Source organism: Gorilla gorilla, chromosome 7 (genome assembly GCF_029281585.2).
Source record: "Gorilla gorilla gorilla isolate KB3781 chromosome 7, NHGRI_mGorGor1-v2.1_pri, whole genome shotgun sequence".
NCBI classification, from domain to species: domain Eukaryota; kingdom Metazoa; phylum Chordata; class Mammalia; order Primates; family Hominidae; genus Gorilla; species Gorilla gorilla.
The window spans coordinates 148,987,084-149,055,763 of NC_073231.2; the positions used below are offsets into that span (position 1 = coordinate 148,987,084).

General features: G+C 54.1%; 1 protein-coding gene across 7 annotated transcripts; it reads right to left on the minus strand.

The window, feature by feature from the left end:
- Positions 1-20,947: 20,947 nt before the first annotated feature.
- LY6H (lymphocyte antigen 6 family member H) lies at positions 20,948-32,413 on the minus strand. Of its 7 annotated transcripts, XM_055348390.2 has the most exons (6): positions 32,156-32,412; positions 23,573-23,644; positions 23,234-23,303; positions 22,618-22,745; positions 21,835-21,954; positions 20,948-21,517 (listed from the first exon to the last, which is right to left on the minus strand). In XM_055348390.2, coding segments are annotated over exons 3-6 (486 nt in total). In that variant the 5' UTR covers positions 23,236-23,303; positions 23,573-23,644; positions 32,156-32,412; the 3' UTR covers positions 20,948-21,281. The 7 variants fall into 7 exon arrangements, with proteins under 7 accessions (XP_055204365.1, XP_055204367.1, XP_063565638.1 ...); XM_055348392.2 differs by lacking the exon at positions 23,234-23,303 and having other exon boundaries at positions 32,156-32,413; XM_063709568.1 differs by lacking the exon at positions 32,156-32,412 and having other exon boundaries at positions 23,573-23,733.
- Between the last annotated feature and the right edge of the window lie 36,267 nt (positions 32,414-68,680).

A 68,680-nucleotide genomic window follows, 5' to 3' on the forward strand; every position in this document is an offset into this window, starting at 1 on the left:
GCCTTGGCCTCCCAAAGTGCTGGGATTACAGGTGTGAGCCACTGCGCCCAGCCTATTCTTTCTTTCACAGCATGTATTACTTTTTAAAATTGTGGTAAAATACACATAACATAGAATTTACCATTTGAACCATTTGTTAAGTGTACAGTTCAGTGGCCTTAAGCACCTTTGCACTGTTGCACGGCCATCACCACCATCATCTCCAGCTCTCTTCACCTTCCCACACTGAAACTGTCCCCATCAAACGCTCATCCCTACGTCTCACTCCCCAACCCCAGCAGACACCATTCTACTCTCCATCTCTATCGATTTGACTACTTGGCTGGGGCGCGGTGGCTCATGCTCGTAATCCCTGCACTTCGGGAGGCCAAGGCAAGAGGATCACATGAGTCCAGGAGTCCCAGACCAGCCTGGGCAACATGGCCAGACCCCGTCCCTACAAAAACTACAAAAACTATCTGGGCATGGTGGTAACTGCCTGTAGTCCCAGCTACTCAGGTGGCTGAGGTGGGAGGATCACCTGAGCCCAGGAGGTTGAGGCTGCAGTGAGCTGTGATTGCACCACTGCACTCCAGCCTGGGCAACTGGGCAAGACCTTGTCTCAAAAAAAAAAAAAAAAAAAAAAGATCTGACTACTCTAGAGACTCCTTAAGGTGCATCCCTGTTGTAGCAGGTGTCAGAGTGTCCTTCCTTGTTAAGGCTAAACAGTGTCCCATTGAATGTATATTCCATGTTTCATGCATCCATCTGTCAGTGGGCACTGAGTCGCTTCCTTCCACCTCTTGGCTGTTATGAATAGTGCTGCTATGACCATGGAGGTACAAAAAGCATGTATTGCCTTATTTTTTTAAGACAGGGTCTCACTCTGTTTTCCAGACTGGAGTGTGATCTCGACTCACTGCAGCCTTGACTTCCCCAGCTCAAGCAATCTTCCCCACTGAGTAGCTGGGACTACAGGTGGCGCCACCACACCCAGCTAATTTTTCTATTTTTTATAGAGATGGGGGTCTCACTATGTTGCCCAGGCTGGTCTTACACTCCTGAGCTCAAGGGGTCCTCCCACCTTACCTCCCAGAGTGTTGAGATGACAGGCGTCAGCCACCGCACCTGGCCCATGGATTAATTTTTAAATTACCTCTTTATATGTTTAAATACTGTATATGTATCTCCTAGCAACCCTCCAGAGTGAAATCAATGGGGGTGAAGCCCTGGTCTTCTGTTTGCCCATGATATGATGCACGTGATGTGACATCATGTGACATGATAGCCTGTGATACGATAGCCCATATGATGGCCCGTGATATGACAGCACATGACATGATAGCCCATGATATGATAGCCTGTGATATGAGAGCACATGACATGATAGCCCATGATATGATAGCCTGTGATATGAGAACACATGACATGATAGCCCATGATATGATAGCCTGTGATATGAGAACACATGACATGATAGCCCATGATATGATAGCCTGTGATATGAGGACCCTTGATATGATACACGTGTCCCATGGCGGGCACTCTCCATATTGTTTTCAGAGGTGTCTCAGTGGCTCCTCTCATATCCCTTCATGATGTGACTTAGTCAGTGCTCCCGCCCCTTGGCGGAACCTCTGTCCTCTTCCCCATGAATCTGACCAGCCCCGTGGGCTTTGACCACTGAATAGGAAGGGATGCAATGCCCATTCCAGGCCAATTCTAAGTGGCCTGGCAGGCTTTGCTCTTGCTTTCTTGGGAGTGCTCAGTCAAAAGAAGTCCAGGCTGCCCTGCAGTTCTCCACAGGGAGAGATTTTGTCCCCAGAGGACATCTGGAGGCGTATTTAGTTGTCACACTGGGTGGGGGGATGCTACTGCTGTCCAGCAGGTGGAGGCCAGGGGTGCTGCTAAACCTCCTTCAGTGCACAGGGCAGCCCACAGCAGAGAACAATCCGGCCCAGCACCAACAGCTCGGAGTTAAGAAGCCCCACGCTAAAGACTGAGTGGACAGAGAGGCCCTGAGATAAAGGGCCACAGAGGAGACAGAGGCCCAGCCCTCCAGCCAGGGTGCCCCCAGTCCAAACTGCACCTGCATGAGTGACCCTGGCTGGTGCCACCTGCAGCAGAAATGAGCCACCCTGGCTGAGCCCAGCTCAATCAACCTGCAGAATTGTGAGAAATGATAAGACAGTTATTTTAAAGTCACCAAGCTTTAGAGTGGTTTGTTACCAAGCAATACATATCTGAAACGGCAATCAATAAATATCTGTTAAGTAAACGTAACCCTCCCTCCTGCAGTCGCTAATTCAGAACCATCCTTTGGTTCCACTGAACTGAAGCCTGTACGGCCAAGTGGAAGCCTCGCCCACAGCCTCGGGGAAGTCAGGTTCACAAAAACATTTTTTAATTGTTTCTTCTTTGAGACAGAGTCTCGCTATATTGCCCAGGCTGGGGTGCAGTGGTACAATCATAGCTCATTGCAGCCCCAACCTCCAGGGCTCAAGCGATCCTCCCCACTCAGCCTCCCATGTGCTGTGACCACAGGTGCGCACCACCATGCCCGGCTTATTTATGTATTTATTTATTTATTTATCACAGAAACGGGTCTCACCATGTTGTCCAAGCTAGTCTCGAAATTCTGGGCTTAAGGGATCCTCCTGCCTTGGCCTCCCAAGTAGCTGGGACCACAGGAGCCCGTCATCACGCCCAGATAATTTACTTATTTTTTTTGTAGAGACAGGGATCTCACTATGTTGCCCAGGCTGGTCTCAAACTCCGGGGCTCAAGGGATCCTCCTGCCTCAGCCTCCTAGAGTGCTGGGATTATAGGCATGAGCCACCGCACTCAGCCCTAAAATCTTGATCCATATCAGTGTTTTACCCAAGCCAAAAATATTGCCAAACCCCTAAAACTAAACCTGGTTCTGGTCACTTCTTTCTCGAGCCACAAAAACCAAGGTTGATCATCAATGGCCTCTGAGTATTTCAAAAGCTTCCTATGGGAAGGTGGTATCTCGAGACACTGGCCTTGGAGTGAGGGGAGGGCCTTCCCCATCCCTGGGATGGGACAAGTTCACAGCAAACAGAGACACAACACCATCACCATCACTCCCCACAGGCCAGGGAAGGTGCAGCTGGCACGGCAGAGCCCGTGGGTCCCAAGGGCGACTTTCCTGAATTTTCCTGATATCTCCTGAGCCTCTGATTGCCCATTTCTTCTCTCTGTTGCTGTAGCATTGAGAGAGAAGAGCAGAGCCTCTCCCATGGTGACCGCAAGCCAGGTTTCAGATGGGCACTGAGTGTTGTTCAGCTCCCTTATGGGATAAATTTGTGATTTCACAGCACACATTTTACTTGGAGCTGCAGCTTTGATTTGGCTAATAGGGTTAAAACAGTGGAAAGCATACACAACACAATTGTAAGTGATTTGGTTTTATTTATGTGATGCCAGCCTGTGCCTGTCAGCATCCCTTGATTTGAAAGCCTGTAATTCACATCATGGACTTCCTCTGCAGGCCATGAAAATTCAACTATTCAATTATCTAGATTTTTTTTTAACTGACTGTTTATTGCTTCACTCTCACCGATAAGTAACGTTGGTGAGCTCGCTCACACGGGACCTCACTGGGAGGCAGAGAGGCCAGGATGGGGCAAGGGTTCCTGGCCAGCTCTAAAATGAACACGTCATTCAAGTAACACTTTCCCCAACTCAGCGGGGAAGGTGCCCCGTTCCCCGCTCCACAGCACTGTCGGGAAACTGCATTGTCTGCCCAGCAGAAGCATAGCAACAGTCAGCAATGCCGCCTGCCAGTTCTAACACAGCAGGTCCACATTCTCCAGCCTCCGCAACACCTTCCCCTTTAGTGACTGTCGACGTAAAAACATAGAGCAAAACATCTAAGTGAAAAACGGCTTTATTTGAGAGTAATATACAAGTAGGGTTGCCAATCGGGACATACATTCAGGTCAGGGGGTGCCCTCCGGTGTGGACGGAGAACAAAGGAGAGGTTTCTGGTTTTATGAAGGAAAGAGGAGGCTATGCAAGTTGTTTTAAAAGGAAGCTCATTGTCACCAGCAGCAACTTACGGGAGCGGACTGGCGAGCGTCAGGGGTTGCTGAGTGCCGCTTGCGACCCTGGAGTGCGTTGCCCTGACGGGCGCACGCTGGGCCGTGAGACCGGGTGGAAGCGGCTAGCTGTTCTGCCACTGGCTGTCCTGTGTGACTCCCGGAGTGAGCTGCGGTGAGGGAACTTTTCTGGAGAGAGTTCCTGTTATCAGCCAAGTCGTGGGTGAGACTCCCCCCTTCATGGCCTTCCCAGCTTCGCCAGGGTTTGACACGAGCAGCTCCTTTTTTTTTTTTTTTTTTTTTGAGATGGAGTCTTGCTGTGTCACCCAGGCTGGAGTAGAGTGGCGCAACCTCTGCTCACTGCAACCTCCGCATCCCAAGCTCAAGCAATTCTCCTGCCTCCGCCTCCTGAGTAGCTGGGACTACAGGTGCCCGCCACCACGCTCAGCTAATTTTTGTGTTTTTAGTAGAGACGGGGATTTCGCCATGTTGGCCAGGCTGGTCTGGAACTCCTGACCTCAGGCGATCCACCTACCTCAGCTTCCCAAAGTGCTGGGAGTACAGGCGTGAGATGCTGCGCCCCGCCTCCGTTTTGAATCCAACAACGTTCACGTGACCAAAGAAATGAACTCGAGCCCCACCTTCTGCAGCCACAGGGACCTCGAATGCTGCGGAGCTTCCCACGGACGCTTCGCTTCTCCCAGTGGCCGCCTGTCCACTTGGGTTCCAAATGCCTGCCCCAGTCCTCACCGCCCCCTGCCTGCTGCCCCGCCCTCTGGTCCCCACACAGCGCACAGCCCTCCCTTGGCCCACTGGGCAGAGCACTTGGTGTGGCCAATTCTCAGGGTCAGGGTCAGGGTCAGGGTCAGGGATAGGCTTAGGGCTGCCTGATTCTCAGTGCAAAGGTGAGTAAAGCTCTGCAGGAGACTGAGCAGGGAGGGGCCAGGGTGAAGGGAAGGCAGGCGTGAGGGGACACAGCACTGGGGTGAGCAGGGTCCCCAAAGCTCACGTCCACCCAGAGCCTCAGAAGGACACCACTAAGGTAAGAATGGACATAAGACCATGCCAGATGGTCCGGAGGCCCCTAAATGCGATGACATGTGTCATTATGAGAGACAGTAGAGGAGAAGAGGAGAAGAGGAAGGCACATGGAGGCAGAGGCAGAGACTGCAGAGACACGGCCACAGGAACGCCCGGACCCCTGAGGCTGGAAGAGGTGGCAAGAGCCTCCCCGGAGCCTTCACAGGAAGCATGACCCTCCCACCCCCAACACTTTGATTTCACACTGCTGGCCTCCAGGGCTGTGGGAGAATACGTTTCTGTTGTTTAATGCCACTGGCAGATGGCGACGTGCCACGGCAGACACGGGGGACCCACACAATGGGCAGCTCCTGCCGCTGGACCTCAGACCCTGTCCTTCCCTCCCCAGGAGGCCAGCTCACCCTCGCCTGGGGGACCTCAGACCCTGTCCCTCCCTCCCCAGGAGGCCAGCTCACCCTCACATGGAGGACCTGAGACCCTGTCCCTCCTCCTTCCCCAGGAGGTTCTCACACGGGACACCTGAGACCCTGTCCCTCCCTCCCCAGGAGGCCAGCTCGCCCTCAAACAGGGGGACCTCAGACCCTGTCCCTCCCTCCCCAGGAGGCCAGCTCGCCCTCGCACAGGGGGACCTCAGACCCTGTCCCTCCCTCCCCAGGAGGCCAGCTCACCCTCGCATGGGGGACCTGAGACCCTGTCCCTCCTCCCTCCCCAGGAGGTTCTCACATGGGACACCTGAGACCCTGTCCCTCCCTCCCCAGAGGTCCTCACATGAGGGAACCTGAGACCCTGTCCCTCCTCCCTGGAAGGCCCTCACACCGGGGACCCTGCTGCCAAGGGCCCCTTCTCCCATCTCCAGCTCTGCAGGTCCAGGGGCCCTCAAAACCCTGCTCCTCTCCTCCCTGGGGAAATGTCCTTTCTTCTCACATTCCAAATCTCCCCCTTGCAGAAATACATTCATCCTGCTGACACTGACAGGCCCTAGAGTGGGAGGTCAGCCACGCCACTTAGGAAGCGGGGGCATGTCTCCCCGGAGACGGCATTTTCAGCACTGAACACAGCACTGGTCCCCCAGGATGATGACTCGTGTGTGTGGGGAGGACAGGCCTCACGGAAGGAGCTCTCGACGAAGGGGTCTCCTGAGGACCGTCCTGCAGCGGTGCCCAGAGCCAGAGAAGGGGACTGTCAGCTTCTGTTCCCAGGCCCCAGTTTTCCACAATGCTGAGGGGCCTGACACAAACACAACACTGAGGGCTTGGCTTTGTTTTGTCTTCATGTGAGAGTATTTCTCACAGCTCAGGTCATGATCTTTGGTCTGTGACACCATCATCACTGGGTTTCTTCCTTCTTAGAAGAACATGTAAAAACCATCCATGTACTCTCACCAACATAAACCCTAGGCTTTCACTAGAATGTGCTGCCCCCTGTGGGGTGTCAGACCCCAAGCCTCTAGCCTCCCCTCCTAGGGTCCAAACACCAGACTCCAGAATCTTGAGTTGATCGTTCTTGGTCTCCTCTGATAGGTAGGTAGGTAGGCAGGTGGGTGGGCGGGCAGGCGGGCAGATGGATGGATGGATAGATAGAGAGAGAGAGAGAGAGAGAGAGAGAGAGAGAGAGAGAGAGAGAGATAGCTGGATAGAGATTGAAGGAAATAATGCATACAGTGGTCCATTTCCAAGACAATGTGCCTTAAATCGCCTTAGGCCAGCAAACTACAGAAGAAACAGGATATACTAGGCCCCTGCTTGGACAGCCAGCACTTACTTGTTGCCCCCAAGCCCCCTTAGTTGCCCTCACCCAAACCAAAGAAGTTTAGTCTAAGATGAAAGTTTACTAGCCTGCAAAATAGCTCGTTTTTTCTGTTCTTATCAGCCTGCCCAGCTACTTAGGTCATAGGTCAAATACTTGAAAGGCCCCCAAGCTGACTAGGATTGCAATGCATTGTGGGCCACAACAAAATGCAGCAAGACAACCCTAAAGAAAACACCTACAGCCCCTGCCCAACAACCAATAGGCGACGTCCAGGAAGACTGTGACCCCCCCATCATACTCAGCCTATGAGGAACCGGGGGAGGGACCTGCACACTAGGGGATAAATTGCTTGTTGAAGTCGTGCTAGGTGTGCCTGTCCATCAGACACCCCACCTCGCAAGATCATCATTACAAGTCTCACTTTCACTGTTCTCCAAGCTTCTAAGTCCATTCTTTGGGTTGGGATGGGTAAGTTTGTTTCTCACAAGATGATAGAAAGATAGATAATAGATGGATAGGTGATAGACAGATAATAGATAGATAGAGACATACATAAATAGATGACAGAGAGATAGAAGAGATAAATAAGAGGGATAAAGAGACAGAAAGATGGAGATGTGACAGATGATGGAGAGGTAGATAAGTAGATGACTAAAGAGTTTCATGAAGTCCGTAAAGCTGTATTTTTCCTGTCGCATTTCTATAAAGCATTGTAAAGTGACTTATGTCAGAGCATTGGCTTGATGTGGTCTTCTGGGACCCCCTTGTGTACTTGGCTCAGCGCTGCCCGCACATGCCCACGCTGCTCCGTACTGTGGCTTGCTCACCGCCGTGTGCAATGTTCCTTTGCGTGATCACAGTGCTTCCTTAACCCATTCTCTGCTGAAGGCCATTTTGGCTGTTTCAAGACTTTTGGTCTTGTGAACAGTGTAACTGTTCACAGTAACATTCACACCCACGTCTCCTGATATTCACATGCAAGACGTTTTTCTGGGTGATATGCCAGAAAGAGATTGCTCGGGTATGAGGGACACAAACATTCACCTCCACAGAATCCGCCCCGCTGTCTCCCCACATGGCTGTGCCAATTTATCTCCAAACTGCAGAGTCCACGAGATCCCAGCAGAGAACGGTCTCTGCCACACGTGGCATCACCAGACTCTAAATGTTTGCTCATCTGCATCTGTGGCTGTCGCTCCCTGGGAGCTTCTGAAACACGGCATTTCTCCTGTATGCAGGTCTGTGCTCTCGGCCCCGACCTTGCCTGTCCTCTTTGTGACTCTGGGTGTCATTAATCTATTCTTGTACCAACCCTTCATCGGGTACGTTTGTTGCACGTCTCTTTTTCCAGTTTGTGATTTAACCTTTTGTTTTAAGATACGTTTTAACAAATGAAAGTTTTTAATTTTCTTGTCAAATTTATCAATTTTTTGTTATGAGATTTTCTATTTGTGTCTTACTTAAGAAATTCTCCAAATCACACAGAAATTCATTTTTATTTTCTTGTAAAAGTTTTTCAGGGACCTGGTGAGGTGGCTCACTCCTGTAATCCCAGCACTTTGGGAGGCCAAGGTGGGAGGATCCCTTGAGGCCAAGAGTTCAAGACCAGCCTGGGCAACTAACTGTTCAGACCCCATCTCTACAGAAAGAATTTTTTTTTTCAATTAGCTGGACAAGGTGGCTCACATTTGTAATCTCAGCACTTTGGAAGGCTGAGAGGCAGGAGGATCACTTGAGCCCAGGAGTTCAAGACCAGCCTGGGCAACAAAGGGACTCTCTATCTACAAAAAAAAAAAAAAAAAAAAAAAAATTGTTTTTTAATTAGCTGGACACTGTGGTGTGCACCTATGGTCCCAGCTACTCAGGAGGCTGAGGCAGGAAGATTGCTTGAACCTGGGAGGTCAAGGCTGCAGTGAGTCATGGTTGCGCCACTGCACTCCAGCCTGGGAGACAGAGCGAGACTCCATCTCAAAAAAAAAAAAAAAGGTTTTCAAGTTTTGCTCTTGACATTCACTCCCTTGATTGAGCCTGGATTTATTCTGTGGGTGGTGTGCGATGAGTACCCAATGGGACTTCCCATGCAGACAGCTCCCATCTCTGCTCTGTGTATTGAAGAGGGCCTCGCGACCCTGATCTGGCCCGCCCCTCCCACATTGGTGAGCAGGCCTATTTCTGGGTGCGTTGTTCTGCCTCGCTGGGCAACTGTGGATCCCAGTAAGGACACTGCACTCTCTTAACTGCCACAGCTTCAGCAGGACGTGTGGTGTCTGCTGGCCCAGGTCTGCCTCCTCCATGAGCTTTTGCCTGGCTGTGATTTTCAGCCCCCTCCCCTTTCCAGCTGCGGAACCTGGAGCAACTCAGCCCTCTCCCCCCTTTGAAACGGGGACCACGTGGTGGCCTCCACCCAGGGCTGAGCTGCAGCTGGAGAGGAAACGCATGCGTGGTGATGGCCCCGCAAATGCCTCTGGTGTGTTCAGTCCCTAAATATTCCTTCTCTCACAAGGGTGTTTGGCCATCTGGGGTAAACAGCAAGCTCCCTGAAGGCCCAGTGTCTGAAGGCAGCAGGTCTCCGTTGCCAGAAACACACTGAGGCACAGAGGCTGGCAGCTGACAGCCTGCAGGGAAGCTGTCCCCAACATCCTCGAACTCTGGGATGTCTCACAAGGAGGCCCCTCCCCCCAGGAGTGAGGGAAGGAACCCACAGGCAGAGCCGGGCCAGCAGCCAGGCCAGGGTGTAAGCCTGGCCCCGACACACACAGCTCGGAGGGCCACCCAGAGAAAGGTGCCTGCCCAGGAGAGGCAGGCAAGGGCGGCCCCTCCAGCCTGAGCCGTGGACCACAGTTCTGGAGACATGGTGGGGGTTGAGGGGCTGAGGATGCACCCTGGCCCCGTGAAACCTGCACGACCCCCCACCTCCATCAAGCCAAGATGGAGGCCCAGCTAGAGCAGCGAGCGGCCCCTCCAGAGGGCTCTGGAAGACACAGGGGACTTGAAGCCGTGGTAACCATGGCGACTACTGTGGGAACATCAGGGACATTTAACAAAGGACAACTTGGTTTTCTGATTTTAGCTCTGCTTCCCAGCCGTACCCTCCGATGCACAGCCCACCCCTTCTGAGACCTCCCCCAGATCAAGGTCACTTGTCGTGTGGTCCTGGGGGGCCCAGTGCAGAGGTTCCAATGCCCCCAGTGGCCACATGTGCTCAACCCCTCAGGTAGCAGACAAGGCCCAGCACCCAGGAGGGATTGGAGCAGGGACCCCAGGTAGACTTGGGGGAGGTGGGTGTTTGGAGAGAAGGGGGATGGATGTGTTTGGAGAGAAGGGGGATGGATGAGTTTGGAGAGAAGGGGGATGGATGAGTTTGGAGAGAAGGGGGATGGATGAGTTTGGAGAGAAGGGGGATGGATGTGTTTGGAGAGAAGGGGGATGGATGTGTTTGGAGAGAAGGGGGATGGATGAGTTTGGAGAGAAGGGGGATGGATGTGTTTGGAGAGAAGGGGGATGGATGAGTTTGGAGAGAAGGGGGATGGATGAGTTTGGAGAGAAGGGGGATGGATGAGTTTGGAGAGAAGGGGGGTGGATGTGTTTGGAGAGAAGGGGGATGGATGTGTTTGGAGAGAAGGGGGATGGATGTGTTTGGAGAGAATGGGGATGGATGTGTTTGGAGAGAAGGGGGATGGATAGGAGCTGCTGACACAGGGAGGGGGTCCAGCCAGGGAGAGGGGTTCTTCCGCCATCACCATCCACCGCTCACGGACCACCCACCGGGCACGTGCCCCCTGCTATCCAGTCCCGCTCATCAAACACATGAATTCATGATTTATGGCAGATTCAATGATCAGTCTTTATCCCTCACCATTTCTTTTTACTTTATTCGTTCATTTAACAAAATTACCGATCATCTGCTGAGGGGCTGGCTGGACAGACCTGAATTCTGGGATCCCTGCTCCAAAGAGCCACCTGCCAACACCCATCTCACCTGGGAGTGTGGGGACAGGGGAGGGAAGGCCAGGGTCAGCGGCCTGAGGAGGAAGAGTGCGAACCCAGCCCCAGCACCCACAGCCAAGCCACGCAGCTCCGAGCACCGCCATGGGCCAGGGAAGTCTGGGGCCTGGCCTCACCGCTGCCTCAAAACCCTCTCTCACCCACCCAGAGATTTCCCAGCTGGACACTCAGCAGTTTTCCCAGAGCCTCTGGTTCTCCATTGCTGAGCCAGTGATGCATGGCTGCCCCAAGCCAGCCCCCAGTGCCGAGAGAAGGAGCCCCCGTGACATTAGGGGAACTTGAGGACAGTGGTGGGGAGGGCAGAGAGGCTCTGCTGTAGCCTGGGGATTCTGGAGCTTCAGCCAGGAGGGCCGCTGTCAGGTGAGGGGACAGGGGAGGCCCCCAGCCCCAGACTCTCCCGTTCCTTGAGGGCCTGACTCTCAGCCACTCCCACCTTCCAGTTCTCCAGGACGCCCCCACCCCGGTATCCTGCGGAGCCCACCTCAGCCCAGTCAGCGTCGGGGGACCCTGCCCCACCCATAACTCACCTATGCCCTCGCTGGGTGGCCCAGGCCCACCCTCCCCAGGCCAGGTCCTGGGCCTCCTGGGCGCCTCCATCCACCCCATGCCCGTCAGGCCTCACCTCCTGCATCCCACCAGGACCTCCCAGATGGGCACCCACCCCCATCATGGGCTGCAGACTACAGCTGGCCAGCCTTTCTAGGATCCCAGACCTGAGCCCATAGCTGGGGCTCAAAGGCATTAAGGCCGGCCTGGTCATCCTGGATTCAAGCTTCTTGGGCCACCAGGTTTTGTTCGTCACTGTCCTCTCTATCCCCTAATAACGTTCCCTGCTAGAAATGACCGCCTGACACACCCTCCCACGCTCAGGACCTGGGGCACAGGCCTCGCTGGTAAGAGCCCACATGGGAGGGGAGTGAGCCCCGCAGCTCAGGCACCAAGACTGCAGGGAGCAGCAGGTGCCCCCGTCCCAGCTCTGCAGCCCCTGTCTCCCGCTCTGGGCCTCTTGGTTCTGATCTGCTCCTCTCTGCGTGTCTTAGCTGTGCCGAGGGGGCACGGACAGATGCATTTCAAACTCACGCCAGCAAGCATGGACAGGTGCAGAAACCAACAGAAGAGAGAATCAGCCACCGAGTGGAGTGAATCAATGAACACATTTAGCCCCCTCCCCTCCAGTTCACCCACACCCACCAGGCGGGGCTAGAGCCTTACAGTGGGAAGGGGCTCACGGGGGCCGGAGCATCAGGGTGGACCGCAGAGCCCAGGAGGAGCAGGGACCACCGGCCACTCACGTGTGCAGGTCTTCCCTGCCCAGTGAGGGGACAGAAGACCAGGCCTGGGACTCCCGGGCACCCAGGATGGGACAGCACAGGGAGGGCCTCAGAAATGCTCCAGGGCAGAGGGACAGACGCCAGGGAGAGGTGATTCCAGGAACCACCCTCGTGTGCCCTTCTGGGGATGGGAGACGTCCCCTGCACCTGTGAGCTTAGGTCTGAGTCAGCATGTTCTGCATCCCTGCAGGAAACACAGGGAGCAGGGGTGGTGGGCCTGGGACCCCCTGGGGGTGAGGCATGGTCCACAGGCCCCTAGGCTGCAGGGGCCACAGGTTCCTGCCCTCAGTGGAGGGAGGACTCACTGGAGGCTGGGTGTGGGAAAACCACACCCCTATGCTGCCCGGCCCTGAATCCCCCAGCCCACAGCGCCAGCACAGCCCCAGCACACACGGGGCCTCGAAGTGCAGGGGTGAGCCCCAGGCCTGGGCACCACGCAGCTTCCAACTGGGTTCCTCCATCGGGCGCTGGGTAATCGCCAGCCCTGCTCCGCCTGAGAAGAAAGCAGGAGAGATTCCCTTTAAGCATCGGAGGAGGGAAGATTTTTCTATGACTCAAATCCTGAAGCTGTAGGAAATAATGGTAATAGTGTCTCCATAAAAATTCAAGGAAAAGAAGCTTCCATGTGGCAAAAAAAAAAAAAAACTCACAAAACACCATAAGCAAAATAAAGGGGGATGTGTGTCACTCATATTATAAATGAAGGGCTTATTTCCCAGCTATGCAGAAAGTTCCCAGAAAAGAGTAAGGAGACCAACCATCCCACAGCAAAGGGACCGAGGTTATGAGCAGAGAGGCCAGAGAAATGGAAACCATCCCCACACACCCCCCAACAAAAGACAAAGAAATCAAAATGCCCAGAAAGAGAAGACGGGCATGCACAAACCAATGAGGGGCACGTGCCAGGAGCCAAGGGTGACGGCGCCTCCAGGTCCCCACACCTGTGGTCCAACTTCCAAAATTCAGAACACAGCTGCAATGCCATCTTTCATTGCTGACCAGACTCGCAGAAGTCCAACGGCAACAGAGAAGCTGTGGTCTCAGGCATCGCTACTGGAAGTGTGAAAGTGTGCAGCCCCAGGGCAACCATGCTCACTCATCAGTTACAGGCCCAGCAAGACTGACTCTGGAGATGTGTCCCCACATGCAGCAGCTAGCTGACATGTCTGAGGCTATGCATTACAGCCTTGTAACTGGAGCATGAGTGAGACCATCTAAATATGCAGAAACAGGCCAGGCGCGGTGGTTCACGCATATAATCCCAGCACTTTGGGAGGCCAAGGCCAGCAGATCACTTGAGGTCGGGAGTTGGAGATCCGCCTGACCAACATGGTGAAACCCCGTCTCTACTAAAGATACAAAAATTAGCCAGGCATGGTGGCACACACCTGTAATCCCAGCTACTTGGGAGGCTGAGGTACAAGAATCTCTTGAACCCAGGAGGCAGAGGTTGCAATGAGCCAAGATGACACCACTTCCCTCCAGCCTGGGCGACAGAGTAAGACTCTGTCTCTAAATAAATAAATAAGCAGACACAGGAGTATGTGTGCTGTGCGATGCTGCTGTTAAGAACAGAGTGGGGAGCTGGCTCTGCGACATCACAGAAAGATCTCCAGGCTGCACTGAGAGGCAGGAAGAGTAAACGACCTCAGCTGTAAAGGACTAGCAATTCGCACTTTCTTGTCCTTGTATAAAGACATCTTGAACAGGTACACAGGAAACTGGGCAGATAATGACAGAGCAGGAGACACACTTCTCAAGGTAGACTTCTTTTTTAATTGATGCAAGCGTTCTTACCTGTTTTTTTAAAAGAATCCAAACAGAGGAGCCCTTGAACCTCCTTGCCCCTTCCTGCTCCACGCCCCTGTCCCCAGCAGCCTCCCTCCAAGTAGGGTGAGGAAGGCACTAGCCTCCCTTCCAGGTGGCCTTGGCAGCAAGTGCTGGAGCTGGCCCTGCAGTGGGCCCCAGCCTGACCTGAAAGACCCACTGCTTTAGCCCCATGAGGCCCAGGGGCTCAACTCCCCATGAGCCATGGACAGCAGCTCAGGCTGCCTGCAGAGCTCGTGTGCTCTGCCCTGCGCCTTCTCCCCTTCCCTGGACGGGGCTCTTCTCAGCAGCCATTGCTTTCCCAAACTATCCCATCAAAGCGGTTGTGTGCCTGTTTACCATCTGCACCACCCCTCCAAGCACAGGCCTGCGCACACACACGCGTGCTCACTAGAGGACAGCCACCTCCTCTGTCTCATCCACTGCTCTGTCCCCAGGACCTAGAGCCCAGCACTCAGCTCCCAGAAAGCAGAAAACTGAGCCTGTACGCATATAAAACTGTGGGCGTGCTCCCCCCCTTCCAACGCTGGCACCCCCTGCTTCTTACGAGTAAGGCTGGTACCAACTCCTGGAGCCAGTGCTGGGCCCTTTACATCAGGGCTTCTAGGCGCGGGCCCTGTGCATCTGCCTTTGAACCCGCCTCCGAGGAGATCCTGATGTCCCTGGAGTTTGGGACTGGACGGCCCGAGGGGAGCGTGCAGGGAGGAGGATGCTTTCCTGCACCCACCCAGCCTCCCTGTCTCCCTCAAGGGGAAGGGCCGCTTTCCTCCCCAACTTCGCAAAACTCAGGGAACTTCCACTCTCCAGTGTGCGGATGTCGCGGGGAGGCCTGGGGATGTCTGAAAACCACAAACGTAAACGTCTGTCTTGTAGAGCACGAAGAACCTGGGGGAGTTTGGAGAAAGCTACAGGCCCCAGGAATCAAGCTGAGGAGGGAGGAGTGTTCATTCTTCCACTTCCGGCCACCTTCCGTCCACCCTGCCTGGACCAGCCTTCTGCCAGCCTGGAGCAGAGGGCCAGAGGCGGGCTCCAGGATCAGCCCCGCCCCCACACCCACAGCACCCCCGTGAGCTGGGTGTGTCCTGCCTCACAGACACGGGACCAGGCCCCGAGAGGCTGCAGAACTTGGCCAGGGTCACACGGCCAGGAGGTGCTAGAAGAGAAATTGGAATCCAGGTAGCCTGATGTCCTCTGCGAATCCACTGAAGGTTTTGGTATGTCAGTGTCTGACTTCTTAGCTGTTTCCCAAGATAAAGTGGGCACAGTTAGGCCTCAATCCAGCTGGAGGTCCAACACAAAGGAAGGAGGAGACGGCCTAGACAGGCCCTGGCCCCACACGAGGGGGCCCAGCACCCACTGATCTTGCAGCTTCCCTGGCCCAGCTACCTCCCCAGCCCCCAGAGAGGGGAGGCAGGAGGGCTTCGGAGGCCCCACTGGGGAAGGTGAACCCCACGGACCCCCAGGCAGCCAGACTGCTCCAGAGCATGGGAGGTGGGAAATGGCTGTTTGTGCTCTGATAAAGATATCAAAAGAAAAGCTACAGACACATCTCAGCCTGACTGTGATGCAGGTGTCTGCAACGCAAACATCCTAACCAAATATTGGCTATCTGAATCTGGCAGTGATTTAAACGAGTAACACATCACAAATGCCAGGGCAGCTCACCACAAGGAAATCTAGCAATGGAGCTCGCCACACTGTTCATTAAATAGGAAAATATGGACTTAGAGCCATAGATCACGAAAGGGCCTTTCTTTTAAGTTCATTCCTAATAAAAAGCTAAATGAATATGAATAAGTAAAGAGTCTAGACTCAATAAAGACTGATTTTGAAATCCAACAGCAAACACTAATTTGTGGCATAACATGAAAGACCTCCCATTAGCACAGACACCCTGGTCACTGTTATTATTCAGCCATGCTTTGGAGGGCTCAGCTAAGGCAATAGAAACAAAAGCTGAACAGGCAATATAAGTACTGGGAAAGAAGCAACCAAATTATCTTTATTTGCCGATTATATGGTTATATCCCTTGAACATCTAAGAGATTCTGCTAATCGTGGAATTCAGGAAGATATGCATTCAGAAATAAGCAGCCTTCACTTACTGCACATGTGGTGTCATCTGTGGCTGCCTCAAGTCACCTGAACACGCTCTGAACATTTCTGAAAGTTCTGCATCGTGAATCCCATCTTCCTGTTGCAGAATTCAGGAACTACATCATGCAACCTCCCAGGCCCTAGGGTGTAGCTATGCGACTTCATCTCTGCCGGGGAGGCACATCCAGGCAGAACTGCTAAGGAAAGCTACGGAGGTGGGGTGTAGGCCTCCTTCCCTGGACAGGGGCAGGGGAAACGGCCGTGCCAGCCAGGCCAGCCCTGGGTCTTTCCCGGAGGCCACGCCTGCAGCCTGAGGCCCCAGCCCTCCCTGCAAAGCCCCTGTGAAGCCCTCTGCTTAAACTCACTCTGGTGGATGCTGGCCTGAGCTGGCAGGGGACACTTGGGTAGAGGAGCACAGCCCAGAAACAGCTGAATGAGAAACATGACTTTACTATTCCTACAATTTCTAGTCCTAGACCTCTCCACCCTACCGGCTGGCAGGAACATAGTCGTAGTGACTGCAGGTCCTCCATGCCTTCTTGCCCAGGGCTGTGTCTGTGCGGGGCTGTGGGCAGCAGGATGGCAAATCTGTCCACTCAGGGTGTTTGTGGAGACACCAGTGGGCCCTGGACCCTCAGCCCTTGGCCAGTGCCCGGTGCACACTGGCTGCCACCAAATGGCTTCTCCTTTATCTGCGTCCTAACCCCATCCTCTGTTGGTTCTGAGGCTGCCAGGAGCCCACCTGCCCTGACCACCTTCACCCAGGGCCACTCTGAGGTCTTGGTGCTCTGGGATTGCTGCCCAGGACGCCAGGTGCAACCTCTCTCTGGGACTCATCCCAGCCTCAGCCCTCAGCAGCTCCCCTTTCCCTGCCCGGGCCAGGGAGTCTCTCATCCTGGTTAGAGGGCAGTGCCTCCCTCCCGCTCTGTATCGTGAGACAAAGTAGCACACGTAGGAAGCTGTGTGTGCTCATCCTGCCTGCAGGCAGGATTTCCTGAGCCCGTGACTCGGGACTGGGTGCAGCTTGTGGAAGGATGCCCCGGAGGCCATGAGTGGGCTACAGACCGGGTCCCCATTCTCCTGCCTGAGTCACTGGGTTTTTAGAAAGATGAGTTCAATGATCCTGACTCTTGCTTCTTCCTGCACGAAAGATAATGTTGACAGGATTTGCAATTATGCCCCTAGGATCCGTGGCCAGATGCAGCCACACACCCAGCCCTGAGGCTCTGCCCCACTGTCACGCCTGGGTACGTGCGGAGCCGCTGCCCACACGCAGGTTGTAGGCTGGAACAGCTCTGGAGCAGCCTACTAGAAACTCTTGGAAAGACCCCTCGGTTGTAATCTTTAGCAAGGCTTCTGAATAAAACTAACTTCCATCCTTTAAAGCCTGAGTTTTCTTGACCTGGCAGTGTCTTGAGATGTTATGAGAGGTTCCTCCTCAGACTCCTCCCTCTGTCTCACTGTCTGCCTCTGAGGGGCCCACAGCCAGGTGGGTCAGGCTTCTGGAAGAACCAGGACAGGGTTCCAAGGGACCTCGGTGTTCTGCCCTATCAGCCCCTCCTCTCAGGCAGCAAGCAGGCCTAGTCCACCTGCTTCAACAGAGTGGGAGACTTACAAAAAGAAATCACGAAAAAATAAAAAGCATCCACTCATCGCACCAACAATGGCCAGATAAATGTAAAGGTAAGAAGGGAAATCCAATTTGCAACACCAAAAAACCATAAATTACCCAGTAATAAGTACATCAACGAAGGAGCTCAGCCCATCACTCAGTCCGACTCACTGGGACATCGCTCAGGAGGCCGAGTGAAGAGGCCAGACACCAAGCTGCTGAGCGGGAGACTTGAAGCAGCCAAGACCGCAGCTCCCCCAACCTCACATGCAAGAGAGAGACAGTCCCGCCGAAATGCTAACAGCGTTAGCATTTTCTGCAACCGGAAAAATGGGTCCCAAAACCCATCTGTAAGAATAAATTGTGAGAAGTAGCAGTATGTGTTTAAAAAGAATAACGTGGGGCCCTTGCCTTAACGAGTGTAAAACACGCCGCCCGGCTGCCATCGTTGAAACAGCATCACATGTAAATGACCCGTGACGAACCGACCAGTGCAATCCCAGTGAGCAGCGGCTCAGAAACAGCCTGCCACATGTGGGAAGGCATTGTATTATAAAGGCGGCATCTCAGATCAACGGGCGAAAGGCAGGTTGTTTAATAAATGACATTGAGGAAGACTGGTCATTCGGAAGAACCTCCTACCTCCTGCCACATTGTAAATAAACTCCAGATGGACTGGCTATCTGAATACAGTAACCAAATCTGTAAAAATATTAGAAGAAAATAAGGAACTCTTTTCCTAAGATAAAGGTACAGGAAATTCTCCTAAGACATGAAGCCCCCACACCACAAAAGAACAACTAGTCAGATTTGACTGCATCCAACGTTAGAACATCCATAAATGCACGCTGAAAACAACACAAACAAGACACAGGCAACAGACGGCAAGGAAATATCCACACAACGTATAACACAGGGAAGATTCGTGTCCCCAAAATATACAAAAGGGCAGTGCAGGTCAGTAGGACAAAGACAAGCAGCACGATAGGGGCATGGGCAAAGGGTGTGACCAGGCGAGAGAGGAGAAGCACACGTGGCTGACACAGAAGACGTGGAGATTCTCTCTGTCCATGAGGCGGGCAAAATGTTCCTGAAGGTGAAGAACATTCATTGCTAGCAAGTGTGTCCGGAATCTTCAGAAGCAGCAACTTCATCAGATTTCGGATCATTTATTGGCATCCATCCTACACCCATCACCACTTGAGCCCATGGAGGTATGAGGACAAGGAGGGTCACTTCAGTGTTGCTGACAATAGACATTTGAGAACAAACCCCTACACCCACTGATAAGGGACAGTTACAAATGCACGGCTCCCTCATCCAGGGGAACCCTAGGCAGACGTTAAAGCCGGTCGACCTGGACACGGGGCCCTGGGATGACATCACCGGTGAACTGCTCAGTAGAAAGGGTTGCATAGCAGATCAATTTCTCAGCACCGTCCATGTGCCCCGCTGGACCAAGGGCTGCACGCGGACGGTGAAGTTCAGCCCTTCAAAGACAACCTGTCAGGTGGGGACCACACTTAAACTCCTTCAGAGATGGGGAAACCGACTCAGCCAGTGCCGGCGGCAGCTTGGGAGCTGGCCGGCTTCCTGCCTGTCTGGCCCTGGCAGCCCCTCAGGGTGGGAGGTGAGGGAGAGGTGAGGGCGTGCCCTTCTGATTGTATATGATTCTTCAAGAAGGTGGGAGAATTTCACTCCTTTTTGTGTCTTTAAATACCTCTTTCAGATAATAAATTCAGCATACAAAGACTTATATGAAAATTGGCTCAAGCCTCACCCCGGTGGGACGGCCTGTCCACGGCCTCCCTAGCTGGCCAAGGCTTCCCTCGGGGGTTCCAACGCTCCAGGGCTTCCTGCCTCCTGGGAATTCTCAGCTTCTCTGCAGTATCCCAGCCCCCAAAACAGAAGCAAGGCACAAGCAAGAGCAGCACACTTTACTGAAGGGTGGGGTGGGGGCGGGGGGTGCATCACAGAGCAGGTGGCCTTCTATGGAAAAGCCCCTTGGCTGTGTCCAGCAGGGAATGGGCACCAATGCCCAGGACCGCAGGCCTCCTCTCTCTTCCTGGCTCACCAGCCCTGGACCCAATTCCTCGCCATCCCTCGTGCAAGGCCAGCCTTTACAGGAACCACTGCTTTCCCTAAGGAGCCCAGGACCCAGCAGTGGCCATGAGATTGGGTCAGCCACAGGTGGCATGAAGCAGCAGTGGCCAGAGACCAGGCCTCGGAGAAACCCTGGGGTGCCTGCCAAGCGGTGTGGTGAGCCTGGGCCGTGAGACGAGCCGCTGGTGGAGCATCTAGCGTGGTGGCCGGTGGGTGTGGGAGGCTGGGCTGGATGCGGGGGTGCAGGGCTGAAACTGGAGCGGGAAGGATCAAGACATCACTCCAACATTCCCCAGGCCAAGTCTTCCCTGCCCCCTCACCCCACGGCACCCAGTCCCTCCGGGCCAGCCCACAGAGAGGTGTGGGCTTCCTCAACCCCTGGCCACAGGGAGTGGCCTCAGGAGCCCAACTCAGGGCCAGGAGTGGCCAGAGTGGATGTCCAGCAAACAGGCAGGGTGAGGGAATAGGAGGACTCCACTTGGCCTGAAGCAGCCCCCAGGGGCAGAGACAGCCGGGGTGGGGGCGAGAGGAGGCCAGCACGCGTGGTCTCATCTGTGAGTCTGTGAGGGCACCGTGTGCACTGCACGCTGAGCGTACAAGGGTGGGTGTGCACAGACATGGGCATGCACGTGTGGGTGTGGGCACGTGCACTGGGACACGCCAGTTTGTGCCAGTTATGTGCATGCCCCAGCACATGTGCGCGGGGCACCTGGGGTGTGCGTGTGTGAAGGAGCAGGGCGGGCACGGGTGTGTGTGCACATGCTGGCTGCGTGGGCACCGTTTGTATGCTTGTCTGGGCATGAGTGTGTGTGCACATGCTGGCTGCGTGGGCACCACTGTTTGTGGGTGTGTCTGGTGTCTGTGGTGTGCTCACAGGATTCCGGTACCTCCCCCCAAGCCCACCCTGTGATCTTGCTCATCTCAGCTCTCACCCCAACACCCCAAGTGCTCCTAAACCTCACCAGGACCAAGCAGCCCCAGCACAAGCACCCAACACCCCAGTGCCCTGAGCCCAAGAGCCCAAGAGCCTGGCTGAGCGCCCGCCCTGCCCCCAGCCCCTCCGCTCCCTCAGCACCTCATTCCCAGCTCTCTGCCAGGAACCCTTTCCCGCCCCCGACACCCAGGCTCAGACCCGGGTCTCAGGACTCAAAAGTGACTTTATTTCTCCACAGAAGACGCCCTTCCAGCTGGGCTGTTGCTTCACTTCCCCTCCGGGACCTGGGGGTCCCCCCCCACCCTCATCCCCAGGCCTCCTGCCCAGATGGCCTGGTTTCCTGGAGATGTCCAGCTGCCCAGGACTCAGAGCTGGCGGAGAGACAGGGAGGCTTCACGTCGGGGGAGGAGTGAGAGCCACAGGCCACAGCCACGGAGCTGGGCCAAGGCTGCCCCCAGCCCCAGCCACGCCAGGCTGGGGAGAGGGCAGCCACAGGCTCAGGGGAGCAAGCTCAGAAGCCCCATGGGAAGGAGGAGACATCAGGGTCCAGCCCAGAGGAGGGCAGGCCCCAGGCTGAGCAGGAGCCCCCCGGCCAGGGCCCAGGGACTGTGCCCTGCCCCTGCTGCCCCATTGCACAAATCCTTCTCGCAGCAGTCCACGTCGACCTTTAAGATCCCAGAGTTAATAAACCCCATCAGATAGTCTGAGAAAAAGTGTCGCTTAACGAAGTCGCAGGAGGAGGCACACATCTTGTTCACCGAGTGATCCTTCCTGCCTGGGAAGAGAAAGCGTGGCCTGGGACAGGGGCTCCTCCTGGGCCCTCTCTGCCTCATCCCGAGGACCCAGCCCAGGCCCCTCCGGGTCAGCTCGGGGCCCCAGTAGGCAGAGCCGAGTCCCTCCACCCTCCCACGCTGGCCTCAACTAGATGAAAAGGGCCACCAAGGAGCCAGGGAGGGACAGCAGGGCAGTATCCTGCCTGCCGCCCCACGCTCTCACTCTCGTCCCAGGCCAGGGGGGCTCCGAGGACACCTCTGACCTCTCTCAAGAGCCTGGCTTTCAGCACATTCCCCACCACCCTAAGTCCCAACTTACTGCTGCTGGGATCGGTGATTCGGACACTGGCACACACCGTGTCGGACGGCTGGCACTGCTTTGGGGTGCAATGGCTGGAGTTGGTGGTCAGGGTGCAGTCCTGGCACCACAGGCCATGAGCTGGGCAAGGCATGGGGAGGAGGGTGACCAGAGGCACTGGAGTCCAAACCAGGCAGCCCCCTGCGTCCCTCACCCATCCCCCTGCTGCAGGCACTCCTGGGAGAGCCCTACCCCACAGGAGTGAGCAGGCCCCCATGACCCCTGGAGGGGGAGCAGAGGCCCTGGGACAACTGTGCCCCATCCTGGCAGTTTGAGGGGAGCCCCTATGGCCCCTCCCTGGCCCGCATGCACGTGCATGCGCACACACACACACACAAACACACACACGGGCTATACAGACCCCACACCGACAGTGCCCCCCTCACACTCCCGCCCCGCCTCACATATCCCCCCCAGAGGTCCGTGGGTTCCAAGCTGTGAAGGACCAAACTGGATTTGAAAGGAGGCCCGGGAGGCTCTCAGAGGTGACGGATGACCAAGGGCTTCCGTGCGGGGCCAGCCGCCCACCAGTTCCAGGCCCTGAAGGAAGAGCGCTGGAGAGAGCCCAGTGCCGGGGCAGAGGGGCCGAGGGCCGGGCTGGGGTCGCAGGGGTCCCGGAGGGGGCGTGGGCTCTATGCGAAGTGCGGTGGGAGCCGTCAGAGGGTGGCAGCCCCACACCCGGCTCTCCCGCGGCGCCTCGGGCTCTCCCAGGCACCTGACCCAGCCCGCGGGCCCCCTACTCACCGGGCGCCGAGCACAGCAGGACGGCCAGCAGCGCCAGGCCGAGGCCCTTCATGGCTGCAGGCAGCATGCTCCGGGTGGGCCTGGGGGCGGCGCGGGGGCTTGGGGCGCGGGTCCTCTGGGGCGCAAGCCTGGAGGGGAGAAGCATCGGTCAGGAGACCCCAAAGACCCTCTCCTTTCCCAGCCTCAGGATGCAACCTTCTCCCCGGAATCCAAGGCCGGGGTCCGCCCGGAGCTCGCAGAGCCCCACCCCCAGCCCCTTCTCCAGAGCGTCCGCCGTCACAGCATCCCCGCCGGGAGACGTCTGGCCTCCGGGGCGAGGTGACAGCTCGAGACGCCCCCGCCCCGCGCCGGCACCTGTGTGGGGGAGCGGATGGGGGGCGTCGTCTTCTCCCCGGGGAGCTGCAGGTGCGTCCGGACAGGAATGAGCGGCAGAGGCGGGAGCGGGTGGGACCTGCCACTGGGGGGAGGGGCGCGTGCCAGGTCCCCACCCCCACCCCTGGGCTGGGGGGCCGGGAACCCCGGGCCGAGTCCCCTCCCTTGGCCTTCGGCGCGCGCCTCGGCGCTCACCGCGGATGGGGCGTGGAGCGCGGGCCTCGGGGTCGGGGGGCTCACTCACATCCCGGGGGTGTCCGCACTCCGGGCTCGGGCGGCGTGCGCGGCGCGGGGAGCTGTGCCCTTCGGTCTCCCTGCGGACCGGAATCCGGGCGCAGCCTCGTCTTTCGGGGAACGCAGCCGCAGACGCGGACCCCGCGCGAGGGGCGGGGCGGAGCCGGGGCGGGGGCCGCGCGGGGGGCGGGGGCGGCTGGGAGACGCGCGGGGCGGGGGGCGCCCGGGGCTCGCGGCCCCCACGCAGGTAGCTGGCCCAGGCCCTCCGCGCCCCCTTGCTAGCGCGCGCGCTCCCTCCGGTTCCCGCTCCCTCCCTCGCGGCGCCCCCTGCGCCTCCGCGGCCCCTTACCCAGGCGTGGGCAGGATCCCTTCCCCCTCTGCTTGGCTGAGATCCCCTTGGAATTTCTCGGAAGAACGTTTACTGCGAAAGGAAGCAAAATGCACAAAGACGCAGAGAGGGGGAGGTACCCGGCGTGGCGCCACGCGCAGGTCCGGGTTCGCAGACCCCTGGGGTCAGACTCCCGCCCTGGGGCCCCGCCCTCCCCCTCCTCCCCGCCCCTCCCCAACCTCATACCCGTTTCCCCGTTTCCCCGTTTCCCCGTTTCCAGTGGCTCCAGGCCGTTCTCCTCCCCTGAGCATCCATGAAGACCCCCACCAGAAGCCGCAGCCCCAGGGGCTTCTGTCGCCAAATACTCCCACACTCGGAGGTAAAGGTACAAATCCTGGCCAGAGCATCCGAGCCTTGGACCCGTTTCTCGGCTTCCTTGGCCTTCCCGCCCTGCCCTCCAGCTCCCTAAAAGCTGTGCCTTTGCACGTGTCCCTGTGCCTGAAATCCGCCTCCCCGGGGCAGTGGGGAAGCCCCGATCTGCCATCGTGCCTTTGGTCCTGCTCCCTTTCATTTGACCTGAAAATATTTACTGCATGCTCCCTGCTGTCCTAGCCCTGCCCTGAGCCCTGGGAAAGGGCATGAGGAGAGAGACCTGGTTTCTGCCCTCCTGACTCTCACCTTGGACAAATGGTGATGCCTACTGCAGCATATCTTTGCAGGATGTGACAGAGCTAACATTTATTGAGCATGTACTATGGATTCCACCTGTTCTAGACACTTCATATTTATTATCTCGTTATAGTCTCACCACAGCCCTGCTGTGCAGATAGTATCATTTCCATCTCACAGATGAGGAGACTCACACGGAAAGGCTGCGCTCCCTGCTCAGGGTCACATGGTGACCCAGCTGAAGTGGGAACCCAAGCAGCTTGGGCTACAGGGACTGCACACCTCCGCTCCATTGTGGCTCCAGAGGGGTGGAGGCAAGGACGAGATGGACAAGAGACCACCACAGGAGCGTGCTTTGCCTCAGGGTCAGGGAAAGCTTCTCCCAGGACCTGATATTTTAGCCGAGAACTGAATGAGGAGTTGAGATTCATAAGGTGCAGAGGGCAAGAGCTAGATCAAGGTTCAAACACAGTTCTTTTCAAAACATACAGAGCTCGCACGAAAGTAAAAGAAATCTGAGTCCATAAAGAAAGAAGTAAATAGAATAATGGACTCCCAAAGTCTGCCCACTGAGCAGGAGGCAGATGTGAAACTCACAGTGGTCCTGGGCAGACCTGGACCACCACCGGGTCTGAGGTCCCGGAAGCAGAGCCTGAGGCAGGGATTCCAGAGCAAGCCCTTTGGTTGGAGGTGGGGGTAGCAGCCCTGGGGAGTGGGGAAGTGGTCCAGGGTGGGGAAGGAGGCTGGCAAGCATGTGGTACTCAGCAGCCCCCCCGCAGTGGGGAACTGGAGCCTGACCCCAGAGAGGTACTCTGGGAAGTGGTGTAAACTGTGAGCCTCAGGTGAGCTCACCCAAGGGATGAGGGAACAGGTATTTCACAGCGACGCCCAAGAGTCATTGATTGAGGGCTGCCCCGAGGGATGCTTTCTCCTGCACCCTCCACTTGGCACCCACACAGAGCCCTCCGGGGAGCCAGGGTGGTCCCAGGTCAGTAGCATCCCTGCTTGCAAAAGCAAAACCAACGATGAATACTCTGGAGAAAGCAAGCCCCAACTTAGGGACTGGGGTTCCCACAGATTTAACTGAATCAAATATGAGTTCAAAATGAAAAATCAGCACGTCTAAAGAAAGCAAGCCTCCAAGTGAGACTCAGCTGACAGTGACGAGCAACAGATTTAAATCACCACAAACTTTCTAAATGGAAAATATCAAATATAGGATATAAAATTAACCTATTTGTTATGCTTAAGATATATTAAAATAAGGAACAAAGCACTATGAAACCAATCACCATGCTTGTCAGAAAAAAATAGAACCTCTAGAAATGAAAAACTTTTCATTGAAATGAAAAGGTCAGCAGAAACCTTGAAAGAATTACGGTAACTGAAAGAAGCCAGTCACAAGAAAACACATTGTGTGGTTTTCTTTTTATGAAATGTCCGGAATAAACAATCCAAGAGAGACAGAAGGTAGCTTAGTGGTTGCCTTGTGCTAGAAGGGTGGGATAGGGGAATCAGTCCTCCTTAGGGACTGGTAATAGGCACTACTAATAAATAAAGTGATAAAAGCACTCATTTAGGAGTGATGAAAATGTTCTAAAAATAGTGATTATGGTCACACAACTCTATGAATATACTACAGACACCTGGCTTGTATATTTAAAAGGGTAAATGTTATGGTATGTGAATGATATCTCAATAAAGGTGTTTAAAAAAATACTCAGCAAACAGATTACACAGCAAATTAAACACAATTGAAGAGGGAATTCATAAACTAGAAGATAAATCTTTAAAAAATTACCAAGAATGTAGCACAAAAGATAAGGAAATAGAAAATAGGAAAAATAAGTTAAGAAACATAAAAGATGGTGTTTTTCTGATGCCCACTTAAGTCTGGGCAAGAAAAGAAGAAAAGAAAAAACTAAAATAAAATAAAACAAAAAGATGGTGTGCAGAGAGCTTATGGAAGTCTGGTTGAAATCTCAAAGGAAAGAGAGTCAATCATTGAAGAAGTTATGCCTGAGAATATTTCAGAACTGATAAAAAATAAGTATGCACAGAGAGGCACAACATGGACTAAATAGAATAAAGAAAAATAAAGTTTAGATGACAGAGTGAAATTGCAGAAGACCTTTAAGCCAGCCAAAAAGAAAAGGAAGATCAGCTCCCAGGAAACTGCAATAAGATTGCCAGCAGAATTCCAGGAGCCCCAGTGACAGCCAAAGGAGAGGAAAATCGGATCTGTAAAGGGCTCAGAGGGAAATAACTGTCACTAAGAACTTGATATATTTTCCAAAAATAAGTGTAAAATAGAATTTTCAGAAAATTAAAAGTTTAGAAAACAACTCAATAGCAAGAAAACAAATAGGCCAATTAAAAAATGAGCCAGAAGCAGAATAAACCTTTCTCAAAGGAGGACATACAGTACCATCAGGTGTATGGAAAAATGTTCAGCATTATAATCATCAGGGAAATGCAAATTAAAATCACAAGGAGAGATCACCTCCTGCCTATTAGAATGCCTGTCATCAAAAAGACAGAGATAACAATTTTTGGTGAGGATGTGGAGAAGAGAACCCTTGTGCACTGTTGGTGGGAACGTAAATTAGTGCAGCCATTAGGAAAAGCAGTATGGAAGTTCCTGAAACAATTGAACATGGAGCTACCTTGCCACCCAGCACTTCCAGTTCTGGGTATATTACCAGATAAATAGAAATCAGTATCTTGAAGAGAGGCCTGCATGCCCATATCCGTTGCAGCACTATTCCTAACAGCCAAGACATGGAATCCACTTGTGTCCATCAGCAGATGAATGGAAAAAAGAGAAAGTGACAGAGAGAAAGAGAGAGAGATTAGATAGATATAAGCCAGGCTCGGTGGCTCACACCTGTAATCCCAGCACTTTGTGGGGCTGAGGCGGGAGTATCACCTGAGGTCAGGAGTTCAAGACCAGCCTGGCCAACATGGCGAAACCCTGTCTCTACAAAAAATACAAAAATTAGCCAGGTGTGGTGGCACGTGCACCTGTAATCCCAGCTACTAGGGAGGCTAAGGTAGAAGAATTGCTTGAACCCAGGAGGCAGAGGTTGCAGTGAGCCAAGATCACGCCACTGCACTTCAGCCTGGGTGACAGAGTGAGACTGTCTCAAAAATAAATAAATAAATAAATAAATAAATAAATAAATAATTTAAAAATAAAAATATTAGATAGATGTAGATCTATAAAGTGTTAAAATAAAGATTATGAAACTGATGGGATGCACTCTTTGTGGCAATAATATTCCAAATTATAAATAAGACCTAAGGCTGTGGCAGGCAAGGATTAAGTCACACACCCCTAAACTTAAAGAATAAACTATGTTCTAACCATAAGGATTTTTCTTTTTCTCTAGCAGCTAAACAAACACTGGCCACAAAAAAAAAATGATATGTGTGCGAGGTGATGAATATGTTAATTAGCTTAATTTAATCATTATATAATGTATACATATATCAAAACATCACATTGTACCCCATAAATATGTACAATTATTATGTATCAAACTTTTATTAACTTTAGATAATTTTTTCAGATGAATAAAAATCAGAGACATTTAGAGAGCTTACCACTAACAGCCCTTCCCTAAAGACTGCACTTCAAGAAGAAAATTTGTCACAGAGAGGTTAGGGCCAGGTATGGTGGCTCACACCTGCAATCCCAGCACTTTGGGAGGCCTAGGTGAAAGGATCACTTGAGGCCAGGAGTTTGAGACCAGCCTGGGAAGCATAGAGAGACTCCATCTCTACTAAAAATTTTAAAATTAGCTGGGTGTGGTGGTGCACACCTGTAGTCTCAGCTACTCAGGAGGCTGAGGCGGGAAGACTGCTTGAGCCTAGGAGGTTGAGGATGCAGTGAGCTGTGATCGCACCACTGCACTCCAGCCTGAGGAACAGAGCAAGGCCCTGTCTCAAAAAAAAAGTACCTGGCCAGGCGTGGTGGCTCACACCTGTAATCCCAGCACTTTGAGAGGCCAAGGCGGGGGGGGGGGGGGGGGAACACTTGAGGTCAGGAGTTTGAGACCAGCCTGGCCAACATGGCAAAACCCCATCTCTACTAAAAATACAAAAATTAGCGGGGCATGAATGGTGGCTCACGCCTGTAATCCCAGCACTTTGGGAGGCTAAGGTGAGCGGATCATGAGGTCAGGAGATCGAGACCATCCTGGCTAACACAGTGAAACCCTGTCTCTACTAAAAATACAAAAAAAATAGCCGGGCATCGTGGTGGGCGCTTGTAGTCCCAGCTACTTGGGAGGCTGAGGTAGGAGAATGACGTGAACCCAGGAGGCAGAGCTTGCAGTGAGCCGAGATCGCGCCACTGCACTCCAGCCTCTGTCTCAAAAAAAAAAAAAAAAAAAAAATTAGGTGGGCATGGTGATGTGCACCTGTAATCCCAGCTACTCAGGAGGCTGAGGCAAGAGAATTGCTTGAACCCGGGAGGTGGAGGTTACAGTGAGCCGAGACTGCACTACTGCCCTCCAGCCTGGGTGACAGAGCGAGACTCCATCTCACAAAAAAAAAAAAAAAAAACAATTACATGAGTGGACCTTTGAGAAGGCAGGCTGCCTTCCGCCATGGCAGGCTTCATCCATTCAGCAGAAGGCCTGAATAGAATGAAAGACTGGCCTCCCTGCGGCAGAGTCCTTGGACTCGAACGGCACGTCAACTCTTCCTGGGTTTCCAGCCTGCTGGCCCTGCAGGTTTTAGACTTGCCAGCCTCCTTCATCCTGGAAGCCAATTTTCAAAAACCTCTCTGCACGTGTGCATCCCATTGGTTCTGTTCTCTGATCAATGCAAGGAGGGCCCTACAGCAGAGGGCTTGCCAGCCACTCAGGGAGTTGCAGCTCTGGGCCCCTTTCCTTCCATCCTCCTGGTCCTGCCCTCCATATCAAAAGACAACTGGCCAGAGAGAAAAGCTTGGGAATGGCTTTGAGGTACACGATCAAAGACGTCTGCAGAAATGGGAAATGCAAAGGGTTGAAGAGAGGGATGGATGCTATTGATCGACATCTCAGAAGATCCTCTGACTGCCTTATGGAGAATGGACTGGAAGGTTCTAGAACAGAACAGGGCAGCTGGTGAGGAGGACGTGGCTGGGACCAGGGCAATGGCCATGGAAATGGCCATGGAAGTGGGTGGGCTTGCAAGGCTTGATGAAGTCTCTGTGCAGGACGCCTGCCTCCTGGGCCGGGAGCTGGGGATGCAGATGGGCCGAGGGTGTGGGGCTGGGAGGAATGGTCACTAGAGAGGTGTGTGAAGCACTTTCTTAAGTCAGAGATGCCTGGGAGGCCTCCAGCAAGAGAACTCAAGGACATCAGGGTTGCAGAAGAGAAGCCTTGGCTGGAGACAGACGTGGGCATTGCTAGCACAAGGAAGAGAGCAGACACAGTCGTCTAGGAAGTGGAGAGGGGAAGGAAGGTCATCTAGGGAGGAAGTGGGGAGGGGAAGGAAGGTCGTCTAGGGAGGAAGTGGGGAGGGGAAGGAAGGTTGTCTAGGGAGGAAGTGGAGATGGGAAGGAAGGTCGTCTAGGGAGGAAATGGGGAGGGGAAGGAAGATCGTCTAGGGAGGAAGTAGGGAGGGGAAGGAAGGTCGTCTAGGTAGGAAATGGGGAGGGGAAGGAAGATCGTCTAGGGAGGAAGTGGAGAGGGAAGGAAGGTCGTCTAGGGAGGAAGTGGGGAGGGGAAGGAAGGTCGTCTAGGGAGGAAGTGGGGAGGGGAAGGAAGGTCGTCTAGGGAGGAAGTGGGGAGGGGAAGGAAGGTCGTCTAGGGAGGAAGTGGGGAGGGGAAGGAAGGTCGTCTAAGGAGGAAATGGGGAGGGGAAGGAAGATCGTCTAGGGAGGAAGTAGGGAGGGGAAGGAAGGTCGTCTAGGGAGGAAATGGGGAGGGGAAGGAAGATCGTCTAGGGAGGAAGTGGAGAGGGAAGGAAGGTCATCTAGGGAGGAAGTGGAAAGGGGAAGGAAGGTCGTCTAGGGAGGAAGTGGAGAAGGGAAGGAAGGTCATCTAAGGAAGAAGTGGAGAGGGAAAGAAAGAGGTCCCCAGGCCCACTCCTGGAGGCGCTGGCCATGGGGTCCTGCCTTAAGTAGCAGATGGCACGGGCTCTTCTTGCCAAGGGTGCAGCACAAGCCAGGCCCTGAGATCGGTGCCTGATGCCCACCACAGCTGTGAGCCTGCCCCATGTGACACTGACCGCGCAGGGCTGAGTCTCAGGGCTGCCCTCAGGCTAGGGTGCTTCCGTCATCCACATAGGTTGGCTGGAATCCCAGCAAGGGTTCACACTCTGGGCCCTTCCCATCTCCAGTCCTCTTGTTCCTGCCAAGCCACCACCCTCCCCTTTAGCCAAGCCACTCCCAAGGGTCCCAGAGCCACCTCTTCCCAGGCAGGGCCCACAGGTATCCTCCAGCAAAGTCCCACCGAGCCTCCTGCTTCCAAAGCACTCACTCTTCCCTCCCCCAAATCCACCTCACCCTGCACCCCTCTAACTCCTTCTCAGCTTCTCCTCTCGGCCTAAGTGTTCCCTCTGACCCCCAGATCGGGTGTGTGGAGGGCACAGGGGCTCTGGGGAGCACAGGAGCATGAGGGGACACCGGGGCTCTGGGAGGCCACAGGGGTGCAGCCCCTCCATGTGGATCTTGTCCCACCAGGGACCGTCGGCTCCTTACAGGTGGGTATCTTGTGGACGTTGCTGTCACCGGCAGCCAGGGCAGGTCCCGACGCAGAGCCCCTGGCTGCACTGACGCCTCTCCCGGTTCCATTCCTGCCCATCATCCTCCTGCTCACCCTCCCTGGGTCCAGGGTCAAGGCCGTAAAGAGGCCTGAAGAGGAAGTTTTACCAGGATCAGCCACAGTCTCACACCCACTCCCACACCTGCCACTTCCTCCTGTATCTCCACCACCCCCTACCCCACACCTTCCTCCCTCTCAACCCTGGCTCAGGCAGTTCCTCTCTCTGCAACGTCCTCCCCTCCAGAGCCAGGACACAGGGAGCTCCTCCCAGCCTGTCCTTTCCTTATGCACTGAACAGTCCCCAGCACGCCCTCCGGTGGCCTGGGCACACAGTGAGGGTCAGGTCTCAGGCCCCTGCATCCTCCCCGAATGTCCCATCCCTCTCAGAACCTCACACACGGACAGTCAGCCTAACCGTGGACCTCTCCCTGCCACCTGACCATGAGCCAGCACGAGGCACCTCGATCCATCCCCTGGAAAGGGGCTGCAGGGATGTGTGAGGCAGTGAGAGACCTGGGCAGTCAGAGACGTGGTCGGACAAGGCCCCTCCTGGGGGACACTGAGCCAGGCCTGAGGGCTCTGCGGGTTCTGGAGGGAGGAGAGAGCAGGGGATGGAGCTGAGTGAGGGCAGGCTAAGGGGGATGGAGGACGGGGGGCAGCTGAGGTCACAGCAGTGGCAGAGATGGCTCAGGCTGTGTGCTGGGAAAGGGGCAAGATTTTATACTAAAGGCCACAGGGGCCAGGGAAGTGTTTGAGGCGGGGTGGTATTTGGGTCCAGCCGTGCTCGCCTGTGTTTGATGTGTCCGTTTCAAATTTCACACTGCCTTTGCCATGGGACAGCGGACAAGCACAGGTGCCCTGGCACAAGGCTGGCCTCTGCGTCTCAGCTGGACCCAGAGTCCCTGTATAAGAGTGGGGGACTGTGGGTGGCACTCAGTGGTGGTCCCTGCTGACCACAGCCAGTCTACTCCTAGAATAGGAATCTCTGCCAAGTTACCCTTCAGAGACTTGAAAGTTCCCTGCCAGGCCTCGAGCAAGGCGGGCCCTACCTTCCAGTGCCTAGGTCTGTGGGATGGTGGACAGGCTCCAGGGGCCCCCAGTGCTCCACGCCCCTGCGGCTCTCACCCTCAGGGACTCCCCTCCCCTTTCACACAGGCTGCTCCTGCCAACTTACTTCTGATGAAGCTAGCACAGCAGAGTGACGGGATGTGGCTCCCAAGATCCGGTTACAAAGCCTGTGGCTCTGTCTTCGCTGTGCTGTCTGGCTCTCTGGCATCCTGGGGGGTGCTGGCTGCTGTGCTGGGAGGAAGCCCCGTGGACAAGCCCAGGTGACAGCGATGAGGGGCTGAGTCAACAGCTGTGCAAGTGAGCTGGGGAGCAGATCCCCTAAGCTGAGCCTTCAGATGAGCCTGCAGCCCCAACCCAAAGGCTCTGTACAACCCACGAGAGACGGCAAGCCAGAGCCACCACAGAGCCTGGATTCCCGCCCCACAGACACTGAGAGAATAAACTGTGTTGTTTTAAGTCCCTGTGTTTTGGGGCAATTTGCCACACAGGAAAAGACAGCACAGGTGGGTAGGGCCTGGCTTGTGCATAACCTGGGATGGGGCAAGGGGTGCCAGGACACCCAGAGAGTCATGTCTAAGCGGGGGCAGAGCCTACAAATGCCAGAGGCTGAGACCTGGCTCTGGGCTGCTCTTGGAGCAGAGACCCGGCTCTCCCCACACTGGGCTCGGTTGCCAGGGAGACGGAGATTCCTAACCCGGTTTCCAGGCTACTCTGCCGTCCTCCCCATGCACGTGGGTCGGTTTCACCCTATCAGGATTTTTGCAAACAAGAATAACAACCGTGGTCATGATTAGCAGAAGAAAGGTCTTTAATGACACAGAGCAAACCAATGTCAAGGTGTGGCCCTGGCCCTTTCAGTTTGCACAGCCCTGCAGGGAGCTGGGGACAGGGGCCACACCTTCCTCCTCCCAGTCTAACCCGGCCCAGATGCCTGTTTCCAGGGACATAGGGCAGCGACAGGGCGATGGGGCTGCCTGGACACGCTGTCTGGGGATACTTCAACAAGCATCCTGCAACCGTGGCCCAAGCCTCCTTTCTATGCTCAAGGTCTGGCAGTGATTGGCGCGCCAGCTGTTCACACCGCAGAACCACCTCCCAGAGGCGAGGCAGGGCCAGAACCAGGGGCAGTGTCAGAGGCCGCTGCTCTTGGGCCTTTGGCTTCAGGCATCTGGGAGCACTGAGGCCGACAGATGCAGAGGGGACAGGCCGTGGCGGAGGCGTGGGGGCGGGCCCACCAGAGAGGTGCCGCACAGCTCCCTGTCTTGAGTTTTAGCCACCACCGTCAGCACCCTCCACGCTGCTGGAGGTGGGACCCGGGCGAGTCTCAGAGAAGATGCACCTGTCCCGAGGGCTTGCACCTGAGTTACAGAGAAGAAGGCATTTCCCAAAAGACAGGCCCTACCCTCCAAGAGGGTCTGCTAGGGTAGGACAGAGACACTCTCATGCACACAATAAGCATTTGCTGAGGAGCTGTGGTGCTCAGATAAGGAGAGAAGCCCCTGATCCCCGAGGGCTTCCAGGACAGTGGGGGAGACAGTGTGCAGTGTGGGGCCCCACGGAGACATTCATGGCCCAGCTCCCAGGACCCGTGAATGCGGCCTTACGGAAAAAGGGGTCTTTGCAGATATAATTAAGGATCTCAAGATCATCCTGCATTTGGGCTGGGTCCTAAATCCAGTGACAAGGGTCCTTACGAGAGAGAAGAGGAAAGGAGCACAGAGGAAGAGGCCATGTGACCCCAGAGCAGATTGGAGTCATGGCCACAGGCCAAGGAACCCTTCAAGCCACAGAAGCTGGAAGTCAGGAGAGGATCCTGCCCGAGACCCTTCAGAGCAGTGAAGTCCTGCTGAAACCTTGACTTCAAACTTCTGGCCTCCAAAACCACAAAAGAATACATTTCTGGGCTGGGCGCGGTGGCTCACGCCTGTAATCCCAGCACTTTGGGAGGCTGAGGCGAGTGGATCACGGGCTCAGGAGATCGAGACCATCCTGGCTAACACGGTGAAACCCCGTCTCTACTAAAAATACAAAAAAACTAGCTGGGCGTGGTGGCGGGCGCCTGTAGTCCCAGCTACTCGGGAGGCTGAGGCAGGAGAATGGCATGAACCCAGGAGGTTGGAGCTTGCAGTGAGCGGAGATCGTGCCACTGCACTCCAGCCTGGATAACAGAGCGAGACTCCGTCTCAAAAAAAAAAAAAAAGAATACATTTCTGATGTTTTAAGCCACAAAGTTTGTGGAGAGCTCCACAGCATCCCCAGGGGCCCCAGCCATCACCTCTGGCACTGGGTCCTCTTCAGGCTGACTCCTGTGTCCTCTGACATGACCCTGTGGCTTCTCCCAACACATTATGAACAATTTCAAGAACACAGGACAAATGGAAAGAAGTTTACAATGAACACACGTATACCTGGCACCTGGATCCTACAATTCATATGTTGTTACATTTGCTTTATCATATATTCACCCCAACCCATCTCCTATTCTTGATGGACTTCAAAGTAAGCTGTAGCCACCTGCACGCTTCCCACAGAGACTCTAGCTTACACTTCATAACTACCTAACATATCATCAATTACGTTTAGAGGTGAAACCACATTCAGTGAAAAGCATGCACCTTGAGGGTGCCATTCCATAGTTCTGACAAATGCATACACCCATGTAACCCAAACCCCTAACAAAATATAGACATTACTAATCCCCCAACCCATATCCTCCCCTGCCAGCTCCAGTGAAACCGCATCTCCTCCCTTCTGCAAAGGCAACAACTGGTCTGAAACTTTTAAAACCATAGGTTACTTTGGCCTGCTCTAGAACGTCACATAAGTCAAACCATGTGGTCCATATTCTTTCCTGCAGGCTCCTTGTGATGCGTGTGGCCAGGGTCCTGGCAGTTTGTTCCCTTGCATGGCTGAGTGGTGTCCCACGTGTGAGCGTTCCACGCATGAGCGTTACAACGTTTGCTTATCCGCTTCCTTGTTGGCGGACTCTGGGCTGTGTGCCGTGTTTGGCTCAGGTGCATTCCTGAGTCCCGCATTCTCTTGGGTAAATAGTGGGGTACAGAGTTGCCGTGTCCAGAGTTGCTGTGTCCAAAGGTCAAGTAAATCGTTCTCTAAGAAATTGCCAGACCAGGCGCAGTGGCTCACGCCAATAATCCCAACACTTTGGGAGGCCGAGGTGGGCAGATCACCTGAGGTCAGGAGTGCGAGACCAGCCTGGCCAACATGGTAAAACCTCGTCTCTACTAAAAATAGAAAAATTAGCCAGGCGTGGTGACACACCTGTAATCCCAACTACTCAGGCGGCTGGGGCAGGAGAATCACTTGAGCCGAGATTGTGCCACTGCACTCCAGCCTGGGTGATGAGAGTGAAACTCCATCTAAGAAAGAAAGAAGGAAGGAAGGAAAGAAAGGAAGGAAGGAAGGAAGAAGGGAAAAGAAAAGAAAAGAAAAGAAAGAGAGAGGGGGGAGGGAGGGAGGGAGGGAAGAGAGAGAAAGAAAGAAGAAATGGCCAGACTTTTTCCAGAGCAGCTGTCCCACCTCATACTCCCACAGCACGTGCACAGACCAGCTGCGCACCTCACACAGACACGTGGTGCTGAGCTGCAACGGCCCTGAGCACTCCCAGGCCATCCCACACACTTCCTGCTCTGGAGTCTGACATTCTGTTATTGGAGGGGAGGTCTTGACTGTGAGTTGTCCAGGTTCTTGGCGTGTTGAACAAAGAATTGAACAAAACGCACAAACAAAACAACGAAAGAACAAAGCATCAAAAGAAGCAATGAAAGCGCAGATTCATTGACGCGAAAGTGCACTCCGCGGATGGGAGCGGCTCCAGCAAGATTGACGCGAAAGTGCACTCCGCGGATGGGAGCGGCTCGAGCAAGCGGCTCACGAGCCCAACTGCAGTGTTCTTTAGGGTTCTTATGAAGCTGAAGGAATTTGGTAACACCCCTAGGTGCCCTTTGGAGACCTCCAGCAGGTTACATCTCATGAAGGATTGGCCTGCGCTGTGATCAATCAGTCAAGAGTCTGAAGTGAAGACTTCCGTCTCGTCATCCCAGGAGCGGATGTGGCCCGTGTGCTGCCTCGTCTTGCCTGGAACTGGCTGCACCTGCTCTTCTTTCACTTATGCCTTAACCCATGGTGACCCTAATTCCCTATCCTCCTGCCTCATTTCCCACTGAGAGACATGATCCCCATAAATCTTTTTTTTTTTACTGTCCCTGCCTACTGGGGGTCCTGGCTCTCTGTCCCTAAGTAGTTAGGTGGGTATCCGTGGATCCAGCAGCCTTGTGCTTGCTTGTAAAGGGTGTAGCTGACCTGACCCAGTCACAATGGTTGGGCATTTGGGCTCAATTTTGGATTTTGTTCCCAAACTGGCTGAAACCCTTTCACAAGTATCACACCAACATGGAATTGCTGTAAATGAGAGAGCAAAACAAATCAGTTAACATTTTAAACAAAGTTAGACCAGAAGTTAAGGCCAAAGATGTGGCAATAACTGGCACTACCAAAGGAAGTAATGCAGATAGCAACCAGTGTTGCCAGGTTTCCGTGGGAGTTCCCAAAGACTCCATTTTCTTTGCCTGGGAAATTACATTTTTAGTATTTTCTTATGCTAAACCAGACTGGCTGATGCAAAAACAACATTCTTCCTTTAAATATAAGCAAGTTCCTCTTTGCCAAAGAGCTCTAAGTCTCTTTGATTTTGTAAGACTACGGCAGCCAGGGAGTCCAGCTGTTGCTGAAGTCTAGTGAGGCCCTCTGCTGTCAGAGGGATATCACAGTCTCCTGAGGCCCCTTATGCTGGATTCCAAGGCTCCTCCTCCTGCAGCCGATCCCAGTAAACCCAACAAGGAGGACACAGGTCTGGCATATCCCAGGCTTTTGGTAGTCATGCAAAGCCCACAAACAAGGTTAAGTTTAATAAACCAACAGTATGGCCAATTATTTCCCTTGCTGTGAGAAACATGCTTACTTGTCAAAACCCAAAGAATGGACTTAGAGGCACCAAGAACGGCGGAAGTGAGACTTTTAATAGCAGCTTTGGCCGGGCGCGGTGCCTCACGCCTGTAATCCCAGCACCTTGGGAGGCCGAGGCGGGTAGATCACAAGGTCAGGAGATCGAGACCATCCTGGCTAACACGGTGAAACCCTGTCTCTACTAAAAATATAAAAAATTAGCCGGGCATGATGGCAGGCACCTGTAGTCCCAGCTACTCGGGAGGCTGAGGCAGGAGAATGGCATGAACCCGGGAGGCGGAGCTTGCAGTGAGCGGAGATCGTGCCACTGCACTCCAGCCTGGGCGACAGAGCGCGACTCCGTCAAAAAAAAAAAAAAAAAAAGCAGTCTTGCAAGATCAGGTGTCTGGTAGACAGGGACACTCAGTACAGTTACAGCAAGCAATTTGTCCCCTAGTGCTCAGGTCCCTCCTCCGGTTCTTCATAGGCTGAGTACTATGGGGTCACGATCGTCCCGGACATCGCCTATTAGTCGTTGGGTTGCGGTTTTAGGTGTTTTCTTTAAGGTTGTGTTGCTGCATTTTGTTACAGCCCACAATGCATTGCAGTCATCTCAGGGGCTCTTCAAGTATCTGAATGATGACCCAGGTAGCCAGGCAAGCTGATGAGAATAAAGTTAGCTATTCTGCAAGCTAGTCTAAACTAAACTCTTTGGTTCGGGTGAGGGCAGCTAAGGGGCCCCTACCAGCAGGCACTGGCTATTGAGTTAGGGGCATATCGTACCTGTTCTTCTGTAGTTTGCAGACCCAAGTCTATCTGGGGCATTTTATTTTAAAAATGGACCACCATATACATCATTTTCTACACTTGCTGACAGGCCAGCATCCTTGAGAACCGTTAAGGTATGGCAAGCAAATGCCAAAAAGTTAATATGATACTGATTTCCCAGACTGGCTTCATTTGGGGTCTTTTGTGGCTTTTTTTAAACAGAGAAAAACCATTTGTTTTATTATTACAAAGGAAGTTATTCCATCTATTCAGATGAAGGCAATTAAGTTGTAAAATCATAAAAATGACTACGAGTATCCAGCTTACAGTAACTATGCAACAAAGGCACCAGGGAGTGTTGGTGGGCATTTACTTATCTTTTGTCTGTCTTTTAAACAGGTACCACATGTCTTCCACAGGTTCACGGGTGCAGTGGCTGGTGGGAGCCTCAGGTTCCAGGTCCAGAGCTCCAGGTGTCACAGGCTTGACCTTGGAAAGATGGATCCAGCTACTTAATCCTAGTACTTTGACCTCCGAAGGCGTGGCTAACACCACTGAAAACGGTCCCTTCCATTTGGGTTGTAGTTGTTGAGTGCATGACCCGTCTTTCCATGTTTTTTGTTTGTTTGACTGATTGCTTTTGTTTTTTTCTGTTTGTTTGTTTGTCTTGAGACAGAGTCTTGCTCTCTCGCCCAGGCTGGAGTGCAGTGGAGCAATCTCAGCTCACCGCAACCTTCACTTCCCAGGTTTAAGCAATTCTCCTGTTTCGGCCTCCCAAGTAGTTGGGATTACAGGCGTGCACCACCATGCCCAGCTCATCTTTGTATTTTTAGTAGAGACAGGGGTTCGCTATGTTGGCCAGGCTGGTCTCAAAATCTTGACCTCAGGTGATGTGCCTGCCTCAGCCTTCAAAGAGATGGGATTACAGGTGTGAGCCACTGCACCTGGCTCTTTCCATGTTTTAACAGGTACCTTATTTCCTGGCCTAATTTTGGGTTGTTGGTTAGCTCCTGGCATGGGGAGCCTTTGAATTCCAAACTTTCATAATCCCCGCTGAAATTGCCCCAGAGTAACGATGTCTTTTATTAACCACCCCCACCCCCCGGCCATTCTGGATCATTAAGTAGATTATGAGTTAAAAACAGCCTCCCATACAGCATTTCATATGGGCTCATATTTTTTTTTTGCTTTCAGGGAGTTACAGAGTCTCAAGAGGGCTACGGGCAGTAAGCTGACCCAAATTTCTGATGTTTCCTGACATAGCTAAGCTAACGCTTGTTTCAGAGTTTGGTTAGCCCTTTCTACTTTCCTGAAGGATTGAGGCCTCCATGCTGAATGTAAATAGTATTTGATTCCAAGAGGCTTAGCAACCCCTTGAGTTACTTATCACTTTGGAGGCTCTGGGGTAACCAGAGCCAGGGGACTATTTCCTTTAAGAGACACTTTATAACCTCATTGGAATTTACAGTCTTGGTTATCTCCTTTTTCATTCCTCCAGGGAGTGTGTCAAGAAACTGCTGGATCCCAGTTAGGGCTGGTGGTGGGTGCCACGTCTGGGCCCAGGTGATTGCCCTGGGGATTTCAGGCCAACATGTTGTCTGCCTCACGGCGGGCAGCCTCAAAAACCCTTTTCTTTTCCATAGGGGTGCAGTCAGTTGCCAGAATGAATTGGACCTCTCTCCACGATCGATCGAAAGCCAGAGCCAAGGTTTGGAAACCGCCTGCAAAGCTACCAGTGTCCTCAGAATCCCTTCCCAGCTTTTCTTTACATTGTTGCCTATCAGTCATGGGAAATGGGACTTGCATTCAAGCTGTGGCCCTCTCGCCCCGGTGGCTTCCCTGGGAGGCGAAGCTGGCCCTCCTGCCCCGGCGCCTTCCCTGGGAGGCGAAGCTGGCCCTCCTGCCCCAGCGGCTTCCCTGGGAGGCGACAGTGCGGGGAGCTACTGAGTCGGGTGCTCCACTGCTGGTGTGTTAGGGGCTTCGTGTAGTTTGTTCCTCTGGCTGGCCTGGCATAGTTGGAGCATGTGGCAAAGGATCATTTGGGGGTGGCCATAGTTCCCTCTGAGAGACAAGGGGTCTTGGACAAGGGAGTCATTGCCAGGGTCTGGCTCAGTCTTAGGACTTTCTTTCCAAGGGCCAGTGTTAGGAGCTTTACAGATTGAAGGATTCTGATACAAAGCCATAAAGGCTTCACTGTATGGTATTTCTGACCATTTACCCTGCCTTTTGCAAAGTAAGTATAATTGTAGGTTAGTATTACGATGAAGCCTTCAATGTTCTGGCCATTGCACCTGACTGTCTAGCTGATATTGTGGCCAAATAGTATTAAAATAAAAAACTCAAGCATTTTCTTCTCAGATTGTCAGGGTCAAATTGATTTCAATGGTTGAGGGTGCAGCCAGGCAGGGAATCAGGTGGAATAGATGGGGTGGGTCCCATAGCAGTCTGGAAGAGAAACGAGACCCTAAGGAGGACTTATCTGTGGACCCGAAATTTCTGCCTGGGCGTCCCCCTGGGGAAGTCTTAGGTTTAGCCTTGGATCCCAGGGCCCCTCTTCAGGGTCCACTCTTCAGTGTCAGACGTCTCTGACCTCAGGTGGGCACCAGTGCCGCCTTGGATGTTTTCTCTCCACAGCCAGTGGCCCACTGTGATTCCCTTTGTTCCTGGATATAATCCCTGGCTTTTAGTGTCCCACCAATTTAGATGGACCGTATCTTCCTGCATTCTTCACAGGGTTATGGTAGGCCCTTTACTTCCAGCTCTTCATTTGTTCCAGGATGAAACTCAAAACTCCTAATATTAATAACATTAAGGCTGGTGGGGTATTTCTTGTAGCCAGCGACACCAGAGGGTGGTATATGAATCCCTGTGGCTGGTAATTCACTTTGCCGTCTGAACAGGAGAAATACTGTTTGAGCAGGAACCACCAAGACATGGGGTTTTCCAAAGCTCGTCCTTTTCTGCACTTTCCGTGCATAAACAAAAGGGGCATGAGATGGTAATGGGGGCTCAAATGCGACAATTTAGCAGTCCCTGGTCCCGACAAAGCATTAGCAAGGCAAGGGGAGAAATTAGAAGATGAAGAATTAAATCATCTCAAAGACATTATTGCTGCACATACACAAACCCGACTGTTGCATGGATTTGTCTTGCTCTCGGCAGGACCTAGGTGTCCTGTTCCATGACCGAGTTATCCGGTTACTAGAGACTTCAAGTGGCAGGCACCCTACTGGCTTTTAACTGCCTAACCCATGCCCGCAAATGGCGGCTTTGACAACAGAAGATAAAAAAGAAGAAGGAAAGGAAATCTAAACCCCAGACAACAGGGCTTACCTCCTGGCTGGCTCTCCAAAATATGTTACCAGATGGAAACTCTTGACTGTATGCTGTCTAGGCTCTTTGTACAAAGAATTAAACAAAACGTACAAACAAAGTAACAAAAGAACGAAGCATCAAAAAAAAAACAACAACAACGAAAAGTGCAGATTCACTGAAGCGAAATTGCACTCCACAGAGGGGCAGAGGCCCGAGCAAGCAGCTCAAGAGCCCTGACTGCAGTGTTCTCTAGGGTTCTCATGAAGCTGAAAGAATCTGGTAACAGCCCTAGGTGCCTTTTACAGGCCTCCAGTGGGTTACAGCATATGAAGGATTGGCGTGTGACCAGTCAGAGGCTGAGGTGGAAACTTCTGTCTTGTCATCGCAGGACTGAGGATGTGGCCTGTATGCCGCCTCGTCCTGTCTAGAACTGGCCGCACCTGCTGTTCCCTTCCTTCTGCCTTAACCCTTGGTTGACCCAATTCCCTACTGTCCTGCCTCAGGTCCTCTGCAGCTCTGTTCTTTCAGTGGTGATGGTACTTAGATCCCATAATGTAGATACAGGTGTGCTCATTGCTATGGGGTTTGCATTGTCTCTATGTCTCTGCAGTTAGCAACGTTAGGACGTAAGTATCCTTTTCTTTATGATTTTTTAAATCAGGGTCTCCCTCTACCACACGAATCGGAGTGCAATGGCACAATCACAGTTCACTGCAGCCTTGACTTCCCATGCTCAAGCGATTCTCCCACCTCAGCTCCCGCAACTCCTGCCCCATCGCCACCACCAGCAGCAGCAGCAGTGGTAGCTGGAACCACAGGTGTGCCACCACACTGGCGTTTTTTCATAGACATGGTGTCTCACCATGTTGCCCAGGCTGAGTATCCTTTTTGAAAAAGGAAACAAATCACATGTTCGCCCTCTTTCCAATTCAAAACCAGGATTTCAGGGCTTTTATTTAACTTGATTTTTTTTAAACCTGTATCTCTTCATTTTTATGCTGAAAAAACTTTGTTTTTAAGAATATTCACATATTCGCTTTATCCTATAACATAATAGTTTCAAAATAAAAAGGCTAGCATTATTACAAAGAAGAAGGTTATGAACTAAGAACAAGACTTCTTTGCAGCTCCTTCTGTCCTGGGAGTGTGTCCCACCAGGATGTATCTTCAAAGTGCAGTGTTCTGAGGCTGCTGGAATAATTACCTTTTCTGTAAAATTAACTTACCAACTTGATATACAGTTTGAGGTTCCTTTGTTTCCATTTGTTCTCGGTTTCTGGGGATTTTTATTTAGTATTTTTATTGCGTGCAGAAAACTGCATACACACTATTGCAAAACCAAGGCTTTGATTTTGACTTTTTGAGAAGGTGCATTCTGAGAAATCTCCCGTTTTTTCCTGTCCCCCTACCCCAACCCTGTTCTCTCCTTTCACCTATAAAGTTAATCTTGTCATTGTTTCTTTTTTGCAAATATATAAAAGAGTTGTTTGTATTTACATTCTTCCCCTTACACAAAAGGTGGCATCCCCACGGATCCCACAGATCCCCCACAGATCACGGATCCCCACGGATACCCACAGATCCCCGCAGATCTCCACGGATGCCCGCCGATTCCCCGCAGATCTCCGCAGATCCCATCCGATCCCCGCAGATCTCCGTGGATACACACAGATCCCCAAGGATACCCACGGCGCTGTTCTTCCCTGGACTTTCACGTGGATTCATGCAGCCTGAAGAAGGCTTCCTATCAGTGCTTAGGGACCGGGCTCACTCTTTCCCGCAGCTGCGTGGTCCCCCTGGGGGATGTGCACCAGTGCACTGGGACAGCCATGCAGTGATGGGCAGTCGGGAGGCTCCCAACCCCTGCTATTTCCAATAGCGCCCCATCGAGAAGCTCCGCACTGCGTCATTTTGTGTGTCGGGGCTACGCCTCTGGGATGGAATCCTGGGAGTGGGTGGAAGGCTAACCCAGACACGGTCTTGCAGGGCAATGGCAGATGCCTCTCCATTCCCGCAGCCGTGCCTGCGCGGGCGTTTCTTCACAGCCTCACCCCAGGGCAGGCCTGTTGACCCGCCGAGACTGCAGGATTTTGCCAATATGAGGGGTGAGAAAAGACATCTCAGTGCAATTTTAATTGGCATTTTTCTGACTATGAAGGTGGTTGAGCCTCTTTTCGTGCAGTTAAAGAGACATTTGTAAGAATTTTTCTGTAAACTGTTCATATGTTTTCTGAATTTTTCTAATTTTCCCCTAGATTTTTAGGAACTCTTTTTGTATGAGCAGAAATCAGCCCTTTGGCTCGTACGCTTCCATCTCCCTCCCAGTGTGTCATTTGTCTTTTGACCTCTTTCCTTCTTTTCTTTTGCCCTGCCTCCCTTTCTCTCTCTCTCTCTCTGTGTCTCTCTGTGTGTGTATGTGTCTCTCTCTCTGTCTCTGTGTATGTCTGTCTCTCTTTGTGTGTGTCTGTGTGTGTGTGTCTCTGTGTTGTGTGTTTCTGTGTATGTCTGTGTCTGTGTGTGTCTCTCTGTCTCTGTGTGTGTCTCTGTGTGTGTGTGTCTCTCTGTGTGTGTCTCTCTCTGTCTCTGTGTGTCTGTGTGTCTCTGTGTGTCTCTCTGTCTCTGTGTCTGTCTCTCTCTCTGTGTGTGTGTCTCTCTGTGTCTCTCTCTGTATCTCTCTGTGTCTGTGTGTGTCTGTGTGTGTGTGTCTGTGTCTCTCTCTGTGTGTCTCTGTGTGTGTGTCTCTGTGTGTGTCTGTGTATGTGTCTCTCTGTCTCTGTGTGTCTGTGTGTCTCTGTCTTCGTGTGTGTCTCTCTGTGTGTGTGTATCTCTCTGTGTGTGTCTGTCTCTGTGTTTGTCTCTCTGTGTCTCTCTGTCTCTGTGTTTGTCTCTCTGTGTCTCTCTGTGTGTATCTGTGTCTGTGTGTGTATGTCTCTGTGTGTCTCTCTCTGTGTCTCTCTGTGTGTGTCTGTGTGTGTGTGTCTCTGTCTCCCCCTTTCCTCCTTTGTTCCTGTTGCCCTCAGCATGCGTGTCTCCCCTCCCACTCACATCAGCCACACAGGGCTCCCTTCCTGTGCAGGGCACAGTTTGCTGCAGGTGTACATGCTGTGGGTTGGGGACACTCTGGGGACTGAGGCTCTTCCCCTTGTGTGGTGTCCTTGGCCTCTGATGCTCTTCTCAGAAGTGCTGCAGGCCCTGTAACATGTTTGGACTGGTCACCTCCCCACCTCACTACTACCAAAGGGAGCATGTCTCTGTGTGTGTGTGCATGTGTGCATGTATGTGCATGTGAGCATGTCTGTGTGTGTGCATGTGTGCGTGTGTGCGTGTGTGCACGTATCCACATGTGAGTGTGTCTGTGTGTGCATGTGTGTGCATGCATGTGTATTGCGTGTGTGTGCCTGTGTGTATGTGTATGTGTGTGTGCGTGTGCCCATGTGTGCATGCATGTGCATGTGACAGTGTGTTTGTGCATGTGTGTGTGCATGTGAGCATGTCTGTGTGTGCATGTGTGTGCGTGTGTGCATGTGCTTGTGTGTGTGCATGTGAGCGAGTGTGTGCGTGTGCGTGTGTGCACGTGTGCGTGTGTGTGTGCATGTGCGTGTGTGTGCGTGCATGTGTGCATGTATGTGCATATGAGTGTGTGCATGTGTGTGTGGTCTGCAGACTCTGGGGCCAAAGGCTCCTCTGCAGATGAGGAAGAGTGGCTAGTGAAATTTCAGGGACTGCCCTGGGGGCTCCTGTTCACCTGCTGAGCTATGGGGGCCCCCAGACCCTCAAGTTCCTGCCCCTTCTCAGCCCTCCCTCTCCAGCCTCAGTCGGGCCTGGGAGCCTGGACAGCCTTGGCCTGGGTCTGCAGTCTGCGGTTTCTTCCCAGGAAGTGAAGTGTCCCTAGTTCCCTGAGCCCCCTCCCCATCTCCCACCTCCTGGCCCCAGGCTCTGTGTTTGCTCCTGTGACATCACGCCCCGCCCCCAGCTCCGGCTCCCCGGGTGTGCGTGTTCAGTACCGGCCTGCACGCAGCTGAGCTCAGTCGGTGTCTGCGGAGGAGGGGGCTGGACTCAGGGGCTCCCTGACAGACGCTGCAGGTGCCAGGTCTGGGGCATTGGGACCCTTCCAAGGAGAAACGGTGTGGGGAGCGCCGAGCTTGTGAGGGAGCCCTGCGGCCGAGCGGCGGTGGTGGGGAGCAGGTGTTGGGGGCTCTGGTCTGGGTCTCCCTGTGGTCTTCTGTTCTTCCGGAGGTCAGACTTCCTGCAGGGACTGGCAGCCCCGCCATACCCAGAGGCTGAGTGAGCTGGCTGAGAGGGCCAGGTGGGAGGTGACGCTCAGCCTCGCCTCACAGCGGGGCCTGTGGGTGGGCAGTGGAGGAAGGCTCCCGAGGGCTCACCTGGGGCTCGGGAGGTGACATCACCTGTCACCTGAGCTGGCACCCCATGAGCGGAACCCAGCCCTGTATGTGAGCTTCCGGGTCGGGAGCGGGGCCAGACCCACTGGGCTCCCCCACACACCCCTGGCAGGTGGGACAGCCCTGCAACAGAGGCCCAGGCACAAAGAAAGCCTGGACCCACCTTTGGAGCAGGGGGGTGTGACAGGTGGCTTGGGCCACGCAGCATCGCCTTCTGCAAGGGTAGGTACTCAATGGGGTGGGACAGATCAATCATGGCCCATTCCAGATACCCGGGGTGGCTGGGGCCATACTTGGGGGCACAGGTGCCCTGCACAGAGGGGGATGGGCACTGGACCCGGGTCCCACCTCACCTGCAACCCCTCGGCCAAGGGCTGCTTTGCAGGTGAGGGTCCCTACCCTGGAACCCCCAATTCAGTGCTGGGGCTCAGTCCCCACACTCCTGGCCCGGGTGGAGAGACACTGGATGAGAAGGGGATTGGAGTTTCAGGGGAGTCGAGGTGTGGAGCCACTGTGCATGGCAAGCCTTCATGCCGTGTAGTACCTGTGTCCTCTGGTCTCACCACCCGCCATTCTGTCCAGACATGCTGCTCCATCCGAGGACCTGGGAGGACGGCAGGGGCCCAGCCCGAGGCGGGCTCCATGGACAGAGCAGTGGTCTGGCTGTGGTCTGTTGCACTGCAGAGGGGTCTGGGCCGAGGCCGCCTGGACCTCACTGGAGACTGGCCAGGCAGGTGTGTCCTGGAAGGGCCACCCCAGGAGCACATGTGCGTCCCAGGGAATTGGCTGTGGTTAAGTTTGCCACCTGGCACAACAGAGGCTGACTCGAAATTAGGCCGAATCATTGAGAAGTACTAATATCTAGAAATACCACATTGTTCCCCCAAACATCCATCTCCCTCCTCTTGGGGACCCACTATCCCCATGGGGGCCTGGGCTGTGGGGGAAGTGGGCTCAGGTCTGAGATCATCAAGGGCCTCTCTCTGGCCTCGGCTTACGGTTCAGTGGGCTCATACACCCTCGGCCCAATGAGGGGTGAGCAGCCCTGGGATGGGACTTCCAGGATCTCTGGGAAGTGGCCCCCACACACACACAGGGAATCAGAGCTGCCCTTGGCGGCCCTTCAGGATCTAGGTTTGGGATGAAGCCGATTTGACAGGAGATAGAACAGAGAAATGGAAAGACCTCGAGGCCCCAGTGCCATCGGCAACCAGCTGAACCAGGCTCACCCAAGCCCTCGCTCTCCTGACCGCCACTCCTCCAACCAGGGGGTCCCTGGGCTGTGCAAAGAACCAGCCTGCAGCCTCGGTCAAGCTGCCGTGTGCTGTAAGTTTGTTTTCCATTTCATTAAGTTCTGTGATTATCTGTGTTTCATTCTTTCTTCAGATTTATACTGCTCTTTCTCTAACTTTCTGAGACGGATGCATAGCCAATTAATTTTCAGCCTTCTCCTCCAGTGCATGCATTTAAGGCCAGCATCTTCCTGCTGAATTGGACTTACTGTGAAATTCCCTTCTTCATCTCCAGTAATTACATTTACCTCCAAAGTGCTTTGCCTGCTGGAAATGCAGCCACATCAGCTTTCTGGTCGGCATTGGGTGCTTAACTGTCTGTCCTCTCTCTGGGTGATGTGATAGGTGTGTTTCTTGTAAGCTGTATACCCTTGGCTTTATTCATCCTTTTATATATGATGTAGCTGCTGCTGGAGTGGGGTTTAAATCTTTAGACGCTTTCTGCCTGTCTGGGCTCCACGATGCCCCCTTCAAATAATTCCTATCACCTCCCTCCCATTGCTCAAAATCCCAGGTCCTCCCGCCTCCTGCTGGGCCAGCACCTCTCCTTGCTCATCCTTGTGCCCGGTCATCCTGCCCACTCCCCTCACACTGAGGACAGGGGCATCTGTTCCACCTGCTCCCACCAGTGTAGACAGCCTACCCCACAGCGCGTGTGGACGCCCCACGGTGGGTGTGGACCCAGCCAACATCTCCCTCTGGTTGTTGACCTCTCCCCTCCAGGCCCTTTTCCTCCACCTGCCAGTCCTCCCATGCCCCACATCTCTGCCTCCAAGCCTGTCCCTCGGGGCTGAGCCGGAGCCGGCCCAGGAGCCCTGAGCGATGCTTGTGCTCTCAGTGAGTCAGGAGGTGAGGGCGATTCTGGAGAACGGACCTGGCCGGACGCCGGAAGTTTCAGAACAGAGAGGAGGCCCACCCAGCGCCCACTGGGTGCTCAGGAGACCGCTGCCCTCCCCTGTCCACTCCCTCCTGCCTCCTTCCCTCCTCGGTCCCAAGCCTCAGACTTTGCTGCCTGGGTTTTCTTTGTCCTGATGAACCTGCGTATCCAGCCCTGCGCAAAACCCGCCCGCCTCTCCCAGGCGCCCCGGGAAGGGAAATTACGGCGGAGGCCCTGGGGGCGCGCTCCCCACTGCGGGCAGAGGGGCGGCCTCTTTTCACCTGCTCGAACCCCTGCCTCGGGGGACACCTCCTCTCCAGCTCGCGGGGACCAGGATTGACCCGTGAGGAGGCCGCCTCCCCTTGGTCCCTGCTCGCCGGTCTTCTCCGAGGCTTCCTCCCCGGCTCCGGCCTGGGCGTCGGGAGGCCTCCCTGGAGCGCAGCTCTGCGCCCGCACCTCCCCGCGCGGCCCGGCTCCCCGCGGCTCCCGCCCGGTCTTCCCTCCTCTGGCCCGCGCCAGGGCTCGCTTCTCTGTCGGAAGACCCTCTCCTCCCTGCCACACGGCTGGTCCAGCGTCCCGGGCGTGCCTCCTCTGCCCGGGCTGAAAGGGCCGCTTACACGCGGGGACTTCTCCGCTCCGGACACGCCTGGCGACCTCGCCGGCGCCACCTCCTGCACTCCGTGGGGAGCCTGCTCTGCGCCCACACCTGCCTGTCCCGCCCCAACACCTGGTCCTCCTCCAAACCCTGCCCTTCCTTGCCCTGTCCCGTCTTCCCCCCTGCCCAGGTGTCCCAGGAGGGGGAGCGAATCATCCCTGCGCCCCCTCTTATGCAACTGACCAGCAGGTCCCACCCACTCCACCCCAAATCTCACCCCACCCTTCCCTACCTCAGCGTCTCTACCCTGGAACAGAGGACTGGGAACCAATTGAGAGCAGTAAAAAGGGATTTCTACCCTAACCTTAACCCCAATCCTAACCCTAACCCTAGCACCTGCAGCCACTGGCAAGGGAGCCTGGCCCCTGAGCCTGAGCACAGAGGCTAAAGGGTGCAGTGGGCACTGAAGGGTCCACCCAGGGGTCCCAGCTGGTCTGTGCCCTCCCACTGCCCACTAGTCATCCCCTCGCAAGGAGCTTCACATAGCACAGACATGAAACCACAAAATCCTAAGCTGCTTGGGTGTGTGTGCGTGTGTGTGTGTGTGTGTGTGTGTGTGTGTGTGTGTGTGTGTTACAGTGTCAGCCGTGGCTGGGGTCTAGCTGGGTGGCACCGTCATCTGTCTGGGAGTCCAGTTCTCCGCAGGGTGCCCCTGTCTGTCGTTCCTCTCAGGGTTCAGCTTTTCTGGCTCTGATGCAGGAGGCACGTGCCTGGCCATACTGTCCACAGGGAAGTGGTCTCGGATTCCCGGGACTGATCACAGGCAACGCCTCCTGAGTGCATTCGTGAGAATGGATACCCTAATGAGGACATGGGAGTGGGGGACACCCTCGAGCAGCCATGTGAGGGCCTGGAGAGAAAGATGAGGCCAAGGGACCCACCCTCCCTGGCACTCGTCAGATCCCCGCAGGGCTGGGGTGGGAGCCTCAGGGAGGGTGGAGCCCGGCCCCAGAGCCAATGTACCACTACTTCTTCCGTTTCTGGGGCCCTGGGACAGACCTGCGTTCGGGAAGCACAGATGTCCCATAGGCAACCCCAAAGCTGAGATTCTGGCTCTGGACAAAGACTGCATTCAGGGGCACTCTGAACCCCTGAAGCCCAGGTGTAGTTTGGGAACATGGTGGTAGGTACACCCACAAATAGTCTCTGTCACCTGCTGTGCTGGGCCCTGAGCTGAAAACGGGGGACAGAGAAATGAAGAGGGGTGGAGATGCTGGGAGGAGAGAGTATGACAACAGATAGGGTGTTAAGGGCTCCCCAAGGGAAGGGAGCGGTTCCTGGGGATCCCTCTGGAAGCCCATCCTACTGGAGGTGGCACCTACCTGGGTCTTCAATAATGGCACCTCAGCCCCACCCCACCCTTCATTCAATAAAGACACCTCAGCCCCACCCCACCCTTCGCCCAGCTGCAGTGCTGGCCAAGAGGAGACCCTCGGAAGCTGTTCACGGAGTGGATGGGAGATGGAGGATGCAGGGCCAGTGGGCACTGGATTGGCTGGGAAGTGAGCCCTTTGGGGAGAGGGGCTGCCTGCAGTGAGGGAAGGTGGGAGAGGAAGCAGCTTTGAGGGTGGTGTGAGGTGGAGGGTGGCTCTGAGATGAGAGGTGTGGTCTCTGGTAGAAGGTGGAGGAGAGGGGGCAGGCTGGGTCATGGCGGGGATGGATAGATGAGACTCCCCCAGTTCGACCCCAGGGCCAGGACCCCGAGCCCCCAGCCCTCAAGAGGCCCAGCTTGCTGAAGTCCACGTCCCCTGTCCTGTGGGGGATCTTGCTGTTCCGAGTCTCAGGAGGACTCTCGGCCCACTGGGCTTCTGCTAGGCACCAGGAAGAGGTTTGGGGAGAGGGTCCTGGACGCCCGTCTGTGTGGGAGACCTTGTGACTGTGCTGATGTGACAGAACCATTGGGGGCAGCGAGCGGAGGGTCAGTATACATAACCCAGTGCCGTCGGTGTAAATGTTCAAACATGGGTTTAAATGTTTAGCAACCCCCCAAAATTATGAACCCCAGGACATCCCCCACACCCATGCTCAGGCACCTTGGCTGTGGTGCCTAGAGATAACGCTCAGGCTCACCCCTGCCTCCACTCAGGGCGAACGCAGACAGCACCGGCTGCCGGGCCCCCGGGGCAGACTCAGACCTGGCCTGGGAGCCCAGGCACTAAGCGCCCATATGCCACTCACCGCTTCACCACACAGGCATGGCTGCTCCGGGGACAGCACGGGTGCTATGAGCAGAAAGCCCGGGGCGCAGGGCAGGACGGCTTTCCTAGGAAATCCTCAGCTAAGGCAGGACCTCAGGATGGGTGGGAGGGGGCCAGGTGCAGATGCGGGGGAGACAGTCCGGCCGCATGGAGCCGCAAGGTCCCTGGGGCAGGAAGAGGCCTGAGTTGGAGACCTACAAGGAGGGCAGGGCCGGCTGGGGCGGGGCCATGAAGGACTTTGGGCTTTGAGAACACAGTGGGAAGACCCCAAAGGGTTTAAACAGGGAAGTGGCCAGGTCACCCGCACAGCTGCTGAGGCCATTCCACTGCTGCAGGAGAATGGGTGGGGGTGGGCAGGAGCCCAGCAGGGGGAGGGGCACCCTGGCAGAGGTCCAGGTGAGAGGCTGTTAGGCCGGCACCAGGCGGTGGCCCTGGAGCGGAGGAGAGATAGACAGGCCTCCCAGAGCCCTGATGGCTCCCGCAGGCAGCTGGGCCTGGCTTGGTCTCCTCTCCAGAGGTCGAGCCCTGCCGTCCTACCTCTCCCTGCTGTGGTCTGAAAATTGGTTCCCACCCAAAATTCAAGTTGAAACTTAATCCCCAGTGTAAAAGTATCAAGAGTGGGCCTTCAGGAGGTGGTTAGCCAGGAAGGTTCTGTCCCACAATGGGAACAGGACATCAGTCAATCAGGAACAGGCCAGCCCTCGCCAGACACTGCAGCTGCTGGGCCTTTTGCTCTTGGATTTCCAGTGCCTTGATCTTGGATTTTCTGTTCCCTCCAGAACCGTGAATACTAAATATCTGCTGTCTATAAATTACCCGGTCTAGGGGGGCTTTGTTATAGAACCCAAATGGGCTAAGATATGACCCTCAGGCCATCCCCACCCTTCTGGGCTCTCCCCACCCCCGTGGGCTCTCCCCACAACCTCAGCTGTGGACTCCTCCCTGCCCCCACCCCCGTGGGCTCCCCCCACCCCCACCCCTGTGGACCCCTCCAACCCCCCACCCCCGTGGGCTCTCCCCACTCCCACCCCTCACCCCCACCCCCACCCCCGTGGGCTCTCCCCACTCCCACCCCCCACCCCCACCCCCGTGGGCTCTCCCCACTCCCACCCCCACAGCTACCCCCACCCCCATCCCGTGGGCTCTCCCCACTCCCACCCCCACACCTACCCTCACCCCCACCCCGTGGGCTCTCCCCACCCCCACACCTACCCCCACCCCCACCCCGTGGGTTCTCCCCACCCCCACACCTACCCCCACACCCACCCCGTGGGCTCTCCCCACTCCCACCCCCCACCCCCACCCCCACCCCCGTGGGCTCTCCCCACTGCCACCCCCACAGCTACCCCCACCCCCATCCCGTGGGCTCTCCCCACTCCCACCCCCCACACCTACCCTCACCCCCACCCCTGTGGGCTCTCCCCACTCCCACCCCCACACCTACCCTCACCCCCACCCCCACACCTACCCCCACCCCCACCCCGTGGGCTCTCCCCACAGATGCCGCCTCTCCCAGTCTCTGCCGGGTGCCCCCATGTTTGGCCCCAGGTGTTTGTCAGGGTGTCTGCTGAGGGTCTCCAGGCATCTCAGGCCCCACTGGGATGATATCACCGGCCACCTCTCTTGGGGAGCAGGCACTCCTCACCTGTCCACTGTCTGACCATGCAAGGCACACCCCTTCAGTGAGGGGGGGCTGAGGCCTCATAACCCACGCCCTGGTGCCAGATCCCTGGCACTGGAGGAGGACAGCAGAGGAGAAGGGGAGGGCATGTCTCCCCTAAGCTCCCCAGTCAGAGCCTTTGGAGAGTGCTGTCCCTGGGCCACCACCTCCTCACCAGGTCTGGGTGTGAGCGGGACAGCACTCTGGTGCCTGCCCAGGGCGGGGGAGCACAGGAGCCCTCCCAGGTCCTCACCTCCCTCCTCTCACAGCGAGTGTCGCATTCGTTTCCTGCGGCTGCTGTAACCAATTATCACAAACTATCACCAACTCCCAGCTTCAAGCAACCAGAAGGCTCTTCGAGGAAATCCTTCCTGGCCTCTCCCAGCATCTGGTGGCTGTAGGTGGTGGGCCGCCGTGGCCGTGGCCGCATCCTCTGATCCCTCCTCTGTCTTCACGTGGCCTCCTCGTCCCTTCTCTTCTACCGACACTTGCCGCTGGATTTAGGACCACCCCGAATCTAGGATGACCTCATCCCCAGACCCTTAACTTAAGGACAAAGGCCTTTTTCCAAATGAGCTCACATTACAGGTGCCTGGGGCTAGGACTCGGACATACCTTGTGAGTACCACTCAGCCCACTGCAGATGGGAGCACTTGAGCAGCCAGAGTCAGTATAGTAAGTTCCAGAGCTCTATTGTCTTACGGGGTGACACCATTAACAAAACCATCGTATTCTTGAAAACTGCTGAGAGTCGTTGTAAATGTTCTCGCTTCAAATGCTAAGTATATGAGGTAATGTATATGTTAATTTGCTCAATTTTCCATTCCACAATGTACACATATTTCAAAACCACTTGCTGTACACAATATATACAATTTTTATTTGTCTAAATAAATAAAATGTCTTCGAAAAAATAATGACTGCAGTTTATGAAACCATACTGAACATAGTCGAGCCATGAGTTCATAATGATTCCAGAAGGAAGTTACAAAAACCTGGTATATTCATCCATTCGTGCAGAGCTAAAATAATTACCTGAGGCTGGCACGGTGGCTCACGCCTGTAATCCTAGCACTTTGGGAGGCCGGGGCAGGCAGATTGCCTGAGCTCAGGAGTTCAAGACCAGCCTGGGCAACATGGTGAAACCCTGTCTCTACTAAAACATACAAAAAAAAAAAAAAAAAAAGCCAGCCATGGTGATGGGCGGCTGTAGTCCCAGCAACTCAGGAGGCTGAGGCACGAGAATCACTTAAACACAGGAGGCAGAGGTTGCAGGGAGCTGAGATCGTGCCACTGCACCCCACAGCCTGGGCAACAAAGTGAAACTGTCTAAAAAAACAAAAACAAAAAACAAAACAAAAAAGAAAACCCCATGAGACTGGGTAATTTATAAAGAAAAGAAGTTTAATTGACTCACATTTCCACAGACTGTACAGGAAGCAGGGCCAGGGAGGCCTCAGGAAACTTACAATCATGGCAGAAGGTGAAGGGGAAGCAGGCACAGCTTGTGGCCAGAGGGAGGAAGAGAGAGGAGGAGGAGAGAGCGAAGGGGAAGGTGCCACACACTTTCAAACAACCAGCTCTGGGGAGCACTCGCTCGCTATCACTAGAACAGCAAGGAGGAGCTCTGCCTCCATGATCCAATCACCTCCCACCAGGCTCCTTCACCAACGTTGGGGATTGCAATACAACAGGATATCTGGGCAGGGACACAAAACCAAACTATATCACCTGGGCACGGGGCAGCAGCTTGGGTCTCCCAGGAGTGGACCCGGAGACAGGGAGGCCCATGCTGGAGGTGGGTCAGGGAGTGCAGGAAGGGGTGGGAAGGACTGGGCGGGGGAGACACTGAGCCTCAAGGTCAGGCTTGGAGGACCTCACAGGGACTCTGCAGGGGTGGGGAGTACCCTTCCAGGTGGCTCTGAGCTGGGATGATGGGACAGGCCTTCTCAGCCACTGGGATCGGTCAGACATTGCCCATCTGTCGATCGAAAAGTATCAGGAGCAGCGTTACCACTGGTACCTGCTGGCCCAGCCCAGCTCACTCCAACAGAGACAACCAGACCTTATATGCCTCAAGACGTGGTGCAAAGGGAGGCAGAAAGCACTCCTGAGCCTGGGCAAGATAGCATTACCCCATCCTTACAAAAAGTCAAACAATTAGCCGGGCAGGGTGGTGACACTTGTGGTCCCAGCTACTTGGGAGACTGAGGCGGGAGGATTGCTTAAACCTGGGAGGTGGAGGCTTCAGTGAGTTGGGATCGCACCACTGCACTCCAACCCGAGTGAGGGCAAGACTCTGTCTCAAAAAAAAGAGAAAGCCCTCCTGTAAAATATTCTCCCCAGACAATTGAACATGAATCTAATCAAGCCACACAGGAAATACAGAGGCTGGAGAAGCAAGTCCAAGGACAGCAAATTCCTACATGGAAACGTCTACATGGAGCTGACTGCTCTCCTTAGAGGCCAGCATCACAAAAGAGCAGGCTGGGGTGACTGCCTTAGACAGAGGGAGACTTTAAGAAACCCTAAAACCAAAACAACCAAATGCAAATGGCCTTTGTTAGGAATATCCCAATCAAATTATAGAAAGATGCTTTCACACAGTCAGGAACACAGAGATGTAGACAGGTGTGTTAGTCCGTTTTCACGCTGCTAATAAAGACACACCCAAGACTGGGTAATTTATATGGGAAAGTGGTTTAATGGACTCACAGTTCCTCATGGCTGGGGAGGCCTCACAACCATGGTGGAAGGCAAGGAGGAGCAAGTCACGTCTTACTTAAATGGATGGCGGCAGGCAAAGAGAGAGAGAACTTGTTCAGGGGAACTCCCCTGTATAAAACCATCAGATCTCATGAAACTTATTCATTATCACGAGAACAGCATGGGAAAGACCCACCCCCATGATTCAATCACCTCCCACCAGGTCCCTCCCAAAACATGCGGGAATACAAGATGAGATTTGGGTAGGGACACAGCCAAACCGCATCAACACGGCTTCAGATCACATGACGAAATTGTTCTAAATATTCGTGGGGGTGGTAACAGCATCATGGCTTTGTAAGAAAATGTCCCCTTTAAGAGAGTCACAGCAACATCACGGATGACGATGACATGTGGGATTAGCTTTTAAACACACGGTCGAAAGGAGGCTGGGATGCCAGAGCAAGGGCAGCAAAGTGTTCACGTCTCTTGACGTGAACGTGGTATTGCACTCCAGCCTGGGTGACAGAAAGAGACTCTGTCTCAAAAAAATAAAAATAATAAAACAGACCTAGATGGGCCTGGGATGGGGCCCCAGTTCTGATGCTCACCATCTGTTTGCCCTTGGGTGACCTGCTGCTCCCTTGGCTTTCTTGCCTGAAGATGGGGACCCCAGATGCACGAGGCCAGTGCAGGGGCTGGGGGAGAGAACACAGGTGGCTGATGCCCAGGACCAGTGCAGGGGCCGGGGGAGAGAAAACAGGTGGCTGATGCCCAGGACCAGTGCAGGGGCCGGGGGAGAGGACACAGGTGGCTGATGCCCAGGACCAGTGCAGGGGCCGGGGTAGAGGACACAGGTGGCTGATGCTCAGGGCCAGTGCAGGAGCCGGGGGAGAGGACAGAGGTGGCTGTTGCTCAGGGCCAGTGCAGGGGCCAGGGGAGAGGACACAGGTGGCTGTGGCTCAGGGCCAGTGTAGGGGCCGGCGAGGGGGACACAGGTGGCTGTTGCTCAGAGCCAGCGCAGGGGCTGGTGGACAGGACGCAGGTAGCAACCTTCGTAAAATGCCAAGCTTCGCAAATGTTGACTATAACTTCTCTCTGTAGCTCCCAATACGTGTTATGTCTTCAGCATTCCCAGCCAGGCTATACACAGCTGGTACCCTTCAGTGAAGATGACCCCAGCCCCAGCCCAGGCGTAAATCCTTATCACTCTCAGCCAAGTGTGGTGCAACAGTCCCCTGTGTCCATAATTAGTTTGCTCAAAGGCATGGAGAGTAACCCTGGCCCAGAGGATGTCTGCCAGGGGGTGATTAGAAAGGTCTCCTCACTCTGGACCCCACCTCCAGTAGGACAGATTGGTTTCCAGCAGGCACAGGCTCCCACTGATGATCAAAGAACCAGATAAATCACAAAACCATATTTTTTGAGACAATAGGGAGCTGGAGAAGCAATGAGAACAAGATAAACTAAAATTCCAGAGTCAAGAGGCCGTTCAGAGCTGACCTGAAAATCCGCAGCCCCTTTGCTCTGAGGCAGTTGCTGACTTCAGGCTGGCTGAGAATGTGGCTCTGCACAAGGCAGAGGCTGCTGCTAAGGACAGAGAAAGAGGCAACACTTTTGGTGGCTATGCAGGCCCAAGCAACCGAATTGGAGAGTCAAAAGGCCTCAAACGTATGGTTGGTGTTCGCCATCATCCTGAAGCAGCTGGATTGATAGAACAGTGGAATGGGTGACAACTAGGTGATAATACTTTGCTGGGGCAAAGTTCTCCAGAACACCATGCATGCTCTGAATCAGCCTCCAGTATATGACACTGTTTCTCCCATAGCCAGGATTCACGGGTCTAGAAATCAAGGGGTGGAAGTGGCACCACTCACCATCACCCCTAATGATCCACTAGCAAAATTTTTGCTTCCTGTTCCCACAACATTACACCCTGCTGGCCTAGAGGTCTTAGTTCCAGAGGGAGGAACGCTGCCACCAGGAGACACAACAACGATTCCATTACACTGGAAGTTAAGATTGCCACCTGGACACTTTGGGCCCCTCCTACATTTAAGTCAACAGGCTAAGAAGGGAGTTACAGTGTTGGCTGGGGTGACTGATCCAGACTATCAAGATGAAATCAGTCTACTACTCCACACCGGAGGTAAGGAAGAGTATGTATAGAATACAGGAGATCCATTAGGGCATCTCTTAGTATTACCATGCCCTGTGATTAAGGTCAATGGGCAACTACAACAGCCCAAACCAGGCAGGACTACAAGTGGTCCAGACCCTTCAGGAATGAAGGTTTGGGTCACTCCACCAGGAAAAAAACCACTACCTGCTGAGGTGCTTGCTGAAGGCAAAGGGAATACAGAATGGGCAGTAGAAGAAGGCAGTCATCAATACCAGCTACGACCACGGGACCAGCTGCAGAAACGAGGACTGTAATCGTCAGGAGCATTTCCTCCTTCTTTTGTTAAAAACATATTTGTGCATGTATACACTTGTACTAAGCAGATATCTTCATTTTATTTCCTTTTTCCTTTATCATGTGACATAAGATTCATTGGCTTCATATCGGCATTTAAGTATCATTAAGTTTATGTAATAGTATTTGCATTGGGGACGGGTGCACTTCCGGTTGTACAATGGATACTTGTATTATGTTAGGCATAATTATGACTTTATTATTGTCTTTATTTGAAGATTACGTATGATCTCAGATGTGTATGGGTTCAAGTTGACAAAGGGTGGACTTGTGATGGTTAATATTGAGTGTCAACTTGATTGGATTGAAGGATGCAAAGCACTGATCCTGTGTGTGTCTGTGAGAAAAACATGAAGAGACTGAACGGGCCTAGCCCGCCAGCCTGCATCTTTCTCCCATGCTGGATGCTTCCTGCCCTCCAACATCAGACTCCAGGTTCTTCAGCTGTGGGACTGGGACTGGCTTCCTTGCTCCTCAGCTTGCAGACAGCTTACTGTGGGACCCTGTGATCTTGTGAGTTAATACTACTTAATAAACCCTCCTTTAGATAGATAGGTATGTAGGTAGATAGATAGATAGATAGATAGATAGATAGATAGATAGATAGATAGATAGATCCTATTAGTTCTGTCCTCTAGAGAACCCTAACTAATACAGTTGGTTTCATATAAATCTTAGAATCTGGCTGTCAATTTCCACACATGAAAACTAAAACCACAAAATAAGTGCCACTACCCACCCAGCAACATAGCTAGAACCGAAAAGGCCAACTATAGCAAGCATTGGCAAGGTTGCGGAGCAACTAGAGCTCGTTTACAAAACCCGTGGAAATAGGAATCCGTACAACCACTTTGGAAAAGTGTTTGGCGATGCCTGTTAAAGCTAAGCACGTACGTGTCCCACTCCGGGTATTTGCCCAGTAGAAATGAGGGCTTATGTCCACCAAAACATATGTGGAGAACGCTCAGAGCAGCTTTCTTCTAAAAGACAAAACAACACAGCCAAATGCCCCCAGCAGGGGAGCGCCGCAGGAGGCTAACGACGCCAGCATTTTCACACACCAACGCTGCACCCAGCAAAGCAGCCGACAGCGAGGGGACTCCCGGCACACACAGCAGCGTGGACGAACTCAGACGCATATTGTTCAATAAAAGAGGCCAGATTCCATACTGCAGGATTCCATTTATACAATGTTTTAAAACAGACAAAAAGGTAGCCTTTGGGGTTTCTGGAATGTCCCATATTTCAGTACGTGTGGCTCTGACACGTTATTTTATATGTGTGTGTCACATATGTATGTCACGCAGATGACATCATTTTGTCAAGGTGTGCGTTCCAGAGTTGCACATTTAAGCTCTATCTTAGTCCATATGTGCTGCTGTAACAGTACCTGAGACTGGGTCATTTACAACACAAAGAAATTGATTGGCTCACTGTTCTGGAATCTGGAAGTCTGAGGTCAAGGTGACAACAGTTTCGGTGTCCAGTGAGGCTATTTACATCATCTAAGATGACACCTTGTATGCTGTGTCCTCCAGAGGAGAGGAAGGCGGGACCCTCACATGGCAGAAGGCAGAAAGGCCAAGAAGGGCCTTTTACAACAAAACGGCCTCCTCAGTCCTTTTACAACAGCACTAAACTCACCCAGGAGGATGTCCCCCTGACAGTCTACTCACCCTGCAGGCCCCACCTCCTAACACCATCACCTCGGCAATTAAACTCCAACATGAGCTTTGGAGGGGACAAACCTCCAAACCACGCCTGGCTAATTTTTGCATTTTTAGTAGAGATGGGCTTTCACCACGTTGGCTAGGCTCTATATAAATTATACCTCAATTCTTCCAATGAAACAAACAAGGAGATTTGTACAGGAATGTTCATAGCAGCTCTATTTTAAACAGCCAAAATCTAGAACTCCCCAAAGCTCTTCCGTTGTGGCATTGATAGGTACCTTTGGCGTGGTTGCGTGCGCACTGCTGCATAGCACGGAAAGAACCAGACAACCCGATCCTCAGCAGTGCCGACGGACCTTGGGGCCTCCAGAAGACACCAGCAGAGACAAGCGCCTGCTAGAGGCTCCAAGCACAGATGGTGCTCGGTTTACGACGGCTCGACTTAACGATTTTTTGACTTTACAATAGGCTTCTCTGGGTATTAAATGCATTTTCGACTGTGAAAGTTGTCAGAATCAAAATGAAGTCATGAATGTTAAGAAAATAACATTACCTGACAAACAGAGCCAGGGAAGGCCATAAAGAGTGGGTTCTCAGGCTTGTATCCCCAACAGCAAAAAAGACTCTGCAAAAAACACAACCTCGCACAAAAGCTATCCCAGCCTCACACAGAAAATGCTTCTGCAAGGACATCTGCCCAGCGGCTGCCATCTAACCTCAGCATTACTCTTGTTATTGATCTTTGTGGCCAAGGATAATTGTCTCCAAACAATTGTGTGATCCTTCTCATTTTTTTCTTTAAACATCTTTGTCTTCCTTCACCTCCCTGAACACACAGAGGCTACCACAACATGGGTGTTTCCATTGCAACGCTCTATCTTGAAATAAACATCTTTTCTTGCAAACAAACAACCTCTCTCTGTTATTTTGATTGACATGACTTACCATATTTTCTTTTTTTTTTTTTTTTTTTTTTGAGACAGAGTCTCGCTGTGTCGCCCAGGCTGGAGTGCAATGGTGCAATCTCAGCTCACTGCAACTTCCACCTCCCAGGTTCTCCTGCCTCAGCCTCCCGAGTAGCTGGGATTACAGGCATGCGCCACCACACCCAGCTAATTTTTGTATTTTTAGTAGAGACGGGGTTTCACCATGTTGGTCAGGCTGGTCTCAAACTCCTGACTTCCTGATCTGCCTGCCTCAGCCTCCCGAAGTGCTGGGGTTACAGGCGTGAACAACCGCGCCCAGCCTCGACTTACCACATTTTCAACTTGCAATGGGTTTACTGGGACATAATCCATTTGTGAGTCAAGGAGCACCTGTATATAAAATGGGCCCAGCTATTCTATGGTATGAAAACTCAGGAAGCAGGCCACCCTTGGGGGTGGTAGTGCCTGGAAGAGAGAATGAGGGAGCCTCCCAGGTGCTGCTAAAGGACTGTTTCCTCTAGAGGCTGATTCCGTGGATATTTCCAACTTGCAAAAGGGCATCATGCTGTATGCTTTATTTGTACATTTTTCTATATGTATATTATATCTAAAAGCAAACAACAAACATCATGGTGTGGAAGATGGGTTCTTCCTTCTTTGGACTGTTGTGTTTGTCTCCAACGTCTGGAACTGCAGCAGCCGTTTTGTGAGCATGAGGGAAGCCATCCTGAGGACTGAGGGTTGCAGGGTGAGGAGGTGGGAAAATCCTGAGCCCTTCTGCTGCTGAGCCACTGGGTTCGCCACCCCTGCGGTGGCCCTACCTTGAGACTTCCTGTTATGTTAGATGATACACTTTTCTCGCCATTCATGATATTACTTTGAATCCTATTTTCTCCAGTTTTTAGCCAAAGGCTTAGTAACCCACCCAGTACTATGAGGGAAAGGTTCAGACAGGAAGAGAAGCCCAAAGGGAATGAGGACTAAACTCTGCTGATTGTTTTTCCTGGCTCAAATTCCTTTTTTTTTTTTTTTTTGAGACAGAGTCTTACTCTGTAGCCCATGCTGGAGTGCAGTGGTGCGATCTCGGCTCACTGCAACCTCCGCCTCCCGGGTTCACGCCATTCTCCTGCCTCAGCCTCCCAAGTAGCTGGGACTACAGGGGCCCGCCACCACACCCGGCTAATTTTTTGTATTTTTAATAGAGATGGGGTCTCACCGTGTTAGCCAGGATGGTCTCGATCTCCTGATTTCGTGATTTGCCCGCCTCAGCCTCCCAAAGTGCTGGGATTACAGGTGTGAGCCACCGCGCCTGGCCTCAAATTCCTTTCTAAGGGGCCTGGGGAAATTCATGCTTACAAGGCATAAAATTGTATTAAACAGGTCTTTTGACCCAGTATACTGGAGCTCCTTTTTTTTTTTTTTTTTTTTTTTTGAGATGGGGTCTCGCTCTTTCACCCAGGCTGGAGTGCAGTGGTGCAATCTCAGCTCACTGCAGCCTCTGCCTCCCAGGTTCAAGCAATTCTCCCACTTCCGCCTCCTGAGGAGCTGGGATTACATGCACACGCCACCACACCCGGCTAATTTTTGCATTTTTAGTAGAGACGGGGTTTCACCATGTTGGCCAGGCTGGTCTTGAACTCCTGACCTCAGGTGATCCACCCACCTCAGCCCCTCAAAGTGCTAGGATTACAGGTGTGAGCCACCGTGCCGGCCCTGGGGCTCCCTTTTCAACCTAACTCTGGCGTGGCGTTGGCATCACACAGCAGCCAGCAGACCCCCTTACCTTAGGTGTTCCCTCAACTCAACCAATTGCAAACTAAAGAATCCTCAACCGACTATGACTTGCAAGCCCCAGCTTCCAGATGTCCTGCCTTTTCAGGTCAAACGAATGTGTACCCCCTCCCCATGTACTGATTTATGATTTTACCTGCAATTCTTGTCACTCTGAAATGTCCAAATTGTAGGGTCAGGTGTGGTGGCTCACGCCTGTAAATCCAGCACTTTGGGAAGCTGGGGTCAGGAGTTCAAGACCAGCCTGACCAACATGGAGAAACCCCGTCTCTACAGAAAATACAAAATTAGCCAGGCGTGGTGGCACACGCCTATAATCCCAGCTACTTGGGAGGCTGAGGCAGGAGAATGGCTAGAACCCAGAAGGCGGAGGTTGTGGTGAGCCGAGATGGCGCCGTTGCACTCCAGACTGGGCAACAAGAGTGAAACTCCGTCTAAAAATAAAAAATAAAACTGTAACCCAGTGGCCTCAGGACCACTTTCCCAGGACCTCTTGAGGCTGTGTTTCCCAAGCCTCCGTGGCTCACTTGCATAGACTCAGGATAAACCTCTTTAAATACTTTGGCAGAGCTTGCTTTTTCCATCGTCAGTAGCAAAAGTAACATGGAACACAGGACATGCTTAGTGAGAAAAAGCCATATCATTATCCAATTTAAGTTTTCCTTCCATCTTATTTCAGACATTTTGCTACCCACAGGACTCTTTCCTCAAAGAAAACTTTATACGAAAGCTCAACCTATAAATAGACAAAAGCACAGCTAGTCCTTTTTAAGTCAGATTTGGGAAGTCCAGGCCCCTGAGCCCTCCTCTGCGGCCCCTGCGGCCCCTTGAGACACCTGGGTGGGGTCCCGGCACTCTGAGGAGCCTACTCGGAGGCCATGGCCATGCTCACAGGAGCGCGAGGGCTCCCGACCTCAACCTCTGGCTCTGGCTGGGGCCAAGGGCCGGGAAAATGCAGCCAGCACTGGCGGAAGGGACTGTGGCTGCCCGTGGGACAAGGGGGCTTAAAAAGCTGGCTAAAGAGTGCTCATGGAAGGCTGAGCTCTGAGTGAGACCCAAAATCTGTGGATGAGGCGGCTGTTCCCAACAGCACTGGGAACTTAAAGAAAGAGAATGAGGAATCTGAAGTCCTAAATCTGGCTCAAGATGCAGCCTGAGACTGGGACTTCCTGTCCTGTAGCTAAAGGACCTTCTGCTCTTGCTGATGTGGCTGACAGAGCCAGGGCCGACGCCGAGTGTGATCCCCCAGGATGCTCTGTGCAGATCAGCCGAGCTCCATCCCAGCAGGAGCTCAGTGTGCAAGTCAGAGCGTCGCCGTAGAGCTGGGGGAGAGGAGTGAAGGACCCGGGAGTCTCCTGAATCCCAGCCTGCCTTCAGCCAAGCCATCCGCATCTGACGAGGCTGCACCCGCCCTGTCTGAGGACCCTGCGCCCACTCCACCTCCAAGACAGGGCAGGAAGAAGCTGGTTGCGCCCACAACCCTGCCAGCTCCCCGCTACCCAGGCCTCCAGCTTACTTCTAACTGCAGTCAGAACATCATGCCCCAGGGGACAAAGCATATTCAAACCTGAAAGGAGGAGGCTACCTGGCAAAAGATTCACAAGAGTTTGTTATTTTACATCAGCAAACATCTGGTGAATACGAGTGGAGCTAGGGAGGGCATCGTTTTGGATTGAGCTCAGTGTGTTGGTCTGGACGCCCTCAGCGGAGATTTCATATTTGAAGGGATAGCTCTAGCAGCTGGCAGGAGCTCGAACAATTTGCTTAGCTTGGTGACAAAAACCTGGAATTCACAGTGGCCACGTGGAGCCGAGAGGCGCAGCTGATAAGGAAAGAGGACTTAAGCTAGGTGCAGTGCACAGAGGCCCCCTGGCTGGGGACAGAGGCCCAGCCAACGTCTCTGCAGCAGTCCTTGGGCCGGGGCCAGTTCACAGACCCTGCTGTCCTCCTGGCCTCCTGCACGGGGCTGCTGCCATTTGTCAGAGGAGCCAGCAACTGAGAAAGGAAAGTGCCCTGATCTCTCGGGGGAGTCTGGCACGGGCTCCAGGCCATCACTGCTTTTTCTGGGCACCCTGGCTGCCCAGGGATTTTGCAGTGTGGTGGGGGCATATGAGGGTGAGGTGACTGAGTTGTGGCCCAGTTCTGCCCTCAAGCTCAGTGGGAATAGAACCTCCCCCTTGGTGACTTTCCCAATCCCGAGGTGCAGTGGCTACACCCGCAGCATGCAGGCTCATCTTAAAGGCTCTCCCACCTTGGAGGAAGGATCTGCAGGACGTAACCACTAGTGAGGCCACACCCGGCAGTCCAACCATCAGCACCACGACCAGGGACATGAGAGGCACAGGGCCCATTCCCTCGCTCCCAACTCACCACCTGGCTGGTGAATGGTAAGCGGGACCTGAGGAATAACAGCAACCATCAGATGCTCAGGTGGCAATTTACCCACAGATCTACGCTGGCTCTTGGAACACAGGGCTAGTGATCGGGAAAATATGTTTTTCTCCCTGCCAATAAGCAGAAAACACACAAATGGGTTCCCTCGTCTGCCAGGGATGCAGCACTCCCTTCCTGTCTTGCTCCAGGGCTTCTCTGGCCAGCTCTGTGCCTCGGTTTAGACTGAGGGGCCTCGATGGTCTCACGTGGCCCCGGCACCAACAGCCCTGAGCCCTGGGAGAGCCGAAAGCTGCTGAAACTTCAGATGACCTAGTGCAAACTCACCTCCAAAAGCAGAGCTGGAGAAATGTGGGACCCACCACTCAGTGCATTCCCAGGGCCCAGTGGTCGGGGCCAGGGTGGGTTTCACCCATGAAACTGAAGGACCAGTGAGCCCACCAAGATGGAGCTCAGCTCCTCATGCAGGAAAGACACCTGCATTTGGCTCTGCTGTCCCCACAGAGTCAGCAGTGGTTCAAGGGCTGCAGCAGGAATGGTGCTGCCCTGCCCTGGCCCGGTGGACCCAATAGTATCCGCCAGCTGTGCCGGAACAAGTTCTGGACAGAGCCTGTGGCAGCCCTGGGAGGAGGAGAGCCACACAGACCCTGGAGTCTGAGCAAGGTATGGCCCCTCGGCAAGGAGCTCTTCGCAGCAGTCAAGGAGCTGGCCGGGCCACGTTTCCTCCGGAGACTCTAGGGGAAAGTCCCTCCTGGCCAGGGGCTCCCAGCGCTCCCCACCTTCCTGGGCTTGTGGACACATCACTCCGGTCTCTCCTCTGTCTCCACACTTCACATCTCCCCTGCTTTCTTTTGTAAGGACATCTGTTACCCTAACTCCAGATGATGTCTTCCCAAGATTCTTAATTACATCTGCAAATACCATTTGCCCAAACAAAGCCACATTCATGCATTCAGGTGATATGGTTTGGCTGTGTCCCCACCCAAATCTCATCTTGAATGGCAGCTCCTATAATCCCCATGTGTCGTGGGAGGGACCCGGTGGGAGGTAACTGAATCATGGGGGCAGGTTTTCACATGCTGTTCTCATGTTAGTGAATAAGTCTCAGGAGAACTGATGGTTTTACAAAGGGCAGTTCCCCTGCACACACTCTCTTGCCTGCCGCCATGTAAGACATGCCTCTTTCATCTTCCACCATGATTATGAGGCCTCCCCGGCCATGTGGAGCTGTGAAAGAGCCATTAAACCTCTTTTTCTTTACAAATTACCCAGTCTCAGGTAGGTCTTTATTAGCACCATGAGAATGGACTAATACATGGCCACTGGGGCTTGGACATGTCTTTTCAGGGGACTGTTTGACCCACATCACGACTCTTTCCACGAAACAGCCTCTGACTGGTTAGCGGCCCAGATGGTGAGCATGTGCCTGGCACTGGGCTCCAAGGGGTCGTGCCGCTGGACAGCCCACCACGAACAGGTGTTGTCTGATCCATGGAGTCTTGCAGTAAAGGCGGCCACCACAGCCCACTTCCCCGGGAGGGGGAGGGACAGGAGTGGCCCTAGGGTCTTCTGCACCTAAGCCCTCCCTCTCAACCTATGAACTCCAAGGAACCTTTCAACAGACTCCTCTTCTGCTCCAACCAGCCAGAGTCCATTGCAGTTCCCCACAGGTGGGGTCCCTGCCTGATACAGCAGAGAAGGTGAAGCCTCCGACACGGGGGCAGAGATGACAGGAAGTGTGTCCAGGACACAGAGGTGCAGAAGCCCCAACCCGCTCTGTGATTTGACAGGAAGTGTGTCCGGGACACTGGGGCGCGGAAGCCCCATCCCGCTCTGTGATTTGACAGGAAGTGCGTCCAGGACACAGAGGTGCAGAAGCCCCATCCCACTCTGTGATTTGACAGGAAGTGTGTCCGGGACACAGGGGCGCAGAAGCCCCATCCTTCTCTGTGATTTGACAGGAAGTGTGTCCGGGACACAGGGGCGCAGAAGCCCCATCCCTCTGTGTGATTTGACAGGAAGTGTGTCCGGGACACAGGGGCGCGGAAGCCCCATCCCGCTCTGTGATTTGACAGGAAGTGTGTCTGGGACACTGGGGTGTGGAAGCCCCATCCCGCTCTGTGATTTGACAGGAAGTGTGTCCGGGACACAGGGGTGCAGAAGCCCCATCCTTCTCTGTGATTTGACAGGAAGTGTGTCCGGGACACTGGGGTGCGGAAGCCCCATCCCTCTCTGTGATTTGACAGGAAGTGTGTCCGGGACACTGGGGTGCGGAAGCCCCATCCCGCTCTGTGATTTGACAGGAAGTGTGTCCGGGACACAGGGGTGCGGAAGCCCCATCCCTCTCTGTGATTTGACAGGAAGTGTGTCCGGGACACAGGGGTGCGGAAGCCCCATCCCGCTCTGTGATTTGACAGGAAGTGTGTCTGCGACACTGGGGTGCAGAAGCCCCATCCCTCTGTGTGATTTGACAGGAAGTGTGTCCGGGACACTGGGGTGCGGAAGCCCCATCCCGCTCTGTGTGATTTGCCTCCCGGCACCTCTCCCTGTGATGTCCCACCCCACACTGCTGTGTGAGCTCAAGAGGGGATTACAGCCTGGGCTTCTGCAGCCACAGACTCTGGGTGGGACATGAGGGCTGCGTCCTGGGGCTAAACACAGAGCTTCATAAGTCGGGCTGGAGAAGAGGAGCAGGGGCTGGGCAGGTCGGAGGAGGAGGCTCAGGCTGAGCCCCAGACAGTGGGGAGGAACGGGAGACTGCTGGTGGCCACTGCCATTCCTGGAGGGCTGGGTGAGGCTGGGGGCTAGGGCTCTCCATCCACCCTCCACCCAAGCCCACTCACAAACAGGAGCTCAGGTGGCCCTGCCACCCCTGCTGGGCCCTCACCTCTGCTCCTTACTTCCCCCTCCGGGGGCCCATCCTAAAGTGCGCAGGACAGCGCAGTATACAGGAGCTTTTGAGCCTCAAGTGGAGCAGCCCTGGCTTTGACTCCCAGACCCCTGTTTCCTCCGGGTCGTTGTGAGCCAGAATAGAACAGGCATCAGATGAGGGTTGTGGGCAGTCAGGAGGGGTGTCCTGTGGCACAGGGGCAGCATCTCACCCAGGCTGGGGGTACAAGGGGCTGTTGTGCACACTCCTGTCCTGGGCCCCCAGGCTGGCTCTGGAGTGTGGCTACCAGGGACCGCAGGCTGGCTCTGGAGTGCGGCTGCCCAGGACCGACTGTGTCTCCCTGGAGTGTGGCTGCCTGGGACCCACTGTGTCTCCCTGCAGTGTGGCTGCCCGGGACCCACTGTGTCTCCCTAGAAGACTGAGGCTCTGAGGTTGGGTACCATTTCCAGCAGGTAGCTGGATATCATCAGGGTATCCCACCCTGGGGCTCACTGCATCCTGGCCCTCGAGCTTGGGGCCTCTCCTCACCCTCCTCACACCCCAGATCCAGTTGGATCCAAAGGACCGACTGTGAGAAGCCATCGCGGTGGCCCGGGAGGCCCTGCGTCCCCATAGTCACCAGAGCCACCTCGACACTTGGTGCGGGTCGTCAGCCGCCCATCACCGCCTGCAGGCAGAGGGAGGCCCCACCCAAGACCACCTCCCGTGGCCTCCTCCCTCCCCTCCTCCCTGCTTCCCCCACCTAACCTCCTATCCTCTCCCCTGCCCCTCCGGTGGGGCCACTGTGGAAAACACTGTAATTTCTGCCTCCATGCCTGCCAGGAGTCTGAGTGGGACATCCCAGTGTCGTGGTCCTGATGTGCAGAGGCTGCCAGGAGGCCCTGTGCCACCCCCAAGGCTGGGGGCCCACACCGTAGCCTGCGGGGGGCTCCTGCCTGCCCTGGGCTGCACCTCTCTGGCTTCTCTGGTAGCTGCTCTCCCTCCACACACCCTCTCCCCGCCGCTGTGGGTGAGTGCCTGCCGCTCACCCACCCACACACAGATCCCACCCTGAGCTCCGCCATCAGCTTCCTGCCTTCCAGGGACTGCAGGGCCCCAGGCCTCTCATTCGCAGGCCTCTGCTGGGTGGCAGGGCCCAGGGGTCGGCTTGAGCAGAAGACATGGCCCTGCAGATCAGTGGCCAAACGTGGACCTTGACAGAAGGCGAGCCCAGCGGGCAGTCTCCATATGAACACACAGCAGCAGGCGCAGATCCTGCCTTCTCCTGTTCCTGCAGAAAGCAACGTGCTGGGACACTCAGTCCTCGGCTTCCTCCGCTTCCTGTTTTTCTGATCAGGATATAAAGAGCTTCTTCACTGTCATACAGCTGCAAAGTATCCCTGCATCGTTATTTTTAGTCTCTTTTAATATTGTGAAATTGCTACATTGTTTTTAACATTTTAACAATCTCACTGTGAAGGAGATTGATTTCTAAATGGATAAAATAAATGATAGGAACAATGTATTCCTTGCTCTTGCATTTTTCCAAGAGGGGGACCCAGTACAGCCATAGGGGGATGTTAAAGCCAAGCCTTGAATCCCTCCGAGGGCACTGAGCTAGGGGTGGGTACAGAAGTGCCGTTGTGGAGAAAGGTCTCTGGAGAGGATGGTG

What these genes read in the sequence shown, in the direction of transcription:
- LY6H (XM_055348390.2), bottom strand. An exon ending in CCTGCTGTGCTCGGCGCCCG is followed by an intron (nt 21,955 to 22,617) that starts GTGAGTAGGGGG and finishes TGCCTTGCCCAG; the next exon opens with CTCATGGCCTGTGGTGCCAG. An exon ending in AATCACCGATCCCAGCAGCA is followed by an intron (nt 21,518 to 21,834) that starts GTAAGTTGGGAC and finishes TTCTCTTCCCAG; the next exon opens with GCAGGAAGGATCACTCGGTG.